Source organism: Carya illinoinensis, chromosome 10 (genome assembly GCF_018687715.1).
Source record: "Carya illinoinensis cultivar Pawnee chromosome 10, C.illinoinensisPawnee_v1, whole genome shotgun sequence".
In the NCBI taxonomy this organism is placed as follows: domain Eukaryota; kingdom Viridiplantae; phylum Streptophyta; class Magnoliopsida; order Fagales; family Juglandaceae; genus Carya; species Carya illinoinensis.
The window spans coordinates 19,996,133-20,068,221 of NC_056761.1; the positions used below are offsets into that span (position 1 = coordinate 19,996,133).

General features: G+C 37.9%; 2 protein-coding genes and 1 long non-coding RNA gene across 8 annotated transcripts; 1 reads left to right on the top strand and 2 right to left on the bottom strand.

Moving 5' to 3' along the window:
* Window positions 1-11,643: 11,643 nt before the first annotated feature.
* On the top strand, window positions 11,644-12,786 carry LOC122278519 (uncharacterized mitochondrial protein AtMg00820-like). Its single transcript, XM_043088701.1, has 2 exons — window positions 11,644-12,012; window positions 12,712-12,786. Exons 1-2 carry the CDS (start codon window positions 11,644-11,646, stop codon window positions 12,784-12,786), a joined length of 444 nt encoding a protein of 147 aa, XP_042944635.1.
* A 4,226-nt stretch (window positions 12,787-17,012) lies between these two features.
* LOC122278099 lies at window positions 17,013-42,334 on the bottom strand. Of its 3 annotated transcripts, none has more exons than XR_006229290.1 (5): window positions 41,451-42,334; window positions 33,652-33,772; window positions 33,368-33,475; window positions 22,389-22,551; window positions 17,013-17,297 (listed from the first exon to the last, which is right to left on the bottom strand). It is a non-coding gene; the product is annotated as an uncharacterized LOC122278099 (long non-coding RNA). The 3 variants fall into 3 exon arrangements; XR_006229289.1 differs by lacking the exon at window positions 41,451-42,334 and adding an exon at window positions 34,923-39,721; XR_006229288.1 differs by having other exon boundaries at window positions 17,015-17,297; window positions 33,652-33,764.
* Window positions 42,335-49,069: 6,735 nt separating this feature from the next.
* LOC122278098 (G-type lectin S-receptor-like serine/threonine-protein kinase At1g11300) lies at window positions 49,070-53,421 on the bottom strand. 4 transcript variants are annotated; one of them, XM_043088180.1, is made up of 8 exons: window positions 52,283-53,420; window positions 51,611-52,246; window positions 51,415-51,522; window positions 50,603-50,769; window positions 50,314-50,524; window positions 49,860-50,097; window positions 49,623-49,773; window positions 49,070-49,474 (listed from the first exon to the last, which is right to left on the bottom strand). In XM_043088180.1, exons 1-8 carry the CDS (start codon window positions 52,893-52,895, stop codon window positions 49,166-49,168), a joined length of 2,433 nt encoding a protein of 810 aa, XP_042944114.1. In that variant the 5' UTR covers window positions 52,896-53,420; the 3' UTR covers window positions 49,070-49,165. The 4 variants fall into 4 exon arrangements, with proteins under 4 accessions (XP_042944114.1, XP_042944117.1, XP_042944116.1 ...); XM_043088183.1 differs by having other exon boundaries at window positions 49,860-49,929; window positions 51,611-53,421; XM_043088182.1 differs by having other exon boundaries at window positions 49,860-49,950; window positions 51,611-53,421.
* Window positions 53,422-72,089: the final 18,668 nt, after the last annotated feature.

Consider the following 72,089-nt stretch of genomic DNA (forward strand, 5'->3'; position numbering starts at 1 on the left):
AAAAGTAGCACAATTTTTTGCTCAGCTATAGATGCTAATTGTATATATTGTTGGATTGTGAAAATGAAAATGAAAATTAAACTACTTTCCTTAATTTTTATTTTATACACTAAAAGGGTCATCTAGAACCCCAAAAAGAAGGAAAGAAGCCAAATAATGATAAACAAGAAATAAATGAGTTGTTTATTAACTCAATATAATAGCTCCAGTAAGATCAATCCACTAGTAATAATGGACAATTAGAACTGTTTCTGCTAGACCAACTGAATTAATAACAACATTGAATGATTGGCGCAGAGGCATCAAAGTCACATACCTTTAAAATGAGTTGTTGAATAGACTCTATTAGTATTTGTAATCCAAGAGTTGCCATTATTGATGCAAAACAATGATGCCCTGCGAACTTAAACTAAATTAGTATAGATTTCTTCCAATATGAAATTGAAAGATTGTATATGATATTTATCTACTTAGTACTCTATTATGATATGATGTTGTATTTGAAAAATTGTGATTCCCTCGACTCCATGTATGAAAATGTGAGAATCGTGATGTCGAGATGCTGACAACATGGGTCACGCATCCCAACGACAAGTGCTAAGTGTGTACACATGCAAAAAGTGTAAAAACAAAGGTTGCAGTGGATAAATTAAACTTAGTCGACTAAGTACTAGAATTTTAAATGCAAGTCTCTCAAAATAAAATGCCTTCAAAAGTTATACAGTAATCCAATAAAAATATAATACAAACCAAAGGTACACAGCAAAATAGGTAACAAATCTCCAAACCACAAAGAAGCAACCCCAGGTCACTCCTTTGGCAGAGCGAAAGCCTTAGGCTCGACGTCCTCATCTGCATCAAAATCTACGGTACTACTGCAAGGTATCAAATACCACGTGAGATATGAGTCTCAATAAGTATATATATACCTACAAGCTACCTCTAACAAGCTCCTTCACTACATATGCAAGATACAGCGTGAGATATGAGTCTCACTAATCTAGGTATATATATACCTACTTATTGAGACTCATATCTCATGGTACCTCATATGCACACCTCCTTCACTACATATGCATGATTAGTGAAGTTGTTAGACCCATCAATCTTTGAGTTTCATTCTTGCATATGTAGCGATTATAGTTGGATACCTGACGCATTAGATACAGCACTAGTTTACAGGTCGACAAGCACACTGCTAGACCTAGCATCTCCATTTACGGCTATGGCTACTTAGGTAACTAATTCCATGAACTACTTTAGCTTTTACATCCTTACTCTTTTGAAAGCTGTCATTCTTGATTTCATTTCATATGCTTGGAGTTATGCTTGGTAACATGTTATGCATAGTATTCTCGCTTCGTTGAGATAGATTTGGATTTAAACGTTGGCTAGATAAACTTTTTGTAATAAGAGTCTTAGTAATGAACTCTCTATCGGGATAGTGAAGGGAGGCTCCAATTGATAGAAAAATAGAGGAAATATCGTTATCTGTTTAAGGAATAATTTAATTCTTGAGGAAGAAAAAATGGAAATTTAATTTTTATAGGCACTAGTAGATATGAAAAGACAATGCATGATTAACCACTTGTAGATTTGAGAGCATTTTATCTTCAAAAAGCTTCTTCTATATGATATTCTCTATTTCTTATGTCTATTTTACTCTCACCTTGCAATCCAGACATTCACTAATAATAAAAAAACCCAAATGTCCTGAAAACACATAAACTATGACAGTTCTCTTCTCACATTTTACAATATGAGACCTGGAATCTCAATTCCTTTTGTGCCTCTACTTGTCTCCGGTGTTGCTGTCCAGTTTGCAACGTGATGAGACTGGAGGTTTGCCTCTCTCTGTTGCCCAACAGAGTTGCCATTTATCTTATGTCCATATGTCAGTGATGAGAAACCTTGTAACATTTTCATGAATAGAGAGAAAAAAAGAAAAGAGCCTTTTCATGGTGTGCCAAAACCACTCTATCAACTGTAACAACTTGCACATAATATAAGTTGTATAACCCTTTTTTTAAGTTGCACATAGATAGACCTTTACATATGGGAAATAGCTACATATGTTGACATTCAGACCAAATCATGGGTTCCCAACAAGTAGTTATAGTCAGTTCAGTTTGCAAAACTGTAAAGATATAGCAGTACGAATAAGACCATCCTAACCATAGAAGAAATGCAAAATCAGAGTACACTCTTACAATAGTCTACAACCAATATCATGTTGTAGAAACAAAGCTTATTTGTACATACAATAACAACCAATATTGCCTCATTCTTCTTGCTTGAATATTGGGTCACTATAAACAACGTCCTCTCGCTGTTTGAGAGGTTTTCTCTCTAGAATAGAGTACGTCCTCTTGGCTGGTTCGATTGTTTGCTAGTCCAACGGAGGGTCCCATGGAAGAAGAACTATTGAGGCAGTGGGAAAAACTAAGTCTTACAGAAAGGGAAAGGGAGGGGGTGTCTCTAGTTCCACCTACCATGCCAACAGCTTAAAAACATGTCCCTTCATGCCTACTGGTAATGATAATGGCTGAGAAGAGTATCAACAAGGAGGCCTTCAAGAGCACTATGGCCAAAGTTTGGAGATGTGCAAGCTGGATTCATTTCTCGGAGGTGGGTCCTAACAAGTTCCTTGTCAAGTTTAACAGTGCTCAGGATATGCAAAGGGTGGTGGAAGGGAGATCGTGGGTTTTCGATCGGTGGCTCTTGTGCCTACAAGCATATGATGGCTCTAAGTCCATTAATGAGGTAGCTTTCAACAAGGAGGTGTTCTGGCTGCAAGCCTATGATGTGCCCTTCAATTGCATGACACAAGAAATGGGATTACAACTTGGCAGCTATGTGGGAAGAGTGTTAAAAGTCCATGCAGATGACAGAGGAATTAGCTGGGGAAGGTTCTTAGGTATAAGGGTTGAAGTTGATATCAGAAAAGCTTTACTAAGGGGTACTTTTCTCAATGTGAAGGGGAAGAAATGTTGGGTGCCATTCAAATATGAGAGATTGCCTTCAATATGTTTTAAGTGAGGGACCATCAAACATAATCAATCAGCTATTCTAAATGTAACCAAAGGGGGAGTAAATCAACAGTATGGGGCTTGGCTGAGAGCGCCTGCTACCAGGGATAGTGACTTGAAGCCAAAGAAGTATGGGGAAGATGTCGCTCCAAAAGTTCAAGCTCATACGCAACCATGGAGGAGGGAGACAGAAGTTAGGGAAGACCCCCAAAAGGGAAATCCAGTCTTCACGAAAGGGTGTTAGGTAAGGGACATAGCCTCAGATAGACTTGACCGTAAGACTGTCGACAGAAGTGACATGCAGGAGGTAGGGAGGTTGACTAGGCAAGGAAACTTCCCTAGAAAAGATTGTACACAAAAGCTGGCAGGAAAAGGCGCCTTTCCACTACACCCTCCATATGTTCCCTATGATACACTAGGAAAGAAGCCTGATGAGCATACAAGGCCTGTAATAGAAGTAAACACTCCTTTGCCAGCTAAAGCGATAGTCAACAATGGAACAACTGGAATTGAGGCCCCAACTGATTTAGTTACACAGATTCATTCCATTGAAAACTTTCTTTCTGACCAACTAGAAGTCTTGAACCAACCTAAAAAGGGTCCCACATGGAGAAGACGAGTAAGGAATCTGAATGTTGAAAATTTCTCACCAGGACTGGAAGGAAGTCTTTCAGGCCTGCCCCACAGAAGCAAGAGAGTAACAAGTCCAATTCCTAAGAGAAGCAAAAGAATTGCAACAGCCTGTGCAAACCTTAGTAAGAACAAAAAAAATAAAGACAGAGAATAATGTGTTTGAAAACAATGAAATCACAGACATGGTGAAGGTTGTTAAACAGCCCCACCAAGACCAATGAGCTTCATCAGCTGGAACTCACGTGGGCTTGGGAACCCACGGGGAGTTTGAGTACTTCGAGATATGGTTCGAAGAGAAGATCCCACAATCTTGTTTCTACAAGAGACAAGATTGAGTGCCACTAGAATGGAAAAACTTAAGTATTTTTTGGGCTTTCCAAATTGTCTAGTAGTAAGTAATGACAAAGGAGGGGGGGCATTTCTCTTCTATGGAAAAACCCCATTGATCTAAAGATCCTTCACTATTCAAAATCCCATATCCACGTTGAGATCAAACCACAAGAGGAGAATGAAGTTGTCTGGTACTTGACTGGAGTGTATGGTCATCCAGAAGTTGCAAAAAGACATGAAACTTGGTCTTTAATAAAATCTCTCATAGTACCAACAAGTTGTGCTTAGCTCATAATGGGGGACTTCACTGAAATCTTCACATGGGGGAGAAAAGCAGAGGAAGGTGTAGACTTGAGTGGCAGATGGAAGACTTCAGTGACATGCTTACTGAATGCAGACTATTTGATTTGGGGTTCTGTGGACCCCAATTCACATGGTGGAATGGGAGACAAAGAAAATAGTGTGTCCGAAAGATTAGATAGATTATGTGCTAATCAAGAGTGGAATTCTCTATTCTCTTTGTGGTATGTTGTTCATATTCCAATTGCCTACTCAGACCATCTTGTTGTTTGTTTGAAACCTTATGCTGATCCCAGTTTTGGAAGCCGAGGGCCTAGTTTTAGATTTGAGGCTATGTGGACTGAGACAGAAGATTGCAAACAGGTGGTGTCTTCCACTTGGGACTTAGTGGAAGGAGAAAAGGACATCTCTTTGATTATGAATAAGGTAAAGAGCTGTGGGGAGAGGCTTCAGCAATGGAACAAGAGTAGTTTTGGTCATGTGAAGAGACACATTGCTAAGGTCCGAGACAGGATGAATCTTTTGTACAAAATTGACCCAAACTGTTTGAGAACAGAAGAGCATAAAAATGCAAAGGTTGAGATGAAGACATGGCTGGAAAGAAATGAAATCATGTGGAGACAAAGGTAGAAGGCATTATGGTTAAAGGAGGGAGACAAAAACACAAGGTTTTTTCATAGGAAAGCCTCCCAAAGATAGAAAAGGAATCAAATCAAAGGTGTGAGAGATAGTAACAATATCTGGAAGGTGGGAGTAGAAAGAGATAGAATTATACTGGATTACTTCCAAACCATATTCACCTCTTCAGGCCAACAAGGACAAGTGGGTTTTCTAGACAGGTTGCAGGGTTATGTGACTGAGGAAATGAATGAGAATCTGATGCAGCAGTACACAACAGAAGAAGTGGTCCAGGCCTTGAATCAAATGGAACCCTCCAAAGCCCCTGGACCTGATGGTATGCCCCCTTTATTTTATCAGAAGTATTGGACTGTGGTAGGAAGGGATGTCACCAAGGCTGTGTTGAAAGCACTAAATGAAGGGGCCTTCCCAACTGAACTCAATCACACTTACATTGCTTTAATTCCTAAGAAGGATAAACCAAAAAAAATTGTAGAATTCAGACCAATCAGCCTGTGCAATGTAGTCTACAAGTTGATTGCTAAAGTCCTCTCCAATAGACTTAAACATATCCTGCCACAGGTAATATCCATGTCTCAATCAGCCTTTGTACCTGGTAGGCTAATTACAGATAATGTCTTAGTTGCTTATGAGCTAGTCCATTACCTAAGGTAGAAGAGAAAAGGGAAAAAAGGGTACATGTCACTCAAATTAGATATGAGCAAAGCATATGATAGGGTGGAGTGGGGTTTCCTAGACACTATTATGAGTAAAATGGGGTTCAATGAGAAATGGAGAAAGCTAATTATGTGCTGTGTGCAGTCTGTCTCATATTCGATTCTTGTAAATGGAAGTCCAAAAGGTCCTATCAAGCCCACAAGAGAATTGAGACAAGGGGACCCCCACTCCCCTTATCTTTTCCTCCTTTGCACTGAAGGTTTGGTAGCCATGCTCAAACAAGCTGAGGAGAACAAGTTGGTGAAAGGTATAAAAATCTGTAGAGGCAGCCCAAGGATCAACAACCTCCTTTTTGCAGATGATAGTTTGTTCTTTTGTAGGGCCTCTTTGCAAACTAATGCACACATCCACCAACTTCTAAAGGAGTATGAACTAGCATCGGGTCAGAAAGTCAATAAAGAGAAGACATCAATGGTCTTCAGTACCAATATTGACTCCCAACTGTAACAGGAAATTATGGCCTCTTGGGGGATACAGCAAGCTCAATAGTATGAGAAGTATCTTGTTCTCCCATCTGTGGTAGGTAGATCCAAGAAAATGGCCTTCATGAATGTAAAAAGCAGGGTTTGGAAGAAGCTTCAAGGATGGAAGGAAAGGCTACTCTCACAAGGGGGGAAGGAGGTACTGATTAAAGCAGTAGTCTTATCAATCCCCTCATACTCTATGAGCTGCTTCAAACTCCCTAAAAGCTTGTGCAAAGAGTTGGAGAACATGATGGCAAAGTTCTGGTGGGGCCAAAGGAAGGAGGAAAACAAAATTAGATGGGTGAGCTGGTCCAAAATGTGTGCTACTAAGCAAGATGAGGGAATGGGCTTTAAGGACCTCCATAGTTTCAATATGGCTTTATTAGCAAAACAAGCATGGAGGATTATGAATGAGACATCTTCTCTTCTCCATAGGATTTACAAGTCTAAGTACTTCCCCAATTCGAGCATTCAGGAAGCACAATTGGGAAATGCCCCATCATATGCATGGAGAGGGATCTGGGAATCTATAAGACTACTAATGAAAGGATGCAGGTGGCGGGTGAGTGATGGAGAGTCCATAAACATCTGGACTGATATCTGGCTGCCAGGCCAAAACCAAGTCCCCTTAATCCAAGGTCAAGTTAGTAGAAACAATTGCCAACAAGTAGTACAACTGATTGATGGGGAGACAAATTGGTGGGATGCTGGGTTAGTCAAGAGAACTCTTCCTCCTAGAGAAGCTGCTGAAGTGCTAAGGATGCCTCTAGGTCCTTCCCCTAGAGAGGATAAGCTAATATGGCACCATGAAAGCTTAGGAGAATATACAGTGAGGAGTGCTTATAAGCTTTTTTGGTTCGTAAAGAACCACATGCCAGAAGGAGATTGTTCAAACTATCAGGCCTAACAAAGTTTTTGGAAGCATTTATGGAAACTGCCTATACCACACAGGGTCAGAGTCTCCTCATGGAGAGTATGCAAGCACAAATTGCCCACTTTGAAAAACCTGGTGGTTAGGAAGGTTGTTACTGAGGATATCTGTAAGCTTTGTCATGAGAGCAGGGAAGACACAAGCCATACACTGATCTATTGTCCTTCCATTCTACCCCTATGGAAGACACTTTTTAGCTATTTATTTCAGGAAGGTGACCAAAAGGGCTTTATGGAGATAGCAATGAGAGTGAAAAAAAAGGGTAGGCAAGGGACCTAGAGAAATTCTTCCTCATTGCCTGGTCCTTTCGGTATAGAAGAAATCAGTTCTACTTTGAAGGACAAGTTCAGCATCCACAACAGTCTGCAGATCATGCCCTGTCCACGCTTAAGGAGTCACAAGGAGTTCAAGATGGTAGTAAACAACTTTTGATAAGAAATGTGGGGTGGAGACCCCCTCCCACAAGGGTCCTAAAACTCAATACAGATGGGGCTTTATTCCGGGGGCATTGCAGAATAGGAGTGGGAATTATATTGAGGGATGAGAAAGGGAGAGTAGTGTTGGCTACGTGTAACAAAGAGCCTGAGTTCTCTGATCCTATGGAAGTGGAGCTACTTGCCATATTGAGAGGTCTCCAATTATGTATTCCAATGGGCATCAATGAGCTTATTGTGGAGACTGACTCTTTGCTCAGTGTTAAGGCCATAGCAACAGAAGGGGAGTCCATGTCCCCCCAAGGCAATCTGATCTCCTCCATCCACGACCTTTCAAAACAGGTACCAAGAGTAAGCTTCCAACATGTTAGCAGAGAGCACAATGCAGCAGCTGATGGCCTGGCAAAATTAGCATGTTTTGTAGAGGATTTAACAGTTTGGTGGGATTCAATTCCCGAGTGTATTTCCCAAATTGTTTGGCATGATGCCAGTGTGTAATTCTCTTTATGACTCTAATTAATGAAGGTGAGTTGTTATATAAAAAAAAAAAAGAATATTGGGTCACTATGGAGTGGAACAACCATCAGCTTGAGTTACTTCCAGAGGGATTTCACGCTAGTTCTTTTACTTTGATCCTAAAGTAATCCTAAACTAGTTAGAAACTTCCGTAGTGTTTGGTGACCCCATTGGATGTCATTTTGCAAGACAACATTGTCGATTTGCTCTGAGTAAGACTGCCCTTCTCTTTTTTTGGTAAGTAAAGCTTTTGTTCGAATTCTCTCTCAAGCTTTTCTTCCTAATCATTGAAAATTTTGGAAGGTGCTGGTTAAGGTGCTTCAACATCTTGTTCTTGCTTCTCCACTAACTGAATTTGGTTAGGTTTCAGTACATAGAAAAAGAACAAATACAAGATGACAAAGAATAGAATCCACATGAATATGTATAAATATATATATATATATAATATTGACCTCTCATCTCATATCTGACAGATGTTAAAATGTAGATAAATATTTGCTCTCTTCCATTTTGAGTTTAAAGATATAGGTAGCAACTTGATGTGCATATATAGCTAGTGTAAAATCTAACTTCATAACAAGTACATTGATCCATCTAAAGGACTTTACCGTAACATCTTTACATGAAAAATGAAACCCATACATACCCTGACATTGCATGAAAATGCCTTATTTTCACATTATCATCTATATAGAGGAAAAATGTTTCTTTATGTTAACACAAATGAATTGAAAAACTGGCAAAAACATAACACTAAGGTACTCAGATTCTTTTTTATCTTTTTTTTGGTGAAAGGACAGATTTGATTGCAGTAAAAATTAGACCATACAAGACTTGTTAAACGAAAATAAGAGGAACGACTATATGAGGACAGTCTTCCATCCATACTTTAATCTGAAAGTCAAATTTAATTGCTCTTATAAGGAATGAAATCAACAATAAAGCAGACGAGCTACAATCAAGCAATATCTCAGCAACATGAACAAACTTGGAAAGTCAATTCTATTTGATCCTACTCTGCTATATATAGTTGATGTGTAATTTCCTATATTCTAGCATTCTTTCTATTTTGTATAGTTTCCTTAGATAGCACTGTTTGTACATGGCACTATATATATATATATATATATATATATTTTCCTTTTGCATGGAGTCTTCTGCCACTTTTGTTTCCTCAACCTCTTTAGATCCTTATCCATATCCTATGTCACAGAATGTATCCAACTATGTTTCTCTCAAACTCAGCTCCTCAAACTTTCTACTTTGGAAAACATAGATGCTAAACCTTCTTGAAAGCTATGACCTTCAAGGGTTGATCACATGTGACATCCACTCCCCTTCACAATGTATTCTAGATGAATATAATACATCTCAGCCTAATCCACTTTATCATAAGTGGCACAGGTCTGATAGGCTGGTCAAAGAATGGCTTACAGCCACCTTGTCTAAGGAAGTGTTAGGCATTGTTGTTGGCCTAAACATTGCCTTAGAGGTTTGGAGTGCTCCTGTTCATGCTTTTACACGAGTATCTTTTGATAATAGTCTTGCTCTTAAGCAAAGACTTACCTCAATCACGAAAGGATCTGATTCCCAGAGTGAGTATCTGAGGAAATTAAAACAATCTGTGATGAACTTGCTGCTTTTGGCAAGCCTGTTTCTGAACACAAGAAGTCTTGGTGGCTTCTCAATGGTCTTGGTAAGGACTTTGAAGTTTTTACAGCAAGAATGCTTAGGTCTCCTATTCCCTCATACTCTGAAGTAGTAACTCTGTTGGAAAGCTATGCTGATAGACACAAATCTAATACTGCTCCTTCACCTATGGTCTTTTATGGACAGTAGTCACACAAACAAAAGAAACTACCTGCGAACATAGGTTCTTTTACACCCAAAGGTCGTGGATTTGTCCAAGGCCAATCCACTGGATCCAAATCAAACTACACCCCCAACAATCAGTCTCGTGGTCAACCTTTAGCCTCCAATCTCAAGTCTACCAACAAAGAGGAAATTATTTGCCAAATCTTCAAAAAAAGAAACCACACTGCACTCAAGTGTTACAATCGCTATGATCATTCCTTCACAAATGACAGTCTTCCTTAGAGTTCTGTAGCAATCAAGATGGATGAAGCTCTTGACACATCTGCATGGCATCCAGACATGGGTGCCACTGACCATATGACTGCTAATGAAGATACTCTTCACTCTTTAATTCCATATAATGGTCCTGATGGTTGGAAATGGAAAAGTCTTACCTATTACTCATGTTGGTCATGCACTGGTTGGTGGCTCGTCTCACTCTCAAATTCAGTTGAATGATGTGCTTGTGGTACCTGACATTAATAAGGATTTATTATCTGTTAGTAAGCTCAATCCGACTATCCATTGAAATTTGAGTTTGATGGACATGGTTTTGTGATAAAGGACAGGGTAACCATGAAGACAGTAGCCAGGGGTAGGAAGAAGAAGGGCCTATACATTTTTGATGATGCTGTCCCAACTCATAATAAACAGACCTATTTCTCTTCAAGAATTTGATCCACCAATAAAGAGAACTGGCATCTCAGGCTTGGACACCCAAACTCTAGAGTATTAGACTATCTTTGTACCAAGAAGTTTATTACTCTTGATTCAAAACATGTTTCTTCTGAAACTTGTATAAGTTGTCAAATGGGGAAAGCTTGTAAATTGCCTTTTCTTTCAAGAGAACATACTGTCAGTATTTCTTTTCAAAAAGTTCATTGTGATCTATGGGGACCTACTCCCATTCTCTCTGGAGAAAAATATAGATTCTATGCTATCTTTGTTGATGAAGCTACAAATTTCACATGGTTGTCATGTGCCAATTTAGTGCCAAAATCTGTGTGTTTGAAACTGATGAAGGAGGTGAATTTAATGACAAGAACGTCACCCAATATTTTCACCGACATGGAATTCTTCATTAATCTGCCTGTCCTAAAACACTTGAACAAAATGGCAAGGCTGAAAGAAAACACAGATGTATAACCAATTTAGGTTTGACTATGATGTTTCATGCCAAACTCCCATCTAGATTCAGGTTAGACTGTTTCTCTACTGCTATTTTCCTGCTTAACAGACTGCCATCACCTGTGCTCAATATGGACTCTCCTTTCTTCAGGCTTTATAATAAACATCCTGATTATAGCATTCTTAGAACAATTGGGTCTAGATGCTTTCCTTATCTTGGAGATTATAGGTCAAATAAACTTGAACCTAAGTCATTGCCATGTGTCTTTATTGGATACAACACCAAACACAAAGGCTACAAATGCCTTTATCCACCAACTGATCAAATCTATACATCTAGACATGTTGTTTTTGATGAACCTGCCCTACCTTATTCTAAGCCAACTATGCTATATGATTCTCCTCTTGTTGAAGGGGAATTCTCTAGTTTCCTTGAATGGCACACTGGCACTTCCCGGGAACCTATCTTGCAGCGTTTGCCTTTGCCCTCTGCCTTTGCTCCTCCTCCCACATCATTAGCTCAGCTAGAGAGCAACAATTTATCACCTCCTATGATTACTGGATCACATTCTGACCCAAGTCCATTGCACACTACAGATTCTCCTTTTCCTGCTATGCAGGAACTCCCAATCTAGCATCCTATGGAAACTAGGGCAAGGTGTGGAATGCACAAACCTAACCCATGTTATGCAAACTTGCATAATCTGGTCTCTATTCCTACTGAGCCAAAGTCTATCAAGTCTGCAAGAAGTCAATTTGGTTGGTCTGTTGCAATGGAAGAAGAACTAGCTACACTTGCGGCTAATAAAACTTGGGAATTGGTTCCAAGAACTATTGACATGAATGTCATTGGCTCAAAGTGGGTGTATGAGGCTAAGCTAAAAGTAGATGGCACACTTGAAAGACTTAAAGGAAGATTAGTTGTCAAAGGGTTTAGTCAATTGGATGGTTTGGACTTCTCAGAAACATTTTCTCCAGTTGTGAAGCCTACTACTATAAGGGTGGATCTCACTCTTGCCACTATTAAAAATTGGGTAATTCATCAATTAGATGTTAGGAATGCCTTTCTTCATGGCTTCCTTAACAAGCCTGTTTATGTGCAATAGCCACCAGGCTATGTCAATGAGCTTCATCCTCAGCATGTGTGCAAACTCACTCAAGCCTTGTGTGGCCTCAAACAGGCCCCTCTAGCCTGGTTTGATAGACTCAGTGATTTTCTTTTACAACTTGGGTTTTACTCAAGTTCAGTTGATCCCATTTTGCTTATATGTCACTCTAAACATTAGCTACTAATACTTCTATTGTATGTAAATGATATGGTGGTCATAAGTGACAATCCCAATGGCATTCAGTGGCTGATTTCCTAGCTCAGTTCTCAATTTTCCATTAAAGATCTTGGTTTTCTTCACCATTTTCTAGGAATAGAAGTTCGTAGAATTGGTTTAGATCTTTTCTTATCTCAGCATAGGTATATTTTGGACCTCCTAACTGTAGCAAATATGCATGAGTGTAAGCCCTTGTCTACAGCTATCCCATCAGAAGGTCAGCACCTCAATGATTCTGCTTAACCATATCATGATTGAACAACTTATAGAAGTATTGTTGGAGGGTAGCAGTACCTGACTTTTACAAGACCAGATCTATCATTTTGTGTCAACAATGTTTGCCAATTCATGCAATCACCAACTATTACTCATTTCAAGCATGTTAAAAGGATTTTGAGGTACTTGCAGGGTACTGCACAGCTTGGCCTACGAATCATCTCCAGCATCACATTAGATCTCTATGGGTTTTCAGATGCAGATTAGGCTGGTTGCCCAGCCACAAGAAGATCTATATCAGGGTACTGCACCTTTCTTGGCAGCAATTGTATCTCATGGAGTGCAAAGAAGCAACGTAAAATGTCCAGATCAAGTACTGAGGTTGAATATAGGGCCATGGCATCTACTGCAACTGAGCTAACTTGGCTCTCAATCCTTCTTAGAGACCTTGGAGTGCCACTACCAAAAGCACCAATTTTACACAGTGATAACATGAGTGCTCTGTATATGTTAGTAAATCCTGTTCTACATGCTCGTACAAAGCATATAGATCTTGATTACCATTATGTCAAAGAGAGAGAGTAGAACTCTGCTCATTGGAGACTAAGTATGTGACTTCCTTTCATCAGCTTGATTATATTTTTACAAAGCCCTTGCTTAAAGGTCCATTCAAACTGCCGAGAGACAAACTTGGCCTTTGTTACCTACCACAACCTAGTTTGAGGGGGAATATAAGGAATGAAATCAACAATAAAGCAGATGAGGTACAATGAAGCAATATCTCAGCAACATGAACAAACTTGGAAAGTTGATTCTATTTGATCTTGCTCTGCTGTATATAGTTAATGTGTAATTTATTTTACTCTAGCATTCTTTCTATTTTGTATAGTTTCCTTAGACAACATTGTTTGTACATGGCACTATATATATGAATGATAGAATACTCTCTTAGGTAACTCGAGAGATATTATTTTCTCAAAACATCTTTAGCTCTTTGTGATCGAATTAAAGATAGTGAATCATATTTTCCTTGTTGATCTACTCTCTCTCTCTCTCTCTCTCTCTCTCTCTCTCTCTCTCTCTCTCTCTCTCTCTATATATATATATATATATAGAATATACATATATACATATGCTTTTCCAGCAATTATGAGCAGGTTTAAAGATAGATATTTCATTGCTCAAAGTGTCAGGTTGTGCCTAGCTTGAAGTTGAATCTTTGTCTGTAGAATATTCTTTTAGTTACTTGAAAATCAAGACCATTGTGTGCTTCTGATAATTATTTAATTTATTAGATAACAAACACAAGCTTCATAATTTAATTTATTAGATAACAAACTAAGCTTTGCTCACATTTAGGGAATTAATCGAGATACATTGTATACATCTACTGTAACATGCATGACCCGATGATTATGCCTGTGCGAATTGGATGTTTGTTGTCCCATGGGAGACCCTTCACGTAAAGGCTGTCATCTCTCAATTCCAAGTCTTAGCAATCCTCTCTTTTCAATAAGATAAGAAGAATGAGCTTTGGCCACATCCTACTTAACTATGTTAAACAGTCTAAGGGATGTGACTTGTGTGTACTTGCATGTCTATTTGTAATGCCCAGTAATATGTAAAGCTTAGGAAACAGAAAGATGCTGAAGTATTGGAAGTGTAAAGCAATTGGGTACATGGGATGCATTTTTTGATAGGTGGGTACTGTCAAAGTATTGTGTGAATGGCCGAATTAATTGGCCTTGAGTAATTTGTAGATTATATAAAAGCTTTACAAGAATTCTATACATGGAAAGAATGCAATTCCCTGAATGATTCTAGCCCTATATGGAAACTATACTCTGTCAAATATGCTAACTATACAAACCTAAGTTAATTAAGGAAGGTGAAAATAAGGAAAGAAGAATAATTATGGACAACAGAGCTGTCCATTAATAGCCTCACTCAAATTGATGTGGGTTGATCAACAAGCATCAATTTACTACATTAGAAGCAATGTCGATGGTGAGTAAGAGCTTTGGTGAAGATAGCATAAATTTGTAGTTCAATGGAAACATTGGAAGAGTGATAACACGAACTTTAAATGCTTCACGGATGGAGTGACAATCGACTTAAATATGCTTCATGCGCTCATGATAGACAGGATTGGCTATGATCTAAATAGCACTCGTATTATCAACATGTAGAGGTGTAGGATTGGTCTCAAAAAAATCTAGCTGAGCAAGCAAATCTTGAAGCCAAATAATTTCAGAACAAGTAAGAAATATCGCTCGATACTCAGATTCTGTTAATGACTTAGAAACTTTGTCTTGTTTCTTACTCTTCCAAGAGATCAATGCATCACCTAATAACACACACCGACCAATGATGAGGTGACGTGTATCCACACAACCAGCCCAATCAGCATTGCTATAAGCAGCAAGGCTAGTAGAGTTTCCGGTAGGGAAAAGTAAACCACGGGCAGAAGAGCCCTAAACATAGCATATGATCCTATTGACATCAACCAAATGAAGATGATGAGGAGTATGAAGAAACTGGCTAACTTGCTGTACAGCAAACGAAGTGTCCGGTCTAGTAATGGTGAGATAAACAAGGTTACGCACCAACTTCCAGTATAAACTTGGATCAGCAAGTCACCCTCCTCTTTGTGAAGCTTGACATTTAATTCCATGGGAGTATCAACAAAAGTAGCCTCCTATAGGCCAGTTGTAGCCACCATGTCCCTAGTATACTTATGTTGATTGAGTGAAATACCAAAGGGATTACGATGCACCTCAAGACCAAGAAACTATATGAGAGACCCAAGATCTTTCATATGAAAGGACTCTGAGAGATGAGTCTTGATCTGACCAAGTAAAGCAAAATTGGAACCAGTGATCAAAATATCACCAACATAAACCAAAAGAACAAAAAAACCCATATCTGATTTAGGAAGAAATAATGAAGTGTCATACTTGCTTTGTTAGAATGAAAATTGTAATAAAGTAGTGTGGAATTTATCAAACTAGGCCCTCGGACCTTATTTGAGACCATATAGAGAGCGATGAAGCTTACACACATTTGAAGTTAGAGGGAAATAATCCTGGGGGTGACTTCATATAAATACACTTTTTAAGATCCCCATGAAGAAAAACATTCTTGACATCTATTTGATGTGGTGGCCAATCATTAGAAGTAGCAAGAGCTAGAATCGTATGAACAATAGTCATCTTAGCCACAGGAGCAAAGGTCTCTTCAAAAGTGACACCATATTCCTGGTTATTCCCAAGTGCAACAAGGAGAGCTTTGTAACGATCCAAACTTCCATCAGATTGGACCTTGACTGAGTAAACCCATTTGCAACCAGGAGGACAAGGCTCAATGTCCTAGGTGTGATTGGCCTCTAGAGTAGCAATTTCTTCCTGCATAGCTTGTCACCAACAATCATGCTTGCCAACATGTGAGAGGATGTGTGAATATTAAAATTAGACAATGCAGCAGTAAGGGCTGAAATAGAATTTCCAGAATTGGAAGAGGGAAACCCATACCTATCCATGGGTATAGACCCTCAAGGATAGCGACATACCAAAGGCTCTGGAAGTGCTGCAACTGACTAAGTCTAAAGCGTGGCAAGATCAGATATTGGATAAGCCACTGGAACAGACTGTGGGTGGGAGTGTCTTGTATACACAATACCTGGTTTAAAGTGAGAACTAACTTGAGAAAGATCTGAGAACTGCTACTCAAACGAGGGGAGAACCACAATAGAAGAGGAGGGCATAGAGGACACAGAAAAGAAATATTATTTTCAAAGAAAATAATATTCTTAAAAATGCATGTATGATGTAATGTAGGTTTATAGCAAAAAAATCCCTTTTGACACACATTATATCCCAAGAATGCACATCAAACAGATTGAGCAGATAATTTATGAGGATCATGAGAAGGTAAATGAACAAAACATACACAGCCAAAGGTACAGAGGTTATTGTAACTAGGTTGCTTACCAAATAAACGGAAATAGGGAGACTCCATGAGTAGAACTTGAGAAGGTAAATGATTAACCAAGTGAGTAGCAGTTTTCAGAGCCTTAATCCAGAACATGGATGGAACAAAGGATTCTAACAAGAGAGTACGTACCACATCTAGGAGATGACAATTTTTGCTTTCGGCTACTCCATTTTGTTGGGGAGTAGCGGGACATGAATGTTGATGAATAATACATTTAGAAGCCAAGAATGCCTGAAACTTAGTAGACAAATATTCATCACCAGAATCTATGTGTAATGCCTTAATAGAAGTAGGGAATTGATTGGCAACATATGCTAAAAACTCAATGAAAGTATGAAAAATCTTAGACTTAAAGTGAAGAAAGTAGACCCAAGTAAATCTGCTATGATCATCAATGAAAGTCACTTAGTATTTAAATTTTTCATGTCAACTAACTGGGGAAGGTCCCCAAACAACACTATGAATAAGTTCAAACCAATGAGAGGCTCTATTAACATGCAAAGGGAAGGGAAGAGTTTTACTTTTACCAAGTTTACAAGAAGCACACTCAAGAGATAAAGAAGAATGTTCTTTATTACCAAGTAAACCAAAGTTCAATACATGAGAAAAGATTTGAGTATTGGGATGGCCTAAACGATAATGCCGCACCATACTAAGATTTGAAACATTATTACAAGCAAAAGACTTAATAGAAAAAACTAAAGAAAGTGCGTGAACAGGAAAAAGTAGTGTAAACAAGTGCCCCACTTTAGGTCCCTTCATGATCAGCTCCCTATTACCTGGTCCTGCACAACACAACCATCACCAAAAAAATTAATAGCACAATTGTTATCAACTAATTGACCAATCGAAATAAGATTCATGGAAAGCTGAGGAGTAAGAAACACATTAGTGAACTTAAAAGAGGCATTTTCGATAGCAGCTATTGGCAAAGAACTGCCATTGGTAGTATGAATAGCAGATTGACCATCATAGGGCTGAACATGACACAAAGCTGTGGGATTATTCGTCATGTGATTAGAGGCACCTAAGTCCATGTACTAGAGTTTAATAGAATTGTTACCTTGGAACCCCATTGCTGATAATGCCAAAATTAGCATCTATTGCACCATTTTGAGTGTGTAGTAACTCATTGTAGGAGGTGCAGGAACAGAGGAGTCACCTAAAGAAAAGCTAGGGGCCGCAGAAGTCACTGCAGGGGGTACAATAATAGAAGTTTGAAATGCCTAGGCCTGACGATTCTGGGGGCGGATATGACAGTCTTCGATAATGTGACCCTTCTTCTTGCAATAAGAGCAGTATTTATTAGAACAATTAGCAGCGATATGCCCAAATGCCTTGCAAGAAAAACACTGTAAGGTGCTAGAATGCGCAGGCGGTCCTTGTCGTTGAGCAGCATAAGCCATAGGGACGACCCTAAACTACCATGAGATTGCTCCAGAGTAACTTGAGTGCTAAGCCGTTGTTCTTCACGAAATAACTCACCAAAACAAACATCAAGAGAAGGAACATGAGAGCAATTCAACAAAGAAGAGCGAACAGATTCATACTCAGGGCAGAGTTTCCTAAGAAACTGATCACGATGACTAGTTTTGTGAAGACGTTGAATAATGGAAAGAGAGGCAACATGAACATCCATGGTAACAAGATCAGAATATTCATTCAAAAAAGTCAGACATGCCGAATAATCATCTTGGATGGAATGATTGTCATGTTGAAACATGGCAATCACATGCTCTAACTAAAAATGACAGGCACCATTATCTTGATGATATACTTTCTTTAAGTAAGTCCACATGGATTGAATGGTGCGATGAGGCTGCAAGTTGGAGACAATATGTGGCTCAACCGAGTCAAGAAGCCAAGAGATAATCTGAGCATCAAGCACAGCCCATGAAGGAGAAGTTGCCGAATCCTTGGATTTATCATAATTGGGTGTACAATTCGTGCCATCAATATGGCCCCAAAGATCTTTCCCCTTGAGGAAAAGTTCAAATTGAAAAGCCCATGTAGAGTAATTTTTGCCCATGAACGTGGCACACATAGGTGCAGAGTCCATCGTAAATAAATGAAAAACCGAGACAAGAAATAACCAAAAAAGAAACTTCAGAGAAGTAAACAACACCAAAAAATACCCACAAAACCAAAACCTAGGAAGAGAAAAAAATAGATGAAAGACTATTCCGAAAATATTGTTCTAAGACTACTGTTCCGAGAGGCTCTTGATACCATGTCAAAGTATTGTGTGAATGGCCAAATTAATTGGCCTTGAGTAATTTGTAGATTATATATAAACTTTACAAGAATTCTATTTTTTTTTTTTATATGAGCTTTACAAGAAGTCTATACATGGAAAGAATGTAATTCCCTGAATGATTCTAGCCTTATATGAAAACTATACTCAATCAAATATGCTAACTGTACAAGCCTAAGTTAATTAAGGAAGGTGAAAATAAGGAAAGAAGAATAATTACTGTCCATTGATAGGTACATGACATGTATTTGGAAACATTAGGCATAAATGTGCCTATTGGAAGAATTGGTAAGACTATTGTACTTGCCCTACAAACCCAATTACACCAGTAATCATACCAACCAAATGTCATGATGCTATTCCGTGTTGCATAAATTTCAAACTGCATGTGTTAATTATTACCATATAAATTAGCATGGGAAATATTCAATGAATAAAGTCATAGATGCATTATCTTCTCCTAAGTGATCATCAATTAGTTAGGAGAATATGTGATATCTATTATTATGGGTCTGAATGGTAGGATAACATGTATTAGTCTTAATAACATATTGTGTAGATTGATGCATTTTATCTACCATTGGCAGATTGATGTTTAGTTGCAAAGCACAATGACGGTTCTGAAAATTTCCTGCTTGTATATAAGGAGGTGGATTGCAGTGGCATTAAATGGAATTCCACCCACCCCTTCCACCCACACCTGCCTAGCTTGTGTTCAAATTATAGCTGCCTAGCAGCTGCTTACTTCAATAGAGGTATTTCCCAACTAAGGAGTATAAAAAAGTATTGCGTTGTGCTGTGTAAAAAAAGGACAGAGATCCCATAGTTTGTACTTGCTCTTCATTAAACTAAATATTATTTGGATCCTAGATTAATGTTCAACAGGATAGATAAGTCATCAAATGAAATATATGTTACCAGTTTTGCAATGGGAATCCCACACATGTATATGTAGATTGTCTATATGCAATGTTGTGGTCACGTGGAGCATTAATCTCCATGAGCATGTTCTGGTAAAACATGAGATATAGGTACGAAAAAATCTACACAACCTCCTACTATTCATACAATCTCCACAAACCACACTTTTTTTTAATGTTTATTATTTTTTTCTTTTATCAAATATTTAATATATGAATAATGAGTAGGAGAATTAAATTAGCAACAAAAATTTGAAGAAATTGTGAGAATAATCTGATTTGAAATGTGGTAATTGGTTGTACAGCAGGTTTGGGTTTGATAATGTATGGGCATGGAAAGTTTTTGGGTTGATATAATTTTAATGTAACCCAAAAAGAAGCACAACAACCATGATTAATAGAATATTACTGGACAACAATTTGTAATATTTTTCATTGTGGCAATTCAATAACTCGTCTGTAAAGTGTATAAACATGATGACTTTTTTCCAATGACATATGCCTATTGTGACGATTAGAAAACGCCCCTATTACAGTGTTTTTGCGACGTTAAATTTTTTCGTTGGGAATGCCTCAATCATTTGCAGTGATTATATATAGTTTTTGCAACAGCAATCAAATGTCGCAATAAATTTTTCCTAGCGAATCCCAATGGAATATGGAATGCTTATTTATAGCAAAATTTTGCTTAATCTCGACAGTGGAAAATCGCTTGAAATAAATTCACTATAAGAAAAAGGTTCTTTTGCGGCAATTTAAGTATTGTTGGGAATAAAATTGCCGCAATAAATCATTAATTCCAACAATTTTGATGTCGCTGCAGACTTTTAATATCAATTTTTGAAACTGGTCTTTTGCATTGATTTTTTGACTTTTGGAAACAGAAAAATTCGCCGTAATATAAAAACACATCATCAAGTTTTTTTGTTTTATAATAACCAGCAGACTTTCATTCATAATAAAACCCAAACAAGTTACAGATGAACTTGGTCTAACCACACATAATGAGCATTACAATCAGGAACTGAACCTAACCAAAGATTAGTATCTGCAATATGCCAAGCGTTTCTAGCCAAATTGTGTGCTACAAGATTGCTCAGCCTTAAGACATGCTTAACTTGAAAGGAATGGAAGTGACATAGAAACTGTTTGATGTCATAAATCAGATTCCCAAAACTAACATCGAAACTTGATTCTCTTGTAAAGCTTTAACCAACAACAAACAGTCACTTTCAAGAATGATATGTGAAATTCCCAGCTGCACAAAAAATTGGAGACCACGAAACATGGCCAACAATTCAATTGCTTCAGGATCGGCCACCTCATGTTCAAGCTTACCAACAGCTATAAGCACATGACCCTGCTCATTCCTAACAATTGCATCAACACCTGCCTTGTGAAGATCATAGAACATAGCACCATCCACATTCAATTTACAAAAGCCAATAGGAGGAGCATGCCAATGACAATGATCATCCAGACTAACTGCAGGAACATATCTAAACTCTTGCTAAAGACATTGCAACTAAAGAGCATGTTGGACCACCTGGCTTATCTACATGTTATGATTCTCAAAAGCTATTTTATTTCTACGAAACCAGAATGCCCAAGCTAAGAGAAAAAAATCTTTCCACAAGATCCTGCTACCCTTTACCTATCACAAGGTGAACAACTTGTAACATAGACCAAGTATCTTGAACTTCCTTTAATAAAGGCATATATACTAGCCAAACTTCTTTAAGGGTAGGACAATGGAAAATAGCATTAGCAATATCTTCTACCTTTGCATTGTAGAAATTGTAGTTAGCATTGATATCCACTCTCCTTTGTTGCAACGTCTGCTTAGAAGGTAACCCCTCATGACAAACCCTCCAAGGAAAAATCTTTATCTTGTTTGGCACCCTCATTTTCCACCCATACTTCCATAACCTGGACTTTGTGCTTGCACAAGATGATTCTGCCCCCCCCCCCCCCCCTCTTTAGAATTGAAGAATCTGAACACTCTATATCCACTCTTGATGGTATAAGTACCATGTCTCTCATGTTTCCAAAATAAACTATCATAGTGCTCTCAGGACAAAGGGTAATCTTGAGAATTTTAGAAGCCACCCTTAAATTGAAGAGAGCTCTAATTTTCTACATATCCCACCATCTTGAAACTGGGTCAATAAGAGAGGAAACCGATAAGTGACTATCAGCAATTGTATCCTCAAGCATCTCCTCTCTCAAAGATTTATGCCCTGGAATCCAAACATCATCCCACACCTTAACTGTTCCCCCATCCCCAATTCGCCACTGACAACCATTCATTAGAGACTTTTTTGCTTCCCAAATTCCTCTCCACGCAAAGGAAGGATATGGACCCAACTTTGACTCAAAAAAAGAGGCATGGGGAAAATATTTAGCCTTATAAAGGTGAAATAGTAGAGAATTATCATGCTTTAAAATTCTCCAAGCCTGTTTTGCAAGTAAAGAAATATTAAAAACTCTTAAGTCTCTAAACCCTAAACCCCCCTTGTATTTTGAGTCACACATAAGATCCCATCTAACCCAATGGATCATTCTTTCTTGAGTTTTTTAGCCCCAACAAAATCGAGCCATCATCCTCTCCATTTCCTTACAAAGCCCATTAGGCAATAAAAAACAACTCATGACATAAGCAGGAATAGATAGAGCCACAGCTTTCAATAAAATTTCCTTACCTCCTTGTGATAATAGTTTTTCTTTCCAACATTGGAGCTTTTCCCGTACTCGACACTTAATCTCAGCAGAAGCACCCTTTTTATCTCTTTCCACCAGTGGGGGTAATCCCAAATACCTCTCATATTATTGTATTGTTGCTCCACTCCACATGGCCATTAAATCCTGCCTCAGAGAAACAGCAACATTAGAATTGAAAACCATAGTAGTCTTGTTCATATTTATTTGTTGGCCCAAAACCCTTTCATACTTTCTGAGTAAAGAGTGGATGTTATGACTAGTATTTGCATCTACTTGAAAAAAAACCACTGAGTCATCAATAGACAACAGATGATTTACCTGTTTTGATGAAATTCTTATTGTGGCAGAACCGTTTAGAAGGGATGGCAAGCTTTTACGTTGGCAAAGTTTTCTCTATTTTGATGAATCTTTCTCTAATGGTGTTCAAGATGGGAAACTATGGGTTTTTTGGCATGAAGATATACATGTTAATATTCTAGATGTATCCAACCAACAAGTTACTTTGTTGATAAATTACACTATGATTGTTTCGGCTATGTATGCAAAATGTATGTACTTGGCATGGAGGCCTCTTTGGTTTGACTTGGTTTCTTTAGGATCTTTGGCTTTCCATGGATCATTATTGGTGATTTTAATATCATTTGGCATGATGGTGAATGGAGGGGTGGGAATCTAAGGTTTCCTTGTGCAATGGAGGAGTTTTCTAATTTTATAGATAATGGAGGGTTGATTGAAGTTCCTTTTACAAGGAATAAATTTTCTTAGTGTAATGGCTAAGTTGGTTTGGCAAGAAGTTGGGCATGTCTAGATAGAGCTCTGTGTAACTCTAGGTATTTGGAATTATATCCTTCGGTTTCTTTGAAATATTTGGCATGCAGGTCTTTGGATCATTCTCCATTAGTACTCGGGTTGATGGACATGCCGGTGCATTATGGTCCCCGTGTTTTTAAGTTTCAACAGATGTGTACTATGCATGATGATTTTTGGAGGATTGTATCACTAGTCTGGCAGGAAGGTAGTTGTGGCTTTGGCTTGTCAAAACTTGCAGTTAAGCTCAAAAGACTTAAAATAGCTCTTTGACGTTGGAATAAGGAGGTTTTTGGCTGGATTGGGGATCATATTAAAAGGTTGGAAGAGAGAGTGGAGGAAGGTGAGGCACAACTCCAAGAAAATTACTCGGAAGATGTTGAAACAAATGTCTTAGCGTCTAAACTGAAACTTACGTCTTGGTTAAAAAGAGAGGAAACTCGGATTGCTCAAAAAATAAAAAATAAAAAACATGTATTGATCATGGGGAGGTAAATTCATCTTTCCTTGCAGCATTACAATTGTGAAAATTATTACAATTCACAATATGCATCTCAGTGACAGACGAATTTTATCCTCCCCGAAAGCCATTCATGATGAAGCCATGCATTATTTTGAGGATTTTCTTCAGGCCTGTTCAAGAGTCTCAACTCCATCTCTCTCACATTTCATTCATGCTAAGGTATCAAAAATGGAGAATTAGAGTATTTGTCGGTGACCTTCAGAACAGGAAATTAAGGATATTTTATTCTCAATTCCGGTTAATAGTAGTCAAGGCCCTAATGGATTTGGGTTAGGTTTTTTTCGTCATTGCTCGTCCCTAGTGAAACCTGAGCTTCTGGGGGCTATACAGGAATTTTTCTTGGGGTTCCTAGGTATTATACTTCTTCCTACCTTGTTTTAATTCCTAAGGTTCCTAATCCTTCATCATTTGATAAATTTAGACCAATAAGCCTATGCTCAGTGGTTTATAAAATCTTCTCTAAATTGTTGGTTGGAAGACTTATGTCAGTCTTGAATAGATTAATTTCTATGGAGCAAGGTGCATTTTTGCTAAGAAGAATTATATTTGATAATATTAATATTACTCAAGAACTGGTTCATGATATTAACAAGTCGGTTAGAGGTGGTAATTTTATGATGAAGATAGACATGGCTAAGGCTTATGATACAGTTGATTGGAACTTTTTATTCCAAGTTTTGTAGGCATTTGGGTTTTCTGTTGATGTTTGTAATCTCATTAAACTGTGTGTCACTACAACTTGGTACTCAGTGGTGATGAATTGTACGACAAAAGGTTTCTTTAAGGGTGGAAGGGATCGTCGTCAAGAGGATCCTATTTTCCCTTACTTATTTATTTCATATTTTCCTTTATGCATTTTTATCAAACTCTTAGTGTTCTTCTACCTTTATCAAGCTTGATTATCAAACACTATTCCCCACTAGAAATCACCCCATCTAAGAACAGTCACAATTTCACTTTCCTCCTCCGTAAGAGCCAAGCGCTCATACAGAAGATTCAAATCTTCTGCCATGAAACAAACACCACTTTCGTTACAAGAAAAACCTTTCACTCTGAAAGGAAAGAAAACTGTAAAACAATGCTTACACAGTGGCAAGAAGGAAACGCCTAAACTGTCACAGAATAGAGCATAGCGAGAGAACTTGATTTGAATGCCATCATCATCAAGTTTTGAAATGGCCATTTACAGTGATTTTTTCACTTTTTGTGATGTAAAATTCACTATAAAATGTTAAAAAACTGGTTCCATAAGTGGCTCGATGGAATTGGTGTTTTTAAGAGCAAATCACTCGCGTGCCAAAATGCACCACAATGCCCTTTCCCCCCGGAACCCCATTTCACATTTGAGAAAGCCCAGCACCCAGTCTTAGAAATCACCGTCGCGCACTCACTTCCACCCTCCCCCTCCCTTCGAAGACTTTCTTTCCTCCCCCTCACCAGAGTCTTTGAAGCCTTAGCCCAATCCCTATCCCCATCCCTCGAAATCCATTGAAGCCCTAGCATATGAAGTTTCATCAACCATGACTCTAGGTGTTTATTTAATCAGTGTGTTTATTTTCTCGATTTCATTTTTGTATTCTTTTTTTGGGTGCCAAAGGTCCTTATCTTCTCGATGATTAGGAGACCCAATTCCTTAAGCTATTGCTTTTTTCAGTTTGCTTGAATTTGTGTATTTTGTGATATGCATCTAGTTCATAGGACAAAGCCTTCCTTTTATGTAGCCGTGCATGCTCTGCTAGGTTTTACACTTTGTGTGGTGCAGTCCTTTCATGGGTAGTGATGAGTGGCCCTCCAGTGGGTTGGAGCAGAATAAGCTAGTAGGCCCCCTCTAGTGGGGTTGGAGCATTCTGCCGAAAACTCCAATGAGGCAAGCGATCGTAGAACTTTAGTGGAGGCACTGCAATGGCCTATCCCTCCTCCAAAATTCCAAATCCCTATATGGCGTCCTAAGGTAATTAACAATGAACTTGGCTTTGTTTTTTCGGATAATGAGATGGAGAGGGCTGCTGAGGATTTAACGTTTGCTTTGGTTCTAAAGTTTCTGAATACTAGACCATCCATTGATGTTCTGAGGAATCATATTATCAAATCTTGGGGGTTTAGTGAGGTGCCTATGATCAGCTTTATGGATGATTTTCACATCCTCTTGCACTTAGCGAATGAAAAAGATTATCTCCATGCATGGGCACGAGATGTTAGTTGGTGGCAGGAGTGCAATTTAGGCTTTTTAGTTGGTTCGTGGGGTTTGATGTTAAAAAAGAACCATCCATTGCTCCCCAATAGATTTTCTTGCCAGGCCTTCCTTTGCATCTTTATCTATTGGATTGCCTCCAAAGTTTTGCTACCAAGTTTTGAATAATCTTGGGCACAGATAATGCAACTATTTACATAACTTGGGCAACAGGGGCGAGGTTGTGCATTGAAGTGGATCTTTGAGATGAGCTGATTGTAGGTTTTCCTGTGATGTTTGGGAAAAGCTAGATATGGCAATTGGTTAGATACGAGAAGCCAGGCTTTTACTGTAACAAGTGCTTTAGACAAGGGCATATTGAAGTAGTTTGTAGGAGTGGCCAACGTGCTATACGCAACATTGCCGTGAATAAACAGGGGAAATTGAGTGGCAAGAAAGAGGAAAACATGACTTGGAAGGAAGTGGGATGGAAGCCTCCGATTGTTGAGATAACGAATGAGGAAGGACTTAAGGCAGTTGAGCCTTAGGATAATGCTGAATCTAGCAAGGAGGGGGTCAGCACAGTGGAGAAAAGTAAAGCAATTGTGATAGTGAATCATATGGCCCAGATGGAAGGCATGGATGGGGAGAGAACTTGCAAAGGAAAGGGGGGCTCTGTACCTCTAGTTATTACTGAATCTATATCAGGATCTCAAACTGGAAATAGTCAAGCCATTGAAGATGGTCTCGTCCCGCATGTAGTCCTATAACCATGCTGTGTTCCTAACCGTGTTGCAGACGAGGTGAGACGTGCAAAGGGGAGGGGGGTTGTGTACCTCCAGTTTTAAAGAATCATTGCTAGGATCTCCAATGTGGAATAGTCATGTCATTGAAGCAGGTCTCGTCCCACATGTTGACATAGAACCTTCTCATGTTCATAACCGTGTTGTAAAAGAGGTGATTGTTCAAGAGATTATGCATGAAGAAGTGGAAGAGATGTCGGGCAGGGTGCAAACATTGATGTGTAAAAAAAAATTCAATGCTTTATCGGAGCAGGAAACAGTTTCGGTGATTAATACTAACAAGGATTACACCTTGGACCCTGTTGACTCGTGGATAGGGGAGGGAGTATCCAATGAAGAAAGAACTATTGACCCAAGGAGATCTAAGAGAGCTAAGGCTCGACCCCTCAAACTTTTTAATGCTTGAAAATATTTTAGTGTGGAATGTCTGTGGGTTGGGCGCTTCCAAGAGAAGGTTACGTGGTTTGATCCTTGAGATGAAAATTTCAATTTTGAATATTTCTAATACATTTCAGGTAGTTGAGAAAATTCAAAAGTGGGCATGTCGAATTGGGTTTCACAAGTATACTTCAAATGTGGAAGAGGGAGGCAAAATTTGGCTTTGTTGGATAGAGGATATAGACATGAACTTGGTAGCTGTGTCTAGTCAATCCTTCACAGGTTTGTTCTCTCTTAATGGGGAGATGATTATGGTTTCTTTCATTTATGCAAAATGTTCATTGATCGAGCATCATGAGTTATGGGCTCATTTGAGCAATATAAATTGCACAGGTATTCCTTGGGTTGTTAGGGAGACTTTAACATTATTTGGGCTGACTCTAAAAGAAGGGGTGAGAACCCAAGATCTCAGCTGGCTATGAGTCAATTTAATAATTGCATTGATAACTGTGGGCAGTTAGAGTGGAATCTCTCTGGTAAAGAACTTTCTTGGTGTAATGGACAATAGTGCCTAGCTTGTAGCTGGGCTAAGCTTGATCGAATCTTGGTTAATAATGTTTTTATGGTCAAGGGTGGTGGTGCTAAGGCCAGGCTTCTCAATCGCAGCACTTCAAATCACTCGCCCCTTTTTCTCTAGTTGACACCTTCCTTTCACAGGTATGGTTCGACTCCCTTTTGTTTCCAGAATATGTGGTTATTGCATAAAGATTTTCTTAGGGTGGCTCGGGAGGCTTGGTGTGTGGAGACCTTAGGAGTTACCAGTCTGATTAAGCTAGTTGGAAAGTTAAAGAAGATGAAAGTCATACTTCGTGCTTGGAATAAAAATACCTTTGGCAAGGTGGCTATTTGCATTCGAAAAATTAAAGAGCAGATTGAAGTTCTTGAGGAAAGTCTTCAAAATGGCTTTTCTATCTAGTTAGACACCAAATTGTTGAGGTCCAAGATTGAGTTGGAATCTTGGATGCAGAGGGAAAATGCGCGTCTCACTCAACAGGCTAAGAAAAAATGGATTCAAGAGGGGCATCGTAATTCTAAATTTTTTCATGTTGTTATTGCTCAAAGTCATAGGAATTCGAGCGTCCAGTCCATGCGAATTTCAGAAGATGTAAATCTTTCTTCTTCGAAACATGTTCAATAGGGGGCAGTGAAATACTTTGAGGAATTTTTAGGTCAGTCTGCGAATGGCGCCACTCCTGATTTTTCATCTCTCATTCAGCCGTGCTTTGTGGATAGTGATTGGGATGCTTTCTTGTCTAAGTCGTCGGAAGTTGAGGTAGAGAGGTGTTTGCTTCAATTGCTTTAGACTCTAATCTTGCCCCCTGACTGGTTAGGATCTGCTTTTTACACTACTTGTTGGGACTTCATCAAACATGACATCATGGCGGCCACAGTGAAGGAATTTTTTCAAGGTATAAGTTTGCCCTGCTTCTACTCTTCCTCTTTTATTATGCTGATTCCAAAGGTGCCAAATCCCATGAGCTTTGATAAGTTTTGACCGATAAGCCCTTGTAATGTGATGTACAAAGTTTTTGCTAAACTACTTGTTAATTGTTTATCTCTAGTCCTTGGCAAGATTATTTCTCCTGAACATGGTGCCTTTGTAGCGGGGCACAGTATCTTCCAAAATATTTCATTAACTCAAAAATTTCTTAAAATGCTGCATAAGAAGGCGAGGGAAGGTAATTTGTTTATGTAAATAGATATGAGTAAGGCATACGACCAAGTGGATTGGTGGTTTCTAATGCTTGTCCTTTGCTCTTTTGGGATTCCTGAACATTTTTGCAAGCTTGTTTGGAATTGTGTTTCCACTCCTTGGTTTTCTGTCATGATGAATGGTACATATAAAGGTTTCTTTAAATCAGAGATGGGTCTTTGTCAAGGTGACTCTTTATCCCCCTACCTCTTTATTCTGGTCCAGGAAGTCCTTTCTCGACTTTTCTCCAAGAGGTTGAGGGAGGGGAGAATTCAATGCTTCTCTATGCCTTCTAGTGCCCCTATGTTGTCTTACCTTTTGTATGCAGAAGATATTGAGATTTTTCTTAATGCTTCTAAGCGCATGGTTAGGGCTTTGATGGAGATTTTTCGTACGTTGAGGCTTGTCGGGCCAAAAGATTAATTATGATAAGTCTGCAGTGTTCTGGTTTAAGTGGTTACTGCCTAGTCGTACTAGAGAAATCTTGGCTGATACTGGTTTCTCTCAGGGTCAATTTTCTTTCACCTATTTGGGAGCTCCTATAATGGATGGCAGGCTCAAAGTTGCCCATTTTGACCCTCTTATGGAGAGAGTCGTGAAAAAGCTGGCTGGTTGGAAAAATAGATTGTTATCGGAAGCTGGTCGGTTGATCCTCTTGAGGCACGTTCTCACAAGCATGCCTATTCATTTGCTCTCAGTGGTTCACATGCCTAATATAGTGAAGAGGAAATTAACCCGCATGTTTGCCACTTTCTTTTGGGGTGATGAGGATGGGAAAAAGAAAAGGAATTGGAGGGCTTGGAAAAAAATGAGTGTACCATGTGAAGAGGGGGGTGTGGGTGTGAGGGACCTTGATGAGGTTCAATAGGCTATGTTCCTAAAGTTTGGCTGGGAACCTTTGACGTAGGACTCTCTTTGGGCTAAATGTTTTTGTGCTAAATATGTGAAAAATAATCATATTTCTTTGCTTCAAGAGGGGCGGCTTGGCTCTCAATTTTGGAATCATGTTCTTAAAGGCATCCCATTGCTACTTCAAAATTCTCAATGGAAAGTGAGGGAAGGTATGATAAATTTATGAAAGTTGGACCCTTATATAAAAAGGGTGAGTCATATCTCTAAGTCTCATCTTTACGTGCAAGATTTGGTCGTTTGGAATTGTTGGGACGTGGAGAAACTTAATGCTCTTGTAGGTCCTCATTTGGCCGGTGAGGTTCTGGCTTTGGTTGGTGGGGTGAAAAATAAAGAGGATGTGTTGGTATGGACCCTTGATAAACATGGTGAGTTATCTACCAAGTCAACTTGGGAGATTATTCGTGTCAAATTCCCAAAAGTTGATAGTGCAGCTTGGATATGGAACAAATGGTTGCCTGGCAAGATATCTATCTGTATGTAGAAAGCTTATTTTAATTGTCTTAGTGTGGATGATCCACAAGCTTGGTATTCCGGTCGTGTCTTGTTGCAACTGTTGTGAGAACCGCCAATGTGAAGATCTTAATCATGTCCTAGGTAGTGGAGATTTTGCTAGTGCCCTTTGGAGGAAAGTGTCTGTCGAGATGGGGTTTTCGTTTGTGGCTATTCAAAGTTGGAGGAAATGTATTTCAGCTTGGTTTAGCCGTGCTACACTTCAGACCCAAATAGGAATCATTACCGGATTACTTCTGTCCATTGTTGTGTGGAGATTGTGGCAACATCGCTGTAATGCTTGGATGGAAAATAGGAGGGAGTCTATGAATGAAGTTTGGCACTCGATTAAATTTTGGGTGCATGTGATGATGGACAATATTTCCAAAGTTGCTAAGCTAAGTACTGGGGACTCTAGGCTTCTTGCGCTACTTCATATCCCCCCTATCCTTCCTAAACATAAAAATGAAAGGGTGGTTTGGTGGTCCAAACTGGCTCAAAGTTGTATCAAATTGAATGTGGATGGGAGTAGTCTTGGGAATCTGGGGAGTGGAGGTGGTGGTGGAGTGCTTCAAGGCAAGGATGGTAAACTTATTTTTGCTTTCTCAAAACCTTTTGGGCCATGTACTAATATTGAGGCTGAACTTCATGCCTTGCTTCTGCATCTTTGCAGAATTGTCGGTTGGAGGGAGGTTGATATTGATTATGATTCTCAGGTGGTTGTTTCCTAGGTTAATTCCAAAACTTGCTCCCTTTGGTATTTGTGGGATTTTTGGGACCAAATTGTTGATCATCTTGAGGTGATGGATGTTGAATGCCACCATTGCTTCCAGGAAGGGAACTCTGTGGTGCACGCCTTAGCAAAAGACGGTGCACATGGTGTGGACATGTTTTACTTGGATATTCAGAGTCTTCCTCATGATATTAGAGGTCTTGCTAGACTTGATAAATTGGGTTTAGCCTACATTCGTATTTAGTTTCGTTGTTGTGGCTTGCTTGCGTCTTCCAAGTTTGGTTTATTGCATCTTTTGCTAGGCATGTTTAGAGGTCTTTCTAGGCAGGCTTAGACATTTTTTCTCTACGCTTGTTTAGTGGTTTTTAGGTGTGTTTAGAGGTGTTTCTGTTCTGTTTGGGTGATTTGTGTTTGGGGGTGTTTTTTTTTTTTTTTGTGTTATTTAAGTAATCTCTCGTTTGTTTTTCTTGTTCCACGGTATTCCTCCGCCACAACTTAAGATTTTTAATAAACTTGGGATGTGGCCACTATTGGACATGTGGCTATTGGCTCTTTAAAAAATGAAAACCAAATCTAGTTCGTAGGAGCTGTATTTTACAATACCTTGATTTTTGGATTGCTATGTAAGTTTAAGACCTAGCCCCTGTCCATCACCTACCCGTGAAAATAATATGGTGTTCTTGGATTTATGTTTTTATGTATAAATTGTGCTAGATGTTGCATTTCTTCAAATCTGCCTGGTATAGTTTGAGCATAAAGAAGGTAAGTTGCTCTATTTCTTCTTCCAAGGAAAATATATATATATATATATTTTAAGTAAACAAGTTTTATTGATCAAAGAATAGGCATAGCCCAGTAGAAATACAATAACAACTATCAATTATAGTTGATAGAAGAATTTCCCACACAAGTAAAGTCTGCAAAATAATTGCAGGATATCAATTATTTAAGTTCAATATTACCTTTGAAAAAAGGAAAGTTGTTGGCTGATCTTCAGCAAGCATGAGCTTGTGGGCATATAATACTAGATATATGTAGAAAAATGCAGGACCAGAACACAATCATTATCCTATATAATATTTTCATATAGTGCCACAAGACCCAATGACCATACTGGTTATGGGTTATGTCAGAGAAATAGTTCACACCCATTGTATTCATTTAGCTTAATCATTTTTTTAAATATTATGTTGAGTTATTTAGCTTCTCAATTTATATTCATTTATATTCATTCATATATAGCCATAGCTCAATCCAAAAACCAATATAAGTGATGTTGAACATTTCAGTTGCTAATCCGTTTTCCTAGTGGCCATGTCTTGCAGAATGGATACTCTTCACTTCTATCATTCACACAAATTGACATTAATAATACAGTGACAAAATTGAGTAGTAAGGGAAATTACCATGAAAATATGGATTTCTTTGTTTGTTTCATTCTTTTTTTCTTCTTTAAAGTATTTTCTTCTTCTTCTTTTTTTCTTTATGTTGCCCTAGCTCTTTGTGTACATGGAGTTATTGTTACTGCTTGTGTTTTCCTAATCAATTCATATTTATAATTTTTGTCTTGTGTATATCATTGCATAAACAAATAACTGTTTATGTAAACATCTGACTATTAGATTTATGAAGAAGAACTGAAAAGTGTTTTGGTTCTATTTTAAGATGTTGGGCATCATTTGAAGATAGCCCTCTATTTTAGTGAAAGCTTTTGCTTTGACTCCATTTTTTGGTTAGCTAAAAGAGATAGTTCCACATAGAATATAGATCAAAATGATATAGAAAGTATCTCTACATTTCATTTGTCTAGCTCTACCCCTTAGGTTGCTGTGATGCAAAATTGATGGTCATGCCGCCATTGATGAAGAACATATCTTACTTTCAATGATCTTTGCCAGATTGGAAAAATAAAACAAATGTTTAAATAAAGAACTCATCCTACTTTTCTACCTTGCACATAGATCATCATGATCATCAAGATCAAACAAGAAAAGAACATCTAAAACTTTTTAGGCTAAGAAATTCTTGAGCATGCTTGCAAGTAATAAGAATCATGCTCTTGTATTAATCCTGGTTACTTTAGAATTGGGGCGAGTTATAAGGATCGTGCTAGCTAGGAGGCATTACAAACACCCAATATCAGATCTTGTATTTGATAAAATTATGCTAAATTGTATCTACAAAGGTTATAACACTTCATTGGTTTGTTAGCATAAGCCTCCAGACACATGGCATTAATATTTGCATGGTTTAACTGTAGATTATAAGTATATGAAACATAGTAACATTTGGGAAATTTTTTGATAAGATGTTGTGATAGACATTCTTTAGCATATTTATTGGCTATAGAATAACTATAAGACTATTGTGAGCTAATAATCAGTACAATTACCTCATCTATGGTGAGCCCATTTAAGTACTTTTCTATGTGCTTCTTGGTTATTGTACTAGTTTGATCACCATATATTTTACCATCCAACTTGGTTGATGGAGAGAATTCCTGTAGATAAATTAGAATGGGTATGTTTTGACATATGAAACATGACATACTTGGTTTAGCAGCTGAGAAGACAGGAAAAGAAATTGAACTTAAACATATATATCATATATAGATTTCAAAACTTCTTCCAAGTTCATTCATTTTTCTATATGTTTCTTGTTGAAAGAGTATCTTACACATAGATTAATGAAAGCTTATGTTTACTTGGAGACGACAAATGATGATGGGGTTTACTCTAGCCAACATTTCCATTGCAAATTCTTCATCAGTCCTCAGGCAGACCCATCCCCTGCTCCCCTAGATCATTAAAATAACCAAATTAAAGTGAAATAAATAATCAAATAAAAAATATACCCTATATATTGTTTGCCCCCTTTCCCCCTTTTATAATAATAAGGTAGGATCTTCAATAAATAGCTGCCAGACAAAAGTTTCATGGATATATTAGGCTTTGATGAATTACATGGATATGGTTGTATGCATGCATTCATTCATATTCTAATAATATAACCTTAGATGTAAAAGAAATTTATGTCCAAATAATATGCCACATGGTTTTAAACATGTTGGGGTTGTTAGTTGCTGTCATGTTAAATGTACGCTTATTGAATATTGATATTTCTTTATACTCTTTTTAATATTGAGAAGATCTTCTATTTTTAATATTAAGTTTCAATCATTTTTTGGCTATGTTTAACCCTTTATGACTATGTATTAAACTAGTGGAGATGAGAATGTATTTTTTTAACATTTTTCTTCAAGATGAATAGCCTAAGTAAGCAACCAAGGATTTTATTCAAACTAGTAGGTTCGATTAGAATTTTCTGGTTTGCCGAGAGCTACTCTTGCTGTTTATGCTATGCTTTCACAAAAAAATGATGTTTCTTCTCAAGTTTTCTTCAACTCTAGTATGATTAGTTTATGTATTTGTTTGTATGAAAACTATTGGCAACAAGGGACCAAAACCAGCCATCATCTAAGATTTAGCTCTTCATTTAATTTGGTTTCAACAGGTTACTAAAAAGCTGTCAAATGCCATTTGTGGTGAAAATTCCAGATTTTTTATACTTCCTTGTTCCATTTAATTTCTAAGTAAATTCCTATCATTTGTACATTCTTAACCCACAATCTTTATATATCTTTCATGTAGAAAGCTCAATGACCATTATTGGACAGCAAACATGCTATTAGTCATGTTCATGAATTCATCATAAATGCTTGAAATGAGGAGTTTTAAAGTTTTGGCTTAGTGCTAAGCATGGAGAGAAGTTAACTGGGTTGAAGCTGTGCTTTGTAGTTGATTTTCCCCAAGTGAAGAGGAGGTAAGGAAAGTGCTTTGTAGTTGATTTTCCCTATTTGGTTTTAGGTGAAAGGTGTTTTGTCGTGTAATTGAATTAAGAGAAGTTGACAAGTAAGGCTCATGATTATAATAATTTATATATTTTACCTTCATTTGGTTTATTCGTGGCCCCTTCACTGATGCATTGTTTGTGTTTGTCTCCTTGGACTGTCTTTGAAGTTCCAAACTGTCACCCATTCAAAATTTGTGAAAAAATGCTAGGTAAATGAAGTTCCAAACTGTCTTTGAAGTTCCAGACTGATGCATTTAAAGGGAAGGAAATGCCTTTTATGTTTTCTACTTTATTCATGTGCATGTTTTGTTAGAAATTGCTGGTACTACTTTATTTGATCTCACAGTGCTTATTGGCTAAGAATTGTGCCAATAAGAACGGTGAGATCGAATTTCCCCTCATTGTTCCCAATTTCTTCTCAGTATATTTCCTTTAGTTTTTTATTATTCATGCACTTTGGTGTGGATGTTTTGTAGTGAGTAGAGGGTTCTAGAGGGAAAAGAAAAATATCATCCTAAAATAAAAGTTGCCTAAATGAATGAGACATGGTTTCCCATTTTTCAGTAATGACAGATGCAGGGTTTCCATTAGGTATAATGAATCTATGAGTAGGTCCTGTACATATATATACATATACATACATACATAGGACCTACTCATTGTCATGGTTTCTTGGGCTTTTAGAAGGGGAGGGGGGGTGATGGTGAGAGATAGTTGCTTGTATCTTTTGGATGAATAGGTAAGATCTACATCGGTTAACTGTCTTGTGTACGATCAGTTCAATGAATAGCCAAATAGAATTTTAAAGTCATTACTAACCTTCAGCTTCCCAGTTTTGTTCTCTTCCCTTCTTAGACTTGTTTTGCCACTTTATGATGGTTAAAATGTCAAGACGCTTCTTTAGTAGTCTCCAATTTGGTGGAACCTACAGTGAAGGTAATCGTTGATCGCCTCCAAACAAATGGGACAGAGTATTCACAAAATTCAGGTGTAGTATAATGTCAGGAATGCAGTCACATGGAGTCTCTTAAAGAGACTCGGGCAGACTAAAAAGGGTGTGTGTTAAGGAACTAAATATTTTGTGGTGGTTTTTGAATTATAGGCTGGTAGGGTGTTTTTGGGGGATGAAACAGGATGTTCAGGATGTTTAAAGCAATGCATTAAGTAGTTATACTATATAGTATGTGGTTGTGTGTTGTCATCAATGGGGTTACACGACCAACAAATAGTTTTGTGGGTGTTTGGAGTTGTCTAAAAATTGCACGATCATAGTAAACATTGGTAACACTGCAAACCAGAAGCTGAGGTCGGATTACATGCCATGTAAGTAATGATTATAATGGACTCTATTAAATTCTTTGATTAGAAATATCTACACCTCTTATTTACTTACTAACACTCATTGTGTCGATGTTTTGTATCCACCTTACAGGTTGAAGAAGCCAAATAGTGTTTATGTGGACAACCTCCAGAATAGGCACTTGCTAGACACAAGACAATGCAGTTTGGGATGGGCCTCGAGACAAGGGTTTGGTTTTAGCTTACTTAAGTAGTTATCAGTTTTTTTAGTTTAGTACTAAAAAGTGCACCCTATTTTCCTTTAGTCCTTGCTCTAAAATTCATTTGATGTTTGCTTATTTTTGGACTTTTAGCTATTGCTTGGTCATTAAAATTTCTATTCTATAGGGGAAAGTATGAGTGGCAGAGAATGAGACCTTTTTTTTTTTTTTTTTTTTTTTCTGAAATGGGATACTAACTTCATTGATTATGCTGAAAACAGCTCAGAGATTACAATTGATTGAATGCACAGAGGGCACTCTTCAATGTCATATACATCTTCATCTAATTGTAAGGTAGATTCTGCTAGCTTGTGAGTTGCTTGGTTGCCTTCTCGATAGATATTTGATGCCTTCCAATTGCCACCGCTTGAGAAGATGATCTTTGCATCTTCAACTAAGAGCCCCCTAGACTCTAGTTGCTTTCCATTCCCTGCAATAAGTTGATAACTTGCTTTGAGTCCCCTTCTAGGTGGATTTGGTTGAGGCTTAATTCTTTGCAAAAGGTGGCTGCCACTACTAAACCATAAGATTCTGCTTCTAAAGCTTTCTTTGCTAAAGGTCTCCTTTCTCTTAGTGCTCCAATAACGTAGTCTTGGTGGTCTCTAACAAGAACTCCCAACCCCATTATACCTGTTTCTATATTTAGGGTTGCATCCCCGTTGACCTTGTATGTTCCTCTAGCTAGTTTCTTCCATGACAGAACTTTCTGGTGATCATGCTGTTGGTGGTCACGTTGGGGCCTATTTGCTTCTTTGTAGTCAGTCGTTTTGGCTCCTTGTATAATGTTATTTGGATGCTTAAAACCCTTCCCATGAATGAGATCATTTCTCCTAGACCATATGCCCCTCATCGTGATAGCACATTCCTCGAGTTCATATGTATCCAGCTTTTGATTCAGCTTTGACCGCATAGAAAAATAGATCATTTTGGAAAGACATCTTTTGGGTCTTGATACATCCCTGGTTCCACACATCCCTAGCTGCGGTACAGCCCCATAGTGCATGACCAGAGGTTTTGGGTTCAAGTTTGCAAATAAGGCATTTACTATTTTCAATTATTTTCCTTATTTTCAGATTGTCTTGGGTGGGTAGTGCTTCTTTGCATGCTCTCCATATGAAATGCTTGATTGCAGGAGCCACTTTCACTTTCCATAGCCTTTTCCACACCCCTATTTCCATCTGTTTGTTTGAATTCTTCCCCAATTCTTCTGCCTCTATTTGCTTTTGGTAGTGGTATCCACTTTTACAGAATATAGGCCATTGTTAGTAAGGTGCCAAGTAAGTCTATTTTCCCTGCCTCTGGCACTGATTGGTATGGATGTTATGGCCTTGATTTCCTCTTCTGAAAACATCTCCATTAGGAGTTCTTCATTCCATCTCCTCTGTCCTGGTTCAACCAAATCACACACTTTTTCACACCAGCAGTCAAGTTCTCTGGGAGAAATCACTTGGAAGTGAGGAAGGGATGGAATCCAGTTTGCAGTCTAGATGTTGATGCTACGCCCATTCCCCATTCTCCACATAAGGCCTAATTTGAGGGTTTGCAATCCAGCTAAGATGCTTCTCCAAGCAAAAAAGGGACCGGCTCCTAGTTTGGCATCCAAAAGTTTCCCTGCATTGAAATACTTCTGTTTTAATACTCTGGAAACAAGTAAGGAAGGGTCTTGTATCATTCTCTAGTTTTGCTTGGCAAGCATTGCTAGGTTGAAAGCTTTGAGGTCCTTAAAACCGAGGCTTCCCTTCTCTTTTGCTAAACTAAGTTGGTCCCAAGGGATCCACTAAATCTTAGATGAGTCCTCGTTAAAGCCCCACCAAAACTTTCTTAAAAGTTGGTTTAGCTTTTTGGTTATGGACTCTGGGAGTAGAAACATTCCCATCGAGTAAAGTGGGATGGTTTGGAGTACTACTTTGAGTAGAGTTTCTTTGCCTGCTGAGGAAAGCTGGTTAGTTTTCCAGTTTACAATACGTGACTAAGTTCTGTCTATAAGGCAGTGGAATGCTCTAACTTTAGTTCTTCCCAAGATAGCTGGTAGACCGAGGTATTTCTCAAAGGTCCCAGTGGATTTGATTCCAATATGTTGTAAAACATGGGCCTGCATCTCTTTCTTAGTACTCTTGCTGAAAAAGATTGATGATTTGTCTCTATTAAGAACTTGTCCTGAGGCCTGCTCATAGATATCCAAAATGGCCATGATATTTGAGAGTTCCAAAGGGGATGCTTGGCAGAACAGTAAACTGTCATCTGCAAAGAATAGATGACTTACTCTTGTGGATCCTCTACCAATTGGTACATTAGAGATGTCCCCCCTCTCTTCAGCTTTGTGTAGTAGAGCTGATAGGGCTTCAGCACAGAGGATAAATATGTATGGGGATATTGGGTCTCCTTGGCGAATTCCTCTAGTAGGCTTAAAGTTCTGTTGAGGCTCTCCATTAATCAATATTGAGTAGGAGACAAAATTAAGGCACTTTTGAACCAGTTGGATCCATTGAGGAGGGAAGCCTAGTTTGGTCATAATGGCTTTCACAAAGACCCATTCCACCCTGTCATATTCTAGTGGAGAACCTCATAGGCTACAAGTGTGTTGTCTGAAATGAGCCTTCCAGGAACAAAGGCACTTTGATTCATAGAAACCAGCTGAGGGAGGATCAGTTTCATCCTGTTCGCAAGTGTTTTCGAAACTACTTTGTAAAGCACATTGCACAGGCTTATAGGCATATATTCAGCTACCTTCCTTGGATTTGTGACCTTTGGTATGAGGGTAATGTAGGTATCATTCACTTCATTTAGAGATCCATTGTGGTTCAGAACTTGGAGAGCAAAATAGCATACATATTTCCCTACCACATCCCAATTTTTCTGATAGAATTGTGCAGGAAATCCATCAGGGCCTGGGGACCCTAGTGGATTCATTTGGAATAAGGTCATTCTTACTTCATCCTTTGTAAAGGGTTTGCTCAAACATAACTTCATCTCAGCTGTAATTGTTGGTTGAAGCCCAGACAAGCAGGTTTCAATGTTAGTAGGCAGTGAAGAGTTCAATAAGGATGAGAAAAAACTTGTGAATGTTGAGCCAATCTCCTTTTGCTCAGTGACTATGTTTCCATGTGGGCCAGTTATGGACTTAATAGTGTTAATCTTCCTTCTATGAGTAGCTTGCATGTGGAAATAGCAGTGTTTTTGTCTCCATTTTTCAGCCAGTTGACTCGTGGTGAAATGTGCTTCCAAGTGTAGAAGTGTTAAGTTGTATCAAGGATTAGTCCAGGATCGTATTCCACAGGGACAATGGGTTATCAAAGCGTATAAGAGATTTGTGAGTAACAAATGGATCAAGTATGAGAGATGAAAATAAAATTCAAATGCAATGCAAAAAGATAATCGAAATTGAAATTAGAGTTTCTAAAAGAAAACAAATTAACGAACACTTGGGTTGGGTATGAGACTCTCTTTATTTCGGATTCTAGATAATTTTCTCGATTAACAATCCAGTCAAGGCATTGATAAACGGAAGATAAAAAGTTATGCTCAAGTTTTGCAATATTTTTTTTCTAAGGGATTCTCTACCTTACTAGCCAAACACACATTAACAAACAACTGAGAGAGGCCTTGATAGTTTTCAAGCTTTTGTTGTGCCTTACGTCAACAACAAAACAAGAGCAAGAGCTGCAATCTATTTTCAATTTAAATCTGACTAGTACCGTAGTAAAATCAACAATTAACAACAAAATATTGCATTGATCTAGAATCCAAAACAAATCAAGCTTCGTTCCATAACCCAAGCTTCAAAAATTAGCTACACATTATGTTTCTAGCGATAAAAATAAATCTAAGTTGAGTCATGACAAAACCTGAGAAAATATCCGAATGAGATAAATCCTAAAGATGTTGCCACTGCCCGCAGGAGAACAAATACTAAAATAAAAACTGAAACGTAAATTGCAGAAAATAGAATGAAGAGCAACCATGAAAAATAAAACAAAAAAACAGTCGAATAAAAATAAAGATACTGTCTGAAACGAAAATGAAATAAAAATAAAACTGCTGCAACACCGAATGAAAATGAAAGAAAGTAATAAACTCCAAGCTAAGCTACTGCTGTAGTCGAATAAAAAAAAAACCAAAAGAAAGTGCAAGAAAGATAAACTCGCTGCGCAAAAACTAAAACAAAAGAAAGAAAATAAAAATACAAACTAACCTACTCAACTCCTAGCTTAAACGAAAAAGAAAACAAATGAAAGAAAATAAAAATCTAAGCTAAGCTACTCTACGAAATGAAAGAAAGAAGAAGCTAAGTGACTCGGTTTCGAATGTGCTTCCAAGTGTAGAAGTGTCAAGTTGTATCAAGGATAAGTCCAGGATCGTATTCCACAGGGACAAAGGGTTATCAAAGTATTTGTGGCATTTTTTTTTTTACGTAAAAGAGATATCGAGTACAAGAGATGAAAATAAATATGAATCTATGCTTCTAAAATTATCCAAAACCAAGAGATTTAAGGAAAAAGTGTAGAAGTTGAATTAAACTTGCAAGAAGCAATAAAACAAACACTTGGGATGCAATTTTTGCCCATTTCTAATTTGAAATTGGTTTTACCTCTAAGTTCATCTTCTCTCAACCATTTTCTCATTTCAAGAGATTATGATCGGTTAAATAAACAATAAGCACACTTTTTCAGTATAATCAAGGTTCTTGACAGATTTTATATCAAGTGTAAAAGTGCAAGAAAGTTATCAAAGTCTTGTTACAAGTTCAAGCATCAATCGTGCCTTCATGTCTACGACTGATCAAGTTCAAGAACATAGAATTTTAATCCTTCCCATATGTAAAATGAAATATAATCTATCAAGTTAATCATTTAAAATTCCATAATCTTGAAGAAAATCCGACCCCAAACAGTCATGAGCTACTCATTGAATCCCAAGCTAAAATTCTAGTCTATCATTTTTAAATTAACTAAATGTCTAAAAATGATAAATCTTAATATTTTAAATTGTTGTATGAAAATAAAGATAGAAGAATAAAAATAACAAGCTGAAACCAAAACTTAAAGGAAGTAAAATAAAAATGACCGAATGTGAGCAGCCCAAGCCGTCTCCCCCAGTTCTGCAATAATCCAAAATAGAAAAATGAAGCAAGCTGCCGCCGAATGAAATCCTTCGCTCTGCGTCTCCACAAAACTAACCAAAGAAAAAAATAAAAAGAACTCCCAACCAGCGAGCGGAAGGGTTCCGTCCCCTCAAAACTAAAAACCAAAAGAAACTAAAAAGGAATCAATCTCTGCCCAGCCTTACGCCGACAGTCCTCTATCTCTAAAGAAAACAAAACAAAGAAAAGAAAAGAAAAAATATATCAAGCAGCCGCCTCTCGTCTAGAAGAACTTAGCAAGAAAATAAAATTCAAAGCTAGCCAAGAGAGAGGGACCCCACCGATCCTCACAAGAAAAAAATAAAATAAAATAAAATAAATAACTAAAGGGTGAGGGAGAGCTACCCACGCCTTCTAGTAAAGCCAAAAAAATAATGATGGCCCACTAAAATTTGCCGTCCAAACCAAGTGCTCCCTCTGGAACCAAAACAAAGTGAAAAGATAAAAAACAAAAACAGCCCAAAAAGTCAAGCCTCCAGCCGTGAATCCAAAATGCAAAACCCACTCTCTCCTGCTGCCTCAAAAGTCTAAATGAAAAGTAAAGAGAAATAAAACTCAAAACTACTCTCCTCTTAGTGGAAATGAAAAGAAAACCTAAGAAAATGACATGGTAAAAGAAAAGCTACCTACCAACGAAAAGTAAAAAGTAAAAAAAAAACTAAAAACAAGCCCCTTCCGTCTAAACCGGAAGCAATACCAAATAAAAAATAAAAAAAATAAAATGCCCAATAACAATCCCATAATCACGAAATTGCCCCTTGCATCTTTAATCTATTGTGAGGTCATCTTCAGCCCTTCCTTCTCACGAAAAATACCCTACATCAATTCAAATTAAGTGTTCATAATGAAAAAAATAAAATTGAGATATTAATTCTAATATGGCCTAAAAGCTGTATTATAAACCCTTTTAAGTGTAAAAATATCAGAATTTATTAATTTACTCAAATTTCATAATCTATTCCATAATTAAGTGCTTAATTCATTTTGGTTAAACAATTTAGTCACTTTAGCAACTTAATTATGTGGTTTTGACACTTTATCACTAAGAACTCCTAAACTAAGCTACCGAACTCCCCTTCCTGCTGCTGCTGCTTCCAGCTAAATAAATAGCTGAGTTGCTGCACGTGCATGTTGCTGCCTCCCATTCTTCTCTTGCTGCACATCCATGTACTGTTGTAGATCCGACAAAGGGAATAAGACCTGCTGTCTTCCTGTGCTTCCATAAGATTAATTGAAATAAATTGTGCAGAAGAACATGTGTGTCCAGCTGTCTTCCATCCCTCAGGTCTGAAATGCTCTTGCTTTCCAACAACATCCAGCGTGTGTGAGTGGCTGCTGTCCGGCTGTGTGCTTTTGAGTGAGTTGGTGTCACTTTTCTGCATGTGTGTTGCATGTTGGTATGCATGTGTGCGTTGCATGTTGGTCTGCATGTGTTCCTGCATGTGTCCGAATGAGTGGTTGCTGTCCATGTGATTTTTCTTGTGTAAATGGTCTGCATGTGCATTGTGAATGAGTGTTGTCCGAATGCTTTCTGCTGCTTGGTGTGATCCGAATGATTGGTTGCTGTCATGCATGTGATGCTATTGATTTCCTGATGCACCAGCTACTCGAAAAAGAGGGGACAAATCTGCTGCTGCATGTGCATGTTCTGTCAAAGCATGTCCAAGTGTCTGCTGCAGGTGTATTGTGTTCTGCATATGTCCGAATGGTCTGCTGCATGTGCATTGTATTCTGCATATGTCCGAATGGTCTGCTGTATGTGCATTGTGTTCTGCATATGTCCGAATGGTCTGCTGCATGTGCATTGTGTTCTGCATGAGTGCATGTGTTCCTGCATGCGTGAATGGTGTGGGTGCTGTCATGCGTGAGTTGCTGTCACGTTTTCTTTGCTGTAGGTTCATTGCATGTGTGAGTTTTCCTGCATGTGCTGTGTGAGTCCACTTCATGTGTGTGTTGCATGTGTGAGTCCGGCTGTATGCATGTGATGTCCTAGTGAGTTTCTTTTGCTTGTGTGCGCTGGTGTGGTTTATTGCATGTGAGGTGCTTGCAATGGTCAGCATGTGTAGTGAGTGCTGTCCGAATGAGGCTGGCCTGCATGTGTCCATTCACACTTGAATGATATCTTTGCTGTGTATTACCCAAACTATCCCTGTTATGAGAGGAATAAAAATGAAATATTTATTTTCATGTGAAACAATTGCATTATAAATCTTTTTAAGCACCAAAATTCCAGAATTTATCAATTGACTCAAGTAATGTGATCTATTGCATAATTAAGTACTTAAATCATTTTTTTATTAAACAATTTGTTCGCTTAAGTAACTTAATCATGCAATTTTAGCGCTTCATCACCAGTGTTGTTTTGTCCGTTGTTTCCATTTTAAGTCATTTTCTTCAAGGAATGATTCAGCTTTCCTTTTCAAGTCCTGCAACTAATCTATGTGAGTACCATCTCCTGTATCTTGTAGGTGACTTAATTTGGCCCAGATTTGATTAGGGCCTTGGTTGTCCTTCTGGTCCTTCTGGTTTAAAGCTTTTTTCCACTCTGTGAATCCCTTTTGACAAGATTCTAGTCTTTTCCTCATGGATTCAGCAAGGTTGTTTCCCATTACATTCTTTTCCATTCTGCCTCTATCACTGCACCACTTCCTTCTCTGATTTCCCATTTTGCCTCATACCTGAATACCCTATATCTCCCTCTCCTCTTCTTAAACTGATCTGGTAAACTAACATGGAGTAGGGAGCGGTCAGATTTCACTACTACAAGTACATTATACGTTGCTGAGTTGAAAAGGTCTAGTCAGGGTTTATTTGGCATTGCCCTATCTAATTTTTCCTTTGTATAGCTTTCATCTCTTCTGTTATTGGACCAGGAGAACCTTTGCCCTATGCTTGGTATGTCTCTGATTTCACACTATTCTAGTTCCACTCTGAACTTTTGAATTTGTCTATAGGGTCTACAAGGACCACCAACCTTTTCTTTTTGGTGTATTATCTCATTAAAGTCCCCTGCACACAGCCAAGGAACCTTTGGTTCAGGTTTAAGCTTCGTGAGGAGTTCCTAGCTGCCATCTCTTTTCATCTTGTTAGGGTGACCATAGAAACTCGTGAATAACCATGGACTGGTTGAGTCATTTCCAGTGATCATTGCACTAATGTGCCACTGGTTGTAACTTAAAACTTTGACCTTCCATTCCTCCTTCCATAGAAAGGCAATGCCACCACTAAGTCCTACACTTTCCACATCAAAGCATGCATCAAATTGTAGGGACCTCCTAACTCCCTCCATTCTATTTTTGTTACACTTAGTTTCCATAAGGAAAACTAGTTTGGGGAACTTCTCCTTAGTTAGCTTCCTAAGGATACGAATTGAGCGGGAGTTCCCAAACCCTCGACAATTCCATATTAATAGACTCATTTGGGTGGGCAATGCTGGGCACCAGCCACTGCTTATTGCTTTTGGGACTCAGAAACTTGAGCACTGGTTTTTGTTCTTTTTTGTAAAGGGGCCATCTCTTTTTCTCTTCTTAAGATTCTCTTTTTGGGGCTAGTTTGGTCATGGAGGTTGGTGACATCTTTTAGAGTAGTAGATGGACTTATTCCTCCCCTTGCCTTTCTTTTCCATTTGCCCCCTTTAGGTTTGTCTTCTTGGTCAGTGTTTGTCCTATTAAGGGCCTTTTCAGTTAGAGAGGAGTTGGGATTTTGCACTGGTGAGTGTGCTTTTGTGTGGTACTCAGTAACCCCAATGAGCATTCCCCCCCCCCCCCCTTGACTGGTTGTTTTGGTATTACTGGTAGTTAAGGACGCACCTGGTTCATCTCTGTCCCCATTTGGAACCATGCTCTGATCCAACTCCATCATACAGGCTAAGCCTTTAAGATTAGTCAGACCAGGCTCTTGAGAGGAGTTTTCCTTTTTATGCTACCCACCATCTTTGCGTCACTATATGTTTGTCCCTTAGTAGATCCTCCCCATGTGGAAGGGGGTTTAAGAGATTTTGAGGCATTGTGTTCCTCTTCCATAAAGGTCACACTAGCAGGTTTGCTAGTAGCTCCTTCCACTGGTTTAGACTCCTCATATTTAATTTTTCCATCCCCCTCATCCTCATTAGAACTGACCTCCTTTGTTCCTCTCTAATTCCATTTCCCCTTATCTCCATTATCATCTCTATATGCAGATTTTTGGCTTCTCTGTTCCTTGCTTGCCTGACTACCTCCATACTTCCTACTATCAAAGATTGACGAATTCATAAGTTGGGCCCTGACCCATGAGCCAGATTGGTGTTGTTTTTCATCTGACTAGGACTCATACCGTGGTCTAAAGCATATTTTTCCTTCATGAAATAAGACACCACAATGAAAACAATAGCTTTGCAGACGTTCGTATTTAAAGGATATCCAGTACCATTGTCCATCGAAGTCCAACCATTTGCCTCTTAGGAGAGGTTTGTGAAGGTCCATAGCTGCTCTAACATGAAGACATCTTCCCCATGCCGAGCCATCTGAGTCTGCATCAACCCGTATTACATGTCCAAAGCAGGAGCCCATTGTTTCCCCTATAACTTTGTTCATAGCTGCCAGAGGGAGGTTATGACACTGAACCCAAAAAGGTTCATATCGAAACTGAGTTGCGTTGATGGACGTTTTGTAATCTAATTCTTGGAGGGTCAACAAGTTTCTGTCAAAGCACCATGGTCTTCCACTTAATACTTTTTCTTTGTCTTGCTTTCTTTGAAACTATCAGGAAATATTGGTCCTTTAAATCTTTGAATCGCACCCACCCTTCAAGATGCCAGATCTGGGCCATTGTTGTTCTAAATGCCTCATTGTTTACGCCTTTCTTGGAGAGGACACGGCCAATAACATAGACATTTCCTCGAGTAGTTGTGGTTCGTGGTCCTACAGATTGGATCTGAATAACTGTCATTTCTTCATGCGACAGATGGAGTCGTTCCCATCGGTTAGTTAATTCTTCTTCGACCATTGTTGCGAGGAGAGAGAGTAAACACTAAAAACTAAATACTATCTCACAACCAGTGAGACCACGCTGGATGTCGTAAGACAACAGCACTAAAAACCTACTTAGTGGAGAGAGAGAGAGAGAGAGAGAGAGAGAGAGAGAGAGAGAGAGAGAGAGAGACCGAGGACCTGCCTCTAAGATGCATTGGTTTGGAATACGAGCAACACCCTACCAGCCTATAATTTGGCTAGTATTTGGGTGGAAGAGAATAAGATTTGGTTTTTGATTTTGATGTACGTGTAGCTAAATTAATTGATGAAAACTATATGTACGTTTAATAAGGTTTAAGTTGGCTCTAGGTCATTATGGGTTGAAATGTTGATATTTGTGATGCTACATAATTCATGTGTATGTCGAATGGGTTTTCCCTCGTGCTCTTTAGTACAAGTCTATGGCAGTGTGTTAGTTATAGTATAAGGCGTATCGTCGTATGTTTATTCCATAGGACTGGCATATAAAGGATTCACAAAGGGCAATAATAGTAAACTTTTGTGCATTGTATGATAAGGATGTTATGTGTTTTAGGCTATGACAACTTTCCAACTTCTATAGTACCATTTTTTTTAAAAAATTTGGTAGAGTTTTTTTGGCAATTTTTAGTCACCTGATATAAGCATATGGATGTTGCAAATGAGTATTTGCAGCAATTTTCATCGATGTGAGAAATATTAGTTTCAGCGATTTTTTTAAACGTTGCAAATCAGAACATCTTTTGAAACGATATTATAACTATTTGCGACAGTAATAAATCGCCGCAAATAAATTTTCTCAACTATTTTAGATAGAATTGTGATGCGCAGTTGAGGCAATTTAATTAATTTGACTGGTATTTGTAGTGACATAAATCGCTGCAAATGAGGTGTTATTTGAAGCGAGTTTTGGCTTTTGCTGGTTTTGCTTATAAGTGAATAAACAAATGTGAGTAACTTCTGGCACAATAGAAATAGCTTAGAAAGAGCAATTGCAACCATTTTAAGGGTTACTTGCAGCGATTAATGGAGTTGGGAAAGAACGTTTTTCTTGTAGTGACTATTTCAGTGATTTTGGAGCTTCGTTGGTGTTGCACGGAAGTGAAAAAACAATGCCAATGAAAATGTGGCAAGGCAAAAATCACTAGAAAAAGGTATAAGCAACGATTTCATGGCCTTTATGCGACAATTTCATGAGCGGAAAAAAGTGGTTTTTCTTGTAGTGCATTTAGATAATGAGTAAAGATGAGATTTTATGACTATTGAAACTTATGTAGCATATATAGTTAGTTGTCACATATATATTTGTCGTCCTATCTAGGCTAAGATGAGGTCTTTAATATTTTCTTTAAAGCCATACATTAATAGCTCACTATCCATGTAGCACATAATTAGTTAGAAGTAAATGAAGGAACTTGGGTTAGACTCCAAGCTTGTAATTGGATTAATATCTTACGGTGTATCAATTCAGGCATTCGCTTTTATTTTATTTTTTATTTTTTTAAGGGAAGTGAACTTTACTGTAGCTTGTATCTTGTAAGACATTATTTTTTGACCAATAATGGAGGTGAGCAAATTAACTTTTGATTCCTCACCGTGTGAACTTTGGGTATGTCACAAGATTGTCAGTAGTGTATGCTACTTTGGCATATAACCTATGACCATCTTCGATGCAGTTTAAAGGGAGATTGTTTGGAAAGCGAGAAGACCAAAATTGACTAGAATGATTGTGAAGGAAAGACTATTTGGTAATGTATTGTATTTCTACTCTCTACTGGAAGATTAAGTTGCTTCTTGGATGTTGCCACATAGCTGTGGGTACATCATATTTTGGGATCATATTTTGCTGAGATTGAACATTAATTTGAGTCATTTGGACTAAAGAGAGATTAGAAATACTTAATGTAATATGATCGAATGAGTTGGGGCATAAGGAGACACTACTGATATATTGATATGCTAGCCATTTCTTGTCAAAGATCAATTTTGTTTAGTGCTAACATTGTTTTCTTTACAAACATGCTTGGTTGTCACGTAGCCTAATTCTTAATACGATCAAGATTGAGAATATTTAGATGTAAATCTAGGATCAAGCCTACTATATGGAAATTGAAGATATAGTAAATAGAACCAAAGTGGGCGCACCGCCTTGGCCTTGCATACAATAAAATTAGACGTTAACACCTTACAATAAAGTGGCCAAGCATCTTCATTGCAAAATAATGCCTTGCCTGAATGGCTACCCATGGTTACGTGAGAATATAAAATAGACAGCCCCTCCTCACTATTTGCATGGGCAAAGAGAAAAAGAAAAAGCACTGTAAGTGATAAATCTCTCTCAATGTGTTGGGTCTCTCGTCCATGTGGTATATAGGTTGTGAATATGTAGGAGTGGCTTTAGCTTTTAACACATAGCACACACCACCATAATGGAAGATGAAGCAGGATGGAGAAAAGGCTACTAAAGGTCATCGAACTACTGCAAATCGAGCTAAAATTTGCCACTAAATGTAATATTGCTTTTGCTATATATGCATCAATATTTGCTTTTTAAGTGAGAACAAGAAGCATGTTCAGCAAATATATTGAAAGTGTGTTTAAATTCTACACCTGTTTAATACAAAATGACAGCTTTAGACAGAGCATGTCATCTATCTACCATGAACCATTGAAACAGTGACATTGTTGATAGAGCAAACTTTTTGATTGGGGTAATAGAACTCATTGTCTGTGATAATCTGATTTATAGCAAATCCTGGCTGCCTTGGGTAAGGTAGATCAACAATCTCACTTCTAAGCATAGAAATAACAATAGGTATGGTTGGTCTATCTTTAGCGAATTCTTGTACGCACAAAAGCCCGACATGTATGCATCTCAAGATTTCCTTTTCAAAGCCAGATCCTGATATTTTGGGGTCTACTAATGCTGCCAAGTTGTCAATGTTCCACATTTTCCATGCCTGGAAAGATGAAAATATGATTGGAGAAGATTCATTTGTCTTGTATAAATCTTTGCTTTGAATGCTTGATTAGTATTGATATCAAGTTAGGAAAGAGCTATGCAATTGAGCATTTGAAAAACAAGGCAATGAGATAAAGCAGACTTACAAGTCCTAAAAGGCTTACGCTCCCCTCGTCATGATAAAAATGAGTGTTTTTCCTTCCACTTACTATCTCTAGCAACAACACTCCAAAGCTAAAAACATCTGATTTTTCTGAAAATCGCCCCTCCATTGCATATTCAGGAGACATGTAGCCACTTCAACATTTGAATACATCCAAACATTATTATCCATAATATTAGCATTAGTATCTGATTGAATTCAACAAATAAAATGTACTTACTATGTTCCAACAACCCTTTTAGTATTGGCTTGGTCTTCATTGCCTCCAAAAATCCTGGCCATTCCAAAGTCTGATATTTTTGGATTTAACTCTTCATCCAACAATATGTTACTTGCTTTTAGATCCCTATGAATAATTTTTAATCTTGAATCCCTATGAAGGTAGAGTAGACCACGACCAATTCCTTCAATAATATGGAAACGTTTTTTCCAATCTAGCAGTTCTTGTTTGATTGAATCTAATAAATTTAATTCAAATAGATGAGAAAAATAAAGTGAGGTTGAATTTTATAATAGCAATGAAGGTAATTTTTGTAAAGATAGTCATCATAAAGTATGTGATTACAAGCTAAAGTACCACAACCATAGATATCATTATTTGTGTTGTGATGTAGATAATTGTAGATTATGATATTTAAAGATGTTAATGTACTAGGGCATTAGAATGAACTAACCAAAGAGAAATGTGTCCAAACTTTTGTTTGGCATGTATTCATAGACTAGCAACTTTTCTTCTCCTTCAACACACCCACCAAAGAGTCTAACAAGATTTCGGTGTTGAAGTTTAGAAATCACTATGACTTCATTCTTAAATTCTTCTAGCCCTTGCCCTGAATTTCTTGCCAGTCGTTTTACGGCAATTTCTTGTCCATGTAACAATTTTCCCTATAAACAAGAAACAACTCATTGACTACATATTCGAATTAATAAGCAATAACCCTCTACGAGCACAACATCAATTACCTTGTATACGGGACCAAATCCACCTTGTCCAAGTTTGTTAGATGGGTGGAAGTTGTTTGTTGCACTTGCTAACTCCTCAAGGCTGAATATTGGTAGCTCTTGGAGTTTATCTTGGTTCATGTTGTCTACAAGATTTTCTTCACATTGAAATCCTTGGTGCCTTCCCTCTATATAGAACAATATATAACTTTTGCTTAGTTTTTTCCCTTGTAAAGTTTTTTGAAGGCATTATATTGAGACAAAATATTGTTGAACAACGGTAAAGATTTTGCAAGAAAGGTAAAAGATGTTGGATGTGTGGTATAAGCGAAATTAATCGAAGACATGTAGAGATAGGAGATGGAATTGAAGTTTTAGGTGTGTTTAAAATGGAGGTGGATAAGAGGCTTTTGAGATATATTTATGTGGCCTAGGTGATGGTTAAGGATATAGCCAGGAGGGTATATGGTTTTGGAGGCTACTTTGACGAAATGCTAAAAAGAATGTTGTGCCATGGATGATGCTGGTTTATCTAATTCAAGAGGATTGGGTTGACATTGGCCACCTTAGAAAAAAAAAAAAAAAAAAAAAAAAAAAGGGAAAATCCCAAATGATTGATATTGAAAAAAGAAAAAGGAGAATGATCATGGAGAGAGAAACTTTAAGGACTATTATATATATGCCCCTTATTTATAGAGAAATACAAAAAGATTAGATAAAATAAATATATAATTATGAAAATAAAATCTTATTAATTAAGATAATAATCAAATAAATACATGGTAATAGATAAAGCTAGTTAGTGTCTACCTATAAATACATGAGCATTTTACCTTTACGTTTGGCCCTCCACCGGCATAAGAATAAAGTGCACACGGCCATGAAGACTATTCCTATGATCACTGTGACTATGACGATTACTTTCACTTCTTCCTTTTTATCTGTAAATCAAAAACATCAAACTAATTTAAGTTCTTTTATATTTATAACTTCTGAATAGACTTGGATTGTGAAAGGAAGGTAACCTACCGAGATCTGAATAGGCCAAACGAACATAAAGATCAACTCCGCCGCCGGGGACTTTCCGCAGGTCTATTAAATCTCTGGTCCATACCATACACCCAATGCCTGTTACGTATGCATAACCTAGACAAGAACAGTCTTCCAAGCACCCGTATCTGCATTCATCCTCAACAAGATAAACAGATGACCAATTTGCCAAACTTGGCGTTTGCATCATCTTCACCTTCGAAAACCCATCTTTTTTGCCTTCTTGACCACCTGTGTTTATTCTCATACACTGCAAGGGTGTCCTCCTCACACATCCACTAGTCCAATCTTCTCTACTCCATTCTTCTATATTCTTTGGTTCAAACCCCTCTAAGCAGCTGCAGATTGGTTTATTTTTTGGGTTACAGTTTCCAAATTCCCCACACTTGCCGTAAACGTCGCACTCAGACATCAAAGCGATAAACGTGTCCACCCAATCCGTCCCGTTAAAAGAAGTTTCCAATAAGTTTCCTTCTGCATTCAAGACGACATGTCCTTGTGCGGACCCGTTTGAAAAATCAAAAGCAAAATAGGATGATCCGTCTTTGTCCTGCTCAGGAAGAACTTTATGGGCATATCGAGCTTTCTTGGTTGGGGATCCAATAAAGATCATACCATTCCACGGACCACTGCGGAAATAAGGGCTACTACCATTCCAAATATACATTTCAGGAAGATTAAAAGAGTAAGTACCGAAAGAAAAGGTTCCAACGGCTGGATCGGACGGACTCTTCCATGATGTGAGCCGAACGTTCTTGCCCGTTGTTGCATTAGTCCCCAATTTCATATCGGCAAACCACGAATCAGAAGGATGTTGGAAACTCTCCCATGTGAATAACCCAGTTGTGTTTTCTTGTAAGACAAGGTTCCCGGTATCTAGAAGTCGTGCGCTCATATTGGAAGCAGAACTTGTTACATATGATGACCACAAAATCGTCTTTTCTCCATCCAATACGGCTAGATTGCCATCTTCGGATATAGTAAGAATCCCAGAGGTCGTCTTGAGGGGCTTGTTCCTGTTAGCAACCCATATGGCACGAGTTGTGGAATCTCCAGCATACCATATCCCAACATAGCGATAAGTAGAATTCGGAGGGCTAAAAAATCCCAATAAGAACCTACCGCCATTGGAGACTATGGTTTCAGAATCTTTTATAAAGTTGAGTGCTGTGATGGTGTCCGTAGAATGGCCGAACTCTAAACAAAAGGAAGATAGGAAGACAAGGAAATATGACAAGTTTATCATGCTTCGGACAAGTCCCATAACTCAAGAAGGTTCTTGTTCGTGAAAATGGAGAACTCGGTCAGGTGTCTCACAATGAAGAATAAAATCATGTAGGCACTTCGACGGCCAAGTCCTCCAGCAAAACTAATGGACTAAAGGTTTTTCCATAGAGTGTCATTGGAGCCGGTCGGGTGGGTAAGGAGCTTTTACACCAGCCAATCCAAGTACAACACATAGGTTACTCCCCATGATTCTTTATGCACCTTCACACATGTGATAAAATGACTAATCACTTTTTGGTTTCTCACCCACGTGACCTGCTCTGCTCTTCACTCTTTTATCTATCCGTCTGAACCTCTCTCTCTCTCTCCACTTCTGGTTTCCAAAGATTCGTGGGGCTTGGTGTTTCGTTTCAAGATTTGTGGGGCTGTGTTGGTGAAACTTTACAAAAGGTAAAATTTTTTGTTTGTTTAGTTTTTTATTTTTGTTTTATCTCATAAAATCTACCAATTATTTTAGGGTTTATGAATTTAATCAACTAAAATGTATAACTTTTTTTTTAATCATCTGAAAGTGAACCTGTAGCCATTTCTTTTTTTATTTTTTTTATAATTTTTTTTCTTTTTATTTTACAATGTGAAACTTTTTTTTTTAATTATTTGGAAGGTCAACATGTAGGCATTTCTCTTTTTTTTTTTTCTTTTTTTTTTTATAATTTTTTTTCTTTTTATTTTATAATGTGCAACTTTTTTTTTAATCATCTGAAAGCTTGAACGATTATATTTTTAAAATCTAAAGATCATATATATTAATTTATCTGACATTATTTTTATGTATCAATTATTTGTTATGATAATAAATGTGTTGTGGCCCTTATGTCTGGTCTATAAGACAAACTAAGTGGTCTTGTGACTTTTCCTTGTCATTTTTTTTTCAATTAAGTGGTCTTGTGACCTTTCCTTGATCTTTGAAGGAGTTTCAATATTCTGCAAAAACTCATTATTAAAAGAAACTATTAATCACATAATTTTGAATGCTCAAAAGAAAGAAAAATAAAAAAAATAAAATAAAAAAGAGCAAAGTGGGATAATTCGTAAGATAATTCATTTATGGCTAACTAGTCTTTTTCCATGCTGAACCCTTTCTACCAAAATCCACAACACTTACTACTTCCAAGGATATCTACAACTATATAATGTAGGTACACACTTGACAATATAACCACTTCCTCTCTGCTCTCTCGGATCTGTTGGGACAAAAGCTTGTGTATTAACCACCTCTCACCACTAAACACCATTATACATTTCCACTCATAAAAAGCACTCATAGAACAGAGGAGCCATGCCACCAAATTTAAATAAATACAGTTAATAAAGACTGGAGACAAAAACGTATACACAAAGCTATGCTCATATACATGTACATATGTACATAGTGAATCTATCAAATATCATTCATAGGAACAAATTAGTATGCATTTTCGACTACTATTTCCCAGCCAAAATAATGAGATTGATGGCAATTTCAAGACATATTATCAATTCAATTAGTAGAAGCACATTTAAAATGAGCTTAACATAAAATCAAATTTTATGCAAACATTAAGTACACTAAAATACTTTTGCAAACTCTGTTACAATGTCATGCAAATTGCTAAGCATATGCTGTCTACCAGAAATTTATGACTAAATTTCTATGACTAAATTTATGACTTAATAGGGTGACAAATATATGACTAAATTTAAGCACCAATATTCAATGCTTTCGAATTTGAAGAGATAACTAAACAATCTCCATGTGAAGTGTGTTTATGTGGGTGTGTGCCATTCAAAAACTAATTACGGTAGAGAATAGAGAAGGAAGCTAGACAAAAAGAAAGCATTTTTCTAGATGCTTGGTCCATTAATTCTGTATGGAGCTCATCATGAAATGCAAAAATAAACCCATTAATTCTCGGAACAAAAATGGCAGAGATGCATCAATATTCATGCAAAAATAAACCCATAAATCAAACCCTAAATCAATCCACAAACTGACATGTCAAATACATAAATTGAAAACTTACCCACTCAAGGAGAAGATTGCGAGAGGGAGGGGGTGGTTAAATCGACACCGCGAGAGGGAGGGGGTGGTGTTTGTTGGCTGGGCTTCGAAATGAAGGGGAGAGAGAACTCTTCAGAAAGGGTTGCAAATGGAATGGGAGAGGACATGCTTGAAGAATTCGTGGAAAAGTGGAAGGGGGAAAATAACTCGGGGGAGAGAGGGAGGGGAAGCAGAATGGTACGCGTGAGGAGGAAGGAAGGGGGAAAATAACTCGGGGGGAGAGAGGGAGGGGAAGAAGAATGGTCCGCATGCGGGTACATATGTGTCTTTTGTGCACCTCTTATGTGATGAGTTCATATTGGTTGGTGTAAAAGCAAATATCCCACTCGACCGGCCTTGAGTATTTCCCTTTTCCATACTTCATTAATGTGAACTTGGTGCCTGGTGGAATTTAAATACAACTGAATAAAATAACTGACAGATTATGATGCCTAAAATAATTTTGATTTTTACCATGTAAGCAAATTCTTTTTATTGTTCATCATTCAAAACACATATATTTCATTTCCTTCTAAAAAATATCTTGAAAATATTTTTAAACCAATTTTTCATTTTTTGATTTTATTTTTAATTTTTATTTAGCTTATATATTTTTTTTTTTATGTGCATATGACTGAATTATTTTACATTGTATATAAAAATAAATTACAAATATAAAATAATATATGGATATTGTAAATTTATTGTTAGAAAGGAAATATTTAAAAAGAATAAAAAAAGATTATTTAAATTATATGAAAAAAAAATAGATAAATTTATAGATGACATATTATAAAAATTAATATGTAAATTAAAAAAATTAATAATATATTTTAAAAAGTAAAATAAAAAATCCATTGAGAGTGGTTTAACATACTAGCCCCACTTGGCCTAAAGCAAGAGAACATAAAAGATAGCTAGAGACCCGGTCAAAAGCAATAAAGTGAAAATAAATGATAAAGTGAAAAGAAAGTCGAAATCGCCTGCTGCATACTACGTGCATGAACCGTCTGAATAATTCCCTCTATCACATTTCCACCACACGATCACAGGTGAGATGAGGCACAGGAGGAGGTAACGTGACAAACTCTGATAACATGGGAGCATCTTTGATACGTACGTTGCTTCATAGCCTCATACTTTTCCGATATTCCTATATATCGAGAGCCTTCCACATTGAAACTATAATGAGGCGGCTCTATATAAATTAACGATTAAAGTAAAATTTAAGTTAGTTAATCGTAATTATAATATAATAAAATATAAATTATTATATAAAATAATTTTAAAATTTTTAATAAAATAAGATTTATATAAAATTTTTAAATAAATTTTATATAAAATTTATATTTAATATAACTTAAAAGGAGACTTCAATATAAATTTTATACTTCTATTTAGTAAGATCTTAAAAAATTATTTAAAATATAAATAATTCATATTATTAAATATTAAATTTAATATTATGGGCCTTGCATATTTTGAAAAATATAAATTTATTTGAAATTTTATTTAATAAAATAGTTTTTATTTTTTTTTAAAAATATTTTAAAAAAATACCACATTTTTAATTTTAAAAGTCTTATATAAGGTGGGAGCTTAGGCAAAATGGCTACCCATTGACCCGGCGCCCCTGTTCAAACCTCGTGGATATAGTTAACGACGTTAGAGCAATAAACTAGGCATGGATTAATCCACTCGTTTTTTCTTAATTTCTTTCTCTACTCCAACCGGAAATTCTCGCTAATGACTCATTGATAGAATGATGGGATTGATTTTACATATAGCCAATGGATGCTGCTAGAGTGCCGTGTCCGTAAGTAAAATTTACTTTTCAAAAAAAAAAAAAAAAAAATATTTAAAAAATAAAATAATTCTAATTTTTTAACATTTTTTAATATTTTTAAAAATTTTAAAAAAAATCAAATATAATAATAATTACTTTCTGAATTAATAAGTAAAAAAGAAATTTAAAAATTAAATATATAATCAGTCAAAATAAAGAACCAAAATAAAATAACATATTAGCATTATTCTTAACGAGTTTGCATCATATGTTTCCAAGGTTGCGCAAGGTTTAAAAGCATGTTTGAACACTTTCGAACCCTTCGATTGTCCAACTAGGGATCACGTTTGGAGAGTGATATTTGTGAGTATTTGAATATACTATAATAAAATAAAAATTACATGAATGAAAATAAGCAACTAGTATAGCATATCTCCTTTTTACTTGTCTATGTTAAAATACAACAACCATACTGATTATTACATAACTCGAATCAATCATTTATAAATGGTTGACCTAAAGTACCACAAGATAAAACAATTTTTTTTTTTTTAATTTTTATATTAAGCTTCTCTCTTGTACCTACAAAAGAGGCAATGAAGATGAGCGCATTCGGTTACAACAATGAAGAGTGGACGACGACGACGTTAGAGCAATAAAGTTAAGGGGAAAAAAAAAAAAAACTGCCCATCCACTTACTACAACACAATTGGTCTTTCGTGACAGAGAAAAACGTCACAAAAAATGACCAAAATGTCACTAAAGACATTTGGTGACGATTCGAAACCGCCACGACTACCGTCACCTAATGTGCATCACAGAAAATAATTGATGACAGTTTACTATTCAACCATCACAAAAAACATTTTTAGTGACGGTTGGAGGTCTTCCATTTGATGTCACGTTCGAATGTGGAATTTTTTGTGACAGTTGAAATCTGTCACAAAATGTAACGTTCGAACGTCCAACAGAGCGTTCGAACGTTAACCCGACTGATTGACATTCGAATGAGAAAATTTGACGTTCGTTGGTTATAGTTCGAACGTATCATATTTACGTTGGAACGTCAAACAAAACGTTCGAACGTAAATCCTTTAAACATTCGAACGTTGTGTTCGTTTTGAGAGTGAATATGTGTGACGCCCCCAAATCTCCACGCCCGAACACGGGAAAATTGAGACGTCCGGATGGTGACAACCCGGGTCACCATCCCATCGACGGGTGCCGAGTGTGTGCAAGGCAACAGATGTGTACAGAGAAACACGCAGCGGATAACGAAAGTCGTAACTAAGTACCAGAATTTTTCTTAACGTAATACAAGCTGTTTAAAACATACATAGATAAAATATTACAAAACACAAATACAGTTTTAACAAACATAAAAGATAGCATCAGCAACCCGGCGGAGCCGCATCCTCGGGCTCAGCCTCCTCCTCTTTGTCCTCTAACTCTGCACCAAAAGCTACGGAACCACGAATGGTACCGCAGGTAAGTAAAACCCAAACACTACCAGATAAAAACACATAAAACTCAAACAAGATGCATGAAACATGCCCAATGCACAAAGCCCATAAAACACAAGTTTTCCACACACGCCAAAAACCCATTCGGCCCAAAACATATCCTTTCCGAAAAACACGCCAAAAGTCACATTTGGCCGCCAGAAGTCCATCCGGCCCAATATCTCGCCAGAAGTCCATCTGGCCCACGCCAAAAGTTCCATTTGGCCTCACAAACCATTATCCAATTTTAACCGTATGCACCATGACCTCCCCTAGGGGTCATCCGCACACCCTAGCTCCAGTGTCACACCGTAGAGTACCACCACGCATGTGACACCTAACGAGCGATGCCCAGTTCCGCGCCCCGCGCGTGCGTAGCCAAGCATCCTCTAGCCCTCGCCAGCGAAGGGCCACGGAGTCGGTGAGTAGGGCGATGCCCGGTTCCGCGCCCGGCGCGTTCGTAGCCAAGCATCCCCTAGCCCCGCTCCCGTCGTCGCTCTCGACAACTCAGGAGACATCACTCAGTTTATTCCACTCCCGAGTGACCAGAGGAGCTCCACCGAGATAATAACCCATCCTGGCTTGGGCTCGTGATACACACGCACCCGTAAAACCACTCACGCCAATACACAGGCTTTTCACACAAATCCCACAAACACACGTGCATGCACCATGTAATGCCATAACAATGCATAATAAAATAATCCAACAATCATAAATCAAATAAACAGGCAACTCCGTCCTCCATCCATCCGACCCCCGAAACTCCTCTGACTCAGTCCGGAATCAACAACCAACAACAGTAAATAATTGAATGAGCAATATATATTAAAATCTGAAAATAGGGTTTGGAAAATACTTACAGCGCTATATGGCAATTTTAGAAAACAAGCGGCGTCGCAAACGGCGCCGGAAAAGCAACGTCACAGTGTGGCCGTGGGTTTGAAAAATCCACTTTTGAACGGGGATAAACTAGGACACGAAATTGATAGGGAATGGTCTAGGGATGGTTGTGAAGCTATCGGAAGTGGTAGTTGGCCGTGGGTGGCGGCGGAATCGCCGGAAATGGCCGGATTACCCAAAACGGAAACTAAGCTCGTAGGAGCTGTTCCGGTGCTCGTTGGAGGCCGGAAATGGGTGGGTTAGGACGGCAAGGGACCGGTGATGAAGTGGTGAAGAAATGGTGGCCGGAGGTGGAGCGACGGCGGCGGATCGGAGCCAAAACCGTGCGGCTTTGTTGGGCTTTTTCCGGCCAAATGGCCGGTCGGTTGGGGGTGAGCTTGGGTGGGGTGGTGCTCCGGAGGGAGGGGAAGAGAATGGGACCGGTGGGGGGTCGATTGGTGGCCGGACGGCGGCGGTCTGGTAGAGAGAAGGGAACGCCGGCGTGAGGGAGAGGGAGGAGAGAGAGAGAGCACGGGGGGGTTCTGGATCGGGGAGAGAGAAGAGAGAAAAAGAAAAAAAAGAAAAAAAAAAGAAAAAGAAGGAAAAAGAAAAGAAGGGAAAAAGAAAAAAAGGAAAAAGAGAAAAAAGGAAAAAGATGTGAAAAGAAATGAGGTCCAGTCCTCACTCCGGGAAAACGAAACAAACCGCCAAAAAGATTAAAACCACAAAACAACTAAAAGAAATAAAACACAACCTCAAATAAATTAAATTAAATTAAAAACTAATTTTTAAAACGCAAATAAATTAAAATAAATAACTAATATATTAATTAAAATAAAAACAATTATTTCAGCGAAAATACACTCAAAAGCGGGTCATCACATCCTTCCCTCCTTAAAAACAATTTCGTCCTCGAAATTGCAAATCAACCACCAACTTAAAGCAAGCCACATAAACGCTCATAAACCGACTGAGATCAAGATTAAAATACATACCTTCATCATTCGAACAGATACGGGTACTGCTCCCTCATGTCCGCTGCTCGCTCCCAAGAGAAGTCTTGAGCTAACGGATCTCCCCAAGCCACTTTAACTAAAGGTATCGTCTTGGACCTCAACTGTTGCTCCTTCCAATCCAAAATCTGCGACGGAACAACTTCGTAAGTGAGATCCGGTTGCAACTGAATACCAGCTGGGTCGACGAAACGTGGCTCTTGCTGTCCAAAGCTCTTCTTCAGGGATGATACGTGGAAGACATCATGAACATCCCCAAAATAATCTGGCAAAGCAACTCTATAGGCGACGGACCCTACTCTCTCCAGGATCTGAAAAGGGCCGACGTACCTCGGATCTAGTTTCCTCTTCTTACCAAAACGCTTAACACCTCTCATGGGAGAGACTTTAAGATAAACCCAATCACCAACTTCAAATGACAATTCTCTCCTCCTGGTATCAGCGTAGCTTTTCTGGCGACTCTGAGCTGTCGCCATTTTGTCTCTGATGATCCGGACTTGGCTTTGCATTTCTTGAATTATTTCGGGTCCAATTACCCTACTCTCCCCAACTTCGTCCCAACACAAGGGCGACCTACACTTTCTCCCATGAAGAGCTTCATAGGGAGCCATCTGAATGGTTGCATGGTAGCTGTTATTGTAGGCAAACTCAATGAGCGGCAAATGGTTTTCCCAACTCCCTTGGAACTCCATGACACATGCTCGCAGCATGTCTTCCAGGGTCTGTATGGTGCGCTCTGACTGGCCGTCTGTCTGCGGGTGATAAGCAGTGCTGAACTTCAACTTAGTACCCAAAGCTGCCTGCAAACTCTTCCAGAACTGCGACGTAAACCTCGGGTCTCGATCCGACACTATACTCTTCGGTACGCCGTGTAGTCGCACTATCTCCTTGACATACAAACGGGTCAACTTACCCAAAGAGTCGGTGTTATTAACAGGCAGAAAATGAGCGCTCTTCGTTAACCGATCCATAATCACCCAAACAGAATTCTTCCCACTAGTTGTTCTCGGCAAACCCACTACGAAGTCCATCGTGATATCATCCCATTTCCACTCAGGAATAGGGAGGGGTTGGAGCATACCTGCAGGTCTCTGATGCTTGGCCTTCACCTGACGGCACGTGTGGCATTTCTCCACATATAAGGCAACGTCCTTCTTCATTCCATCCCACCAGAAATTTTTCTTCAAGTCTCGATACATCTTTGTACTGCCGGGATGAACTGAATACGGGGCCGCATGAGCTTTCGCCATGATCCGTTCTTTGAAATCTGAGTCCTTTGGGACCACTCTGCGATCTCGAAACCGAAGTACCCCATCACTATCCATGCTATAGTGCAACGGCCCTCGAGATTTTCTGACTCTCTTCCTGATGTTCAGCAGCTTCGGATCCTTTCTTTGGAGAGTTTTCAATTCTTCAAAATCAGTTACCCGAATATCAAGAACTGAAGACAAAATCTCTACTTGCTGCGAACTCTCTATAAGGAGCCTTCTCATCCCACAAAGGAACGACTCCAATTCTGACGGCTCGGCTTCATCTTCCAAGTGAGACTTCCGGCTCAAAGCATCAGCAACTATATTAGCCTTCCCCGGGTGGTACTTGATCTCACACTGATAGTCACTGATTAGCTCCAGCCAACGCCTCTGCCTCATATTCAGATTTTTCTGGGAAAACAAATGCTTCAAGCTCTTATGATCAGTAAATACCTCACAAGCTTCCCCATACAAGAAGTGCCGCCAGATCTTAAGGGCAAAAACAATCGCAGCCAATTCTAGATCATGCGTTGGATAATTCTTTTCATGGTCCTTTAGCTGACGAGATGCATAGGCTACAACCCGTCCTTCCTGCATAAGGACACAACCCAAACCAAACTTAGACGCATCACTGTAGACTACGAATGGCTTATGCGGTTCTGGGAGTGCTAACACTGGTGCCGTTGTCAACCTGTTCTTCAATTCCTGGAAGCTTCTCTCACACTTCTCTGACCAAACAAATTCTGTATTCTTCCGAGTCAAAGCTGTGAGAGGTTCGGATAGGCGAGCAAAACCCTCTACAAATCTTCGGTAGTAACCGGCGAGCCCCAAGAAACTCCTGATCTCACGTACTGTAGTTGGGCGTGGCCATGACAAAATGGCTTCTACCTTACTAGGATCAACTGCCACTCCGCCCCGGGAAATTACATGCCCAAGAAATTTAACTTCTTCCAACCAGAACTCACACTTGCTGAGCTTGGCGTATAGCTGGTGTTCTCTCAATCTCTCAAGTACTAGACTAAGATGATACACATGCTCTTCAACATCTCGGGAATAAATCAGTATATCATCAATAAATACTACCACAAAGGAATCCAGGTAAGGCTGAAACACCCTATTCATTAAATCCATGAACGCTGTAGGGGCATTAGCTAACCCAAACGGCATCACCTTAAATTCATAATGCCCATACCTCGACCTGAAAGCAGTTTTAGGCACATCCTGGTCTCTGATTCTCAGCTGGTAATATCCCGACCTCAGATCAATCTTAGAGAACACGGCTGCTCCTTGAAGTTGGTCAAACAAATCATCAATCCGCGGGAGAGGGTATTTATTTTTTATGGTCACCTTATTCAATTCCCGATAGTCAATGCACATACGGAGGGTTCCATCTTTCTTCTTAACAAATAAAACTGGTGCACCCCACGGCGACGTACTAGGCTGAATAAATCCCTTCTCTACCAGTTCTTGCAACTGAGTCTTCAACTCTTTCAATTCAGCCGGTGCCATGCGATAAGGAGCTTTATGCACAGGAGCCGCTCCAGGTTCCAAGTCTATAACAAACTCCATTTCCCGAACAGGGGGTAGTCCGGGCAAATCATCCACAAATACATCGGGGAACTCTTCCACAACTGGAATGTCTGCCAAAGACTTCTTCTCAGACGGCGTGGACACCATCTGCACCAAGAATGCATCCGCTCCCCATGCAATCTCTCGTCTTGCCTGAATCGCCGATACAATTATCGGTTTCTCCTTTAATCTACTCCCCACAAATTCCAGACAATCACCATCTGGAAGCTGAAAGCTAATTATCCGACTTCTGCAATTAATACTCGCAGAATATCGGTATAGCCAATCCATCCCGAGGATAATATCAAAACCCAACAGCTTGAACACCACCAAATCAGCATCCAGGAATCTTTCCTCAAAATTTAACGGGCATCCCAAAGCAACCTTGGAACACCACACCATCTCGCCATCGGGTAGAGCCACTACCATAGCCTTCGGCAACGGTTCCGTGACCAAATTACACACCCGAGCAAACGTGGAAGACACAAACGATCGTGAAGCACCGGAATCAAAAAAAGTACAAGCATAAAACTCATACAAACGGACTCTTCCTGAACTAAACACACAACCCATGAAATCCAAAAAACAACGAAGAAACCAAATGCACCAAAAATTAAATCCAACTTAAAAATTAAATTAATCCATACCTGTGATTACTCCAGCATCACGGGTCGCTGGTGCCTCATCATCCACCTCTCCGGGTGTGACAGCATAAACCCGGGCTTGCACTGCTTGTCTCGGGTTGGTTCTTCCACCGTGTCTACCTCTACGGCTTCCTTGAGCTCTAACGGGGCAATCCCGAGCAATATGTCCCACTTGGCCGCACCGATAACACTCACCCTCATGAGCTCTATTACAAACTCCACAAACAGGCATACGTCCTCCCATGCGAACACTTGAGGATGCTTGAGGTCGAGTTCCGGTCCGCTGAACAAACTTCTGAGGCGAACCCGAGCTGCTTCCTTCACCAGAAAAACTCCGCCTCTTTTGCCCTAGAGGGGAGCCCATACTCAGATTATTTTCCCGCTCTATAAGGGTGGCCACATCCACTAACTCCTGAAAAGTGGATATCCGATGGCTGACCACCATACGGCGTATGTCATGACGCAGCCCCTCCTGGAAACGATCTGCTCGCATCTCCTCAGTGGCGACAAGGTGAGGAGCAAACCGCTCAAGTTCTATGAACCTCCGGGCGTACAGCTCCACTGTCGCGCCCCCTTGGACCAGATTGGAGAACTCTCTTGCCTTCTGCTTCCTTATCGATGCGGGAAAGAAGCGGTCATTGAACTCCTTCTTGAAATGCTGCCAGGTCACCGCAGCGAAAGATCCCAGTTCAGATTCCAACAGCACCCTCTTGGTATCCCACCAATCAGAAGCGGTACCTTGCAAGAGGTAGCTGGCGTAAAGTACTTGCTGTGCCTCAGTGCACCCACACACCTCAAAAGTCTTCTCCAGATCTTTGATCCATTTTCCAGCCTGAATTGGATCCTCATTTCCAGTGAAGTGTGGGGTCCTATGCGCTAGGAAGCGCTCATAGGTGCATCCGGCTTGCACCATGCTACTGGACCCTCCTAGATACATCCAAGGCCCTCCCTGATATGGCCAGGGGCCTCCTGGTTGTGGCCAATACCCTCCTTGTTGCGGACAAGGCTCTCCTGCCGGTGGATAAGGCCCTCCCGATGGTGGACAAGGCCCTCCTGATGGTGGCCAAGGACCCCCTTGTGGTGGCCAAGGTCCTGCCTGTTGAGACCTCGCACTCTGTTGCATAAACTCCGTCATCTGCCGAATTGCTTCGGCTATGGAGTCATCCCTGGAGGTATTGTCCTGTGGTTCCTGAGTATTTTTCCTTGGTCTCCCTGGTCTCCCCATACTCTTGTCACAACACCACTCTTGACCCTCCTTTAAGAAAACAATTAAAACCATCATAAAACCAACAAAAACAAAAACAGCACTACACAGCAAGAAACAAAAGAAACCAGCATGCCAAAACATAACTAAATAAAACAAAAACAGGCAAACAAGCCCAAACAAATAAAACAAATAAAACAACTATACTTAACATAATTTTCAAAACGCAACTTTAAAAACATTCTGGTACTACCTACGGGACATGTGGTTTTACCCAGAGCCAAACCGCTCTGATACCACCTGTGACGCCCCAAATCCCCACGCCCGAACACAGGGAAATTGAGACGTCCGGATGGTGACAACCCGGGTCACCATCCCATCGACGGGTGCCGAGTGTGTGCAAGGCAACAAATGTGTACAGAGAAACACGCAGCGGATAACGAAAGTCGTAACTAAGTACCAGAATTTTTCTTAACGTAATACAAGCTGTTTAAAACATACATAGATAAAATATTACAAAACACAAATACAGTTTTAACAAACATAAAAGATAGCATCAGCAACCTGGCGGAGCCGCATCCTCGGGCTCAGCCTCCTCCTCTTTGTCCTCTAACTCTGCACCAAAAGCTACGGAACCACGAATGGTACCGCAGGTAAGTAAAACCCAAACACTACCAGATAAAAACACATAAAACTCAAACAAGATGCATGAAACATGCCCAATGCACAAAGCCCATAAAACACAAGTTTTCCACACACGCCAAAAACCCATTCGGCCCAAAACATATCCTTTCCGAAAAACACGCCAAAAGTCACATTTGGCCGCCAAGAGTCCATTTGGCCCAATATCTCGCCAGAAGTCCATCCGGCCCAATATCTCGCCAGAAGTCCATCTGGCCCACGCCAAAAGTCCCATTTGGCCTCACAAACCATTATCCAATTTTAACCGTATGCACCATGACCTCCCCTAGGGGTCATCCGCACACCCTGGCTCCAGTGTCACACCGTAGAGTACCACCACGCATGTGACACCTAACGAGCGATGCCCAGTTCCGCGCCCCGCGCGTGCGTAGCCAAGCATCCTCTAGCCCTCGCCAGCGAAGGGCCACGGAGTCGGTGAGTAGGGCGATGCCAGGTTCCGCGCCCGGCGCGTTCGTAGCCAAGCATCCCCTAGCCCCGCTCCCGTCGTCGCTCTCGACAACTAAGGGGACATCACTCAGTTTATTCCACTCCCGAGTGACCAGAGGAGCTCCACCGGATCGGAGCCAAAACCGTGCGGCTTTGTTGGGCTTTTTCCGGCCAAATGGCCGGCCGGTTGGGGGTGAGCTTGGGTGGGGTGGTGCACCGGAGGGAGGGGAAGAGAATGGGACCGGTGGGGGGTCGATTGGTGGCCGGACGGCGGCGGTCTGGTAGAGAGAAGGGAACGCCGGCGTGAGGGAGAGGGAGGAGAGAGAGAGAGAGCACGGGGGGGTTCCGGATCGGGGAGAGAGAAGAGAGAAAAAGAAAAAAAAGAAAAAAAAAAGAAAAAGAAGGAAAAAGAAAAGAAGGGAAAAAGAGAAAAAAGGAAAAAGATGTGAAAAGAAATGAGGTCCAGTCCTCACTCCGGGAAAACGAAACAAACCGCCAAAAAGATTAAAACCACAAAACAACTAAAAGAAATAAAACACAACCTCAAATAAATTAAATTAAATTAAAAACCAATTTTTAAAACGCAAATAAATTAAAATAAATAACTAATATATTAATTAAAATAAAAACAATTATTTCAGCGAAAATACACTCAAAAGCGGGTCATCACAATATGTTCAAACGTTGGGTCGTACAATCGAACGTTATTTCGTAATTTTGTGTAATTACATTCGAACGTTAGTTCTAACGTGAACCAACATTCGAACGTTTGTTATATACATTCGAACGTATAGATCAAAAATACTATTTTCATAAAATTAAAAAATATACAAATTGTATCATCATATTACACCATCAAATTAACAACTGACAATGTTTTATATAGTTGTAAAATTAGTTATTAAAAATCTATACAATGAGAAAACTGAATTGATTTCATTTTTTCTTCTTTCCTCGCCCACCGCAATTCTACTATAGTGACATAACACGCTCTATCTGGACTCTCATCTTCCTCTGCACTTGTTCTTAAATTTCACTGCACATTCTTTCCTCCTGGTCTCTATGTTGCTCCTGCAAACGCATCTCTAAATCAGACTGTTGCTCTAAGAGAGACTCCAACTCTTGTTGTCTTGATCTCATATACTCATTTGATAAAAAAAAATGCTGCAAAATAAGTAACATTTAAAAGAAATACAAATAAAAATTAAATTAATGACATGTTGCATAATTTAATAAATTATTCCCAACATATTCAATAAAAGTTCACAAATTTATTCAAAATGATATCATATATTTCCACAATATATAAACATATTCACAACTAAATTTACAATATTTTACATATTTTCAACAATTTTAATAAATACTGTAATACACAAATTCACAATATATAAACATATTTCTCATAGACTAAACTAATTCACAAATCACATATACATATGCACAATAATAACTAATTCACAAATACTAAAACATAGTCACAAAAAAATAACCACAACATATGCTTCAAATTCACATACACAATTGTAAAACATATTCATTTTAATCTATAAATATACACAAATATTTATATTTTCATTTTAAGAATAAGTATACACACAACACAATTTTTCATTTTAATTCATCATATTACATAATCCATATCACAAAGATTTGCTTTTAATTCATCAACATAAACAATTCAATTCCTTCTAATTCATCAATAATATCCAATTCAAAACATATTCACAATATATACAATCAAAATTCACTACTCAACTCACAATATTATACCCATATCTAATCCTTCAAAATCCACAATCAACTCACATTATACACATCAAAATATTCATCATTATCCACAACAAAAGCACAACAAAATATATAAACATCTTAATAAAGTTTAGAAATATACCTATCACTCACAATATCCTCTTACAAATCACAAGTTTTGAACAAGTCACAACAACCAATCCTTCAAAAAAATCACAACACTAGTTAGTTAAAGACATATATATAAAAACACACAAAATAAATATCATAAAATTGCAAAACATTTAAAGGAAAAAAGAGTTTTTCCTTATCAAAATCAATGGAGAGAGCAAAAATATTAATCCTCTCTCACTCTACTCTCTCTCTCTCTAACCATCTCTCACTCTAACACACATACTCTCTCTCTAACTCACAACCCTCTCTCACTCTCACTCTCTCTTTCACGCACAGGAGAAGCAGAAGAAATGATTCTGCTTCCTCCCGTGTGTTTATTCATTAAAATCACTCTGATTTGATATGACGTTCGAACATTTAAAAAGTAACATTCAAACATTTAAAAAGTAACATTCAAATGTTAAATTTTAACGTTCGAACGTTATTTAAAAATGAGTGGGAAATTTCCCGCTTTTTTTCACGTTCGAACGTACATGCATATACGTTCGAACGTTTAAAAAGTAACATTCGAATGTTAAATTTTAACGTTCGAATGTTATTTAAAAATGAGTAAAAAATTTCCCGCATTTTTTCACGTTTGAACGTATATGCATATACGTTCAAAAATTTAAAAAGTAACGTTCGAATGTTAAACTTTAATATTCGAACGTTATTTAAAAATGAGTGAAAAATTTCTCGTATTTTTTCACGTTCGAACGTATGTTTAAAAAGTAACGTTCAACCGTTAAAATTTAACGTTCGAATGTTATTTAAAAATGAGTGAGAAATTTCCCGCATTTTTTAATATTCGAACATATCTGCATATACGTTCAAATGTGAAAAAAGTAACTTTCAAACATTAAAATTTAAAGTTCGAACGTATGTGAAAGAAATATACTCTATTATTATAAATAATTTATAATAATATATATAATATATTAACTATATATAATATTAACTATATACTATAATATATACTATATATATTAACTATATAATATTAATATATTAACTATATAATATATTATATAGTATATGTAATGACTATATATATAATATATAATGAGTATATATATACTATATATATTATATAATATATACTAGACTATATATAGTATAGTATATAGCATTAGACTATATATATAATATATAATATACTAGACTATATATAGTATAGTATATAGCACTAGACTATATAGAATATATATTATATACTTAACTAGTATATAATATAATGTATTATATATTATATATATAGTATATAATATACTTCAATTAGCTTATCCAATTTTAATATTAAATCATTGCCCTTCAAATTTCAATATCTTTAAATTTGTAATAATTGTTCACAAATGATGTATTATTTTATTTAAAAACTACATAAAATTTAAATTATAGTCATATTTACCAAATACTCTATCTAACGTTCAAACTTCACTCACTAACGTTCGAACGTATGTGAAAGAAATGTACTCTATTATTATAAATAATATATAATAATATATATAGTATATTAACTATATATAATATTAATTATATACTATAATATATACTATATATATTAACTATATAATATTAATATATTAACTATATAATAGATTATATATTATATATTATATGTAATGACTATATATATAATATATAGTGAGTATATATATACTATATATATTATATAATATATACTAGACTATATATAGTATAGTATATAGCACAAGACTATATATATAATATATATTATATACTTAACTAGTATATAATATAGTGTATTATATTATATATAGTATATAATATACTGCAGTTAGCTTATCGAATTTTAATATTAAATCATTGCGCTTCAAATTTCAATCTCTTTAAATTTGTAATAATTGTTCACAAAAAATGCATTATTTTATTTAAAAACTACATAAAATTTAAATTATAGTTATATTTACCAAATACTTTATCTAACGTTCGAGCTTCACCCACTAACGTTCGAACGTATGTGAAAGAAATGTACTCTATTATTATAAATAATATATAATAATATATATAGTATATTAACTATATACTATAATATATACTATATATTAGCTATATAATATTAATATATTAACTATATAATATATATGTAATGACTATAGATATAATATATAATGAGTATATATATACTATATATATTATATAATATATACTAGACTATATATAGTATAGTATATAGCACTAGACTATATATATAATATATATTATATATTATATATATAGTCTATAATATACTATTTAGCAAATACTCTATCTAACGTTCGAACTTCACCCACTAACGTTCGAACGTCACTGATTAATGTTCGAACGTCACTGATTAACGTTCGAACGTTGGCGCTAAAAAATATTACGCTTGCACGTAAAAATATTTAATGTTCGAACGTTCATGTAACGTTCGAATGTAAATTTTCCTACATTCGAACGTCAGACGAATTCTCATCTAGATTTAGTGACGGTTTGTATAAACCGTCACAAAAACTAATTTTTTGTGACAGTTTGGGGACTGTCACTAATTCTAAAGCGTCACTAAATCTCAATTTTATTGTAGTGTTAGCTGTGTTTAAATATTGAGATGGGTTGAGATGAAAGTTAAAAGTTGAATAAAATATTATTAAAATAATATTTTTTAATATTATTATTATTTTGAAATTTGAAAATGTTGAATTATTTATTATATTTTGTATTGAAATTTTATAAAAATTGTAATAATTAGATGAAATAAATTAAAATGAGTTAAGGAACCAAACTGACCCTAAGACATATTAAGCAAGCAATTAAGAGTGGAACGCTGACCAACAGTGAGCAATATACAATGTTTGCGGTCAAAAACTTCTTTGGGAATATTATGTATGCTCAAGCCTCAATGCACAGCTCTTCTTTGCTTTACTTCATTGGGTTTTCTTGATTCATAATCCATCGTTGATTTCCTATCACAAGATATGGATTCAAACATCATCATGTGTTTGCTGTTTAGATGCCTCTCAATTATCTGCAGTTCCAAACTTATTTACACATTTTATTATTATTTTTTTTAAAATGAAAAAAACATCATGTGTTTGCATTGATTTTACCATGAAGACCTTTCCACTATAATTTTTCAGTTTCTTCATTCTTGAATGTGAATGTGTGGATGCGATGTCGTGTCCACACGGCTATTTATCGAATATAACAATTTAGTTTTATATTTAGGTATTTTAAGAATGGAAGAAGGTGTGATCCGTTAGTGAATGAGTAGCCTATGATCCATGTAATTAACAATAATAATAAAACACACACAATTGTCCAAATTAAACTAATTTAACATTCTGTTTCTTTTGGCGGGCTTGAAACAATTGAAACCGTAAAAAACAAAAATAAATAAATAAAAATCCTTCTGAAACCAAAGAGAGTTTAGCATTTACATAAACCAAATAGATAAAATACAAGATAAAATTAAAAAATAAATAAATACATCTCTTTAAAGTTAACAATCAAGGAAAAAAGCATATTGGGCAGCTGAAACTTGCAGAAGCTCACCCAAGAGAAAACAACGGAGACATTGAGAACAGACTTTGACAGGCTGGTGGCCTGGTGAAGAAGCTGCTACCTTGCATGTGGCTATTTCCGACGAGAGAAGCTGCTTGGAAATGAAAGTCTTGTGGCTTGCACTCTACAGAGAAGACGCGTGGAAGAGAGGCAAGGAACTGGACGTGGAGGCTGGTTTGAGCGTTAACCAGGACAGCATCCAAAGGTGGAAGCTCACGGTGGCTCTGTGGCTTTGTGCTCTCGCTGGTTGGGCATGGTGGAGTGCTTTATTTCTAAACATCAAAACAGAGGTTTCGTGTGTGCGTCAGGGCGGTTTCCAAGGTGTTTCTGACATGAGGTAGGGTGGCTGCTGTGGGAGAAAATAGGTGCGAGGAGGTTGGGTTTTCTGTGAAGGTGCCGAACGTTTCTCCTATTTCGGTGTGGCGGTGAAGTGGAATAAGCGAAGAGAGAGAGAGAGAGAGAAGAGAAACGCAGAGGAGAGGAAGAGAAAAAAGATTGGCAAAACATTTGTCGCCCAAGAAGGTAAAAAGACTTAAACATTTGTCGACAAAACAGAAATAAAAGCAAGCAGCCTGCAATTTTGAAATACAACTAAGGGTAAAATTAGAAAAAACAATTAGACAAAAACACTGTAGAAGATGCACTTATATATATAATAGTAGATATACACACACGAAACTTATTTTAATCAGATAATAGTCATACTCAAGCCGAAGTCATGATAT

Bases quoted from the DNA above. Each gene is read 5' to 3' on its own strand.
- LOC122278098 (XM_043088179.1), bottom strand. From the start codon at position 52,895: ATGGGACTTGTCCGAAGCATGATAAACTTGTCATATTTCCTTGTCTTC. The intron at 50,098-50,313 runs GTTAGTTCATTC...TAAATTTATTAG, and splicing joins TTTGGACACATTTCTCTTTG to ATTCAATCAAACAAGAACTG. The intron at 49,475-49,622 runs GTAAGTCTGCTT...TCATCTTTCCAG, and splicing joins GCGTAAGCCTTTTAGGACTT to GCATGGAAAATGTGGAACAT.
- LOC122278519 (XM_043088701.1), top strand. From the start codon at position 11,644: ATGCACAAACCTAACCCATGTTATGCAAACTTGCATAATCTGGTCTCT. The intron at 12,013-12,711 runs GTAATTCATCAA...AGGTACTTGCAG, and splicing joins TTGCCACTATTAAAAATTGG to GGTACTGCACAGCTTGGCCT.